Below are 72,089 nucleotides of genomic sequence, written 5' to 3' on the forward strand. Positions count from 1 at the left end.
ATTCTTACTAATATTCAAAATGCAATCAGAAGGTTGTTGCAAAGTCATGTAATTGGCATTTAGTATGTGTAGCAGAAAAAATCTGAAAAGCCCAAAAAGAAAAAAAAAAATAAAAAGGCTCCTTTCAGAGCCACCATCAACGAGGAAATGGACTACCCTGGTTTCAATTTCTGTCCCCACCCAGTAGTAGTCTGCTGAGCACATGTGCCACATGCGGTGCTTTTCAGGCTGGTAGGCATGGAAATGGGACTGTTGAGTCCAGGGAACTGGTCAACAAGTTTTCCTGGGTGTGGTGTGCAAGGAATGACTGTGGCAGAAGGTCTGTTTGCTGAGAGGAGTTAAGTTGGCTTTGGTTATGGCTGTGTCCTTCAGGAGGCAAAATGTCTGGATTTTGGGGGACTTGTGGATACATTGGTTGCATGTGTTTGCAAAGCATTGTGGAGTGGCTGCACATTCTGGTGTCCATCATGTCGATGTGCAGTAGTTTGGAGTGCGTCGAATGAAGTGGCTGGATTTAGTTCCTTTTTGTGACACTTTGGTGACACATCATCATCCAGACATTATTATTATTCATTGTGGAGGGAAGATTTTAGGACATGTTATCAGCATCTCAGTGCAGTTTGTGATGAAGGAGGAACTTCGGAAAGTTATGAACATGTTTCCAAACTCCCAAGTAATTTTTTCTTACATTGCGCAGAGACAGACGTGGCTGCACTCTTGTTTATTTGGTCCACAAATGAAGAAAGCGAGGCAAAATGTTAAAAAGGCTGTTTGCGCATTTTTGAGAGATGTTACCATGTCATCCTTCCACAATGAAAATATTACGTTTTGTAGCACAAACGTTTTTCACAGAGATGCTGTTAATCTGCTTTTTCTGCAAAATATTCAAAATATATTGCAGCCCTTTTTGCAAGTATAGGAAGCATTTTTCCAGTAGGTGTTGGCCTGTTTCACCCTTCCCAAAACAAACAAACACCACAAAAAGGCTCTTTTCAGAGCCACCACTTTCCTTTGGAAAAGAGTGACATGTTTTTGAAAGTGCCACCCCCCACATTTGTTTTAAAGTCTGTGGACTAATGTGCTGTTTGCAGACTTCTCAGAATACCCAGGGCCCTGTATAATTCCATTGCCACTGTGAAAGGTGGCTCTGAAAAGAGTTTTTTTAATATTTTGTTTTTTTTCTGTATTTTATTTGTTTTTTAGACATGACACATAAGGAAAGGATGGGAAGGGAGGGTAGGGATGGGGCACCAACCACAGGGATGAGAAAGGGCAAGTGGAGAGAGGAAAATGTTGGGTGGGCCTCACTTGGGAAACGGGAATTCTTTCTCATGCTCCCGGACTGAAGCCTCAAAAGCACTCCAAAATTGCAGTACATGCATAATACCACCTCGAAAGTTAAAGGTCTGCTGTGTCGCGTATGGCCTGCGAGGCTGGTTCAGGGATGCGCTGGCCTACAGGAGTCTCTCTTGTGGTATCAGGAGCAGATACGGAGGATGTTGTAGAGGAACTCAACCTACTACTTTGTTCAAAGGGGACGACCCTCTGAACTGCCACCTTGTGGTTCGACCTCAGATGTCGCTGCATGGAGGTGGTCCCGTAGCTGTACAGATCCGGTTTGCCACAACTGAGCACTGTTTTGCACTTAGTGCAGCACTCACTGTCTGCACATGCCTTGGGTACCCCTCCAACGCTGGTAAAGAGCCTCCACACCCAAGACTCACGCTGTCTGGCAGTAGTGAGGACTTCTACTACCTCATCCTCATCTTCCTCTTCATCCCTCTTTACATCTCCATGCCTGTTCCCCTCTCCAGGCCCTTGGGTAGATGGTGGTGGTGGTGGAGGGGTTGGTGGTGGTGCTGAGACAGAGGCTGCTGGAGAGTTAGCCATGGATGCCATTCTGTAATCCAGGAACTCAGTAGTTCAGCAATCCAGGAATAGAGCAATGTGGAGAAGTAGTCCAGCAATCCAGCAATGTGGAGCAGTGTCTGTCCTGGAAATCCAAAAACAGAATGAGGAGGAGCTTAGGGGTGTGGCCTTTTATTGGGGTGCTGGGAAGTGCTGTGCGGACAGCAGCACGTTCCACGACGGACACTTCAAACACCAATGAGAGTTCAAAAAGCTCCAAAAAGTGATCAGATCTCCAGGGGCATGGTCTGGGACCTGTGCAAGGGAGACATTTCACAGTAAAACATCTTGGATTGCTCAAAAAAGTACTGTTTTGGTGTCTGGGGGCCAGGACACTGCTCTTGGACAGGGGCATATGCTGAGCGTGGTTGCGGTCACATGGTGACCTCACAGACGTCCGCAAATGGGATGGGTGTCCGTAGGTACCTATTGCGCGGGATCGGTTGTCGTATGCGCATAGGTGATCTACCGACAGGGTTGGGCTCTCCGGACTAATTATAAGTGCGACACATGTGCGGCGGACAGTTCCGGACAGGCATGATGTTCGTAGGGCCCCAAAAATGGGATGCGCATGTATCCAGGTGTCCTCCGGACAGGACTAGGTTCCCCAAATTAATTAAAGGTGTATCACAACTTTGCGGACATGCGGACAGTCTTCTTGTTCTACAGACACCTCCATTTTGATTGCAGACAGCCAAGACAGGATAAATGTCTGTCACTTATTGCACGAGATTGGTTGTATGCATATGCATAGTTGTTCTACGGACAGGGTTGGGTTCCCCGGACTAATTGAAAGTGCAACACATGTGCGGCGGACAGTTCCAGACAGGCACAATGTTCGTAGGACCCCGAAGGTGGGATGCGCATACATTCAGATGTCCTCCAGACAGCGCTAGGGTCCCCGAACTAATTAAAGGTGCGTCACAACTTTGTGGACATGCAGACTGGCTTGGTGTTCTGCGGACACCTCCATTTTGATTGCGGGCAGCGTGGACAGGTTAAGTGTCTGTAGGACACACCCATTTTGGTTAATTACAGACATTCCGGACAGTTGCACTGTCCACAGACTCCGAACTGGGCTTTTAAACACAAAAACGCAGAGACGTACAGCAACAGTATACATATAAGTTTATTTATAGAAACATATATACAAATTACGAAAGAGAGGGGGAAGCAGAAATGGACACAAATACAGAGGAATTGTGGTTTTCTAGAGGTTGGCTGGTAGGGGAGGAAGGGATTGAGGTTTCATCATAAAGTTTTTGGTGATGGGGAATTTGTGGGGATGGTTGGCTGGGACCGGGAGAAGGGGTACAGGTGCAGGTGGGGCAGTGATATTTAATTTTCTTCATGATATGTCTTTGTACAAAGGCCCTCATTACAACACCGGTGCTAAAACATGGCGCTATTAGCACCATGGTTGGTGCCGATGTTGTAACGGGTCCGCCATGGTTCAATGGGGAATTACCACCCCATTCCAAGGTTGGCAGGTCGGTAATTCCCCATTGAACCATGGCCCTTCCCCATTCCCATTTTCGCCCCATAGGCTCAATGGGACTGGGGAAGGCGCTAAGTACGGTACCGCAAATTGCGGTACTGTACTTAGCACCAAGGTCCCTTTGCGGGTCCCAACTTTAACGGCTGCTGTAGAACAGCCGTTAAGGTCGGGTCCCGCAAAGGGACCTCATAATCAGGCGTTAAGGGCTTAACGGCGCCGACACCTTTTACGGCGCCGTTAAACCCTTAACGCCAGGGTCGTAATGACCCCCAAAGTCTTTCAAATCAGCAAAGGTGTTCAATAATTGATCAATCTTTTCTTCCCAGTGCACCAGATGATTTTACACAGTATCACTTTGTTGTTCTATTTGCTTTGCAGTTGTACCTTATGTATTGTTTCTGGGGCATTGCTGTTATTTTCTGTATGTACTGTTAAAGAAATAAAATGTGTCAGGTATATGGGAAACAATGTGTATTAATTGGCTTACTTTGGAAACTGCAATAGTATTACTGTCTTCACTCATGTCATCCTGAGGAAAATGTTCTTCAAGCCACTATAGGGTGCTAGCCATTTCTGTGGGGAAAAAAAATAAATTATTTTTTAGTGTAGCATATTGAACAAACTGCAGTGGTGTAGGAATCAATGTAGTGCACTTACCAGTTTGTTGTTCAGTTTTGCTGTTAGTGCTTTGCAGGTGTGCTGTAGACAGTTGGTTTTCAGTTTCTGTATAAATTAGCAGTGAGGTAATTCTGCTGGAGGCTTAGCTTATTTTTGGTGTGTTCCATTATGTTGCATTTCTTATGGAATTGCACTGTTGCTTTCTTAAGTATACAGTTTGTAGACCTAGTTTGTTTTTCTTTGTAATTCCGTTACGTGCTGCTCTTTCAACTTGTTCAGTGCGTTTGTTTTACGCTACAACAATGCAAGATATCCCCAAATCTTTTGGGCAGTGTGGATGCTACACGAGGTCCACGACACTCGCACAGTCGGCAGAGATTTTGTCCATCAGCATGGAGCCAGTGGGTTCAGTATATTGTATAGTACAGCTATACATGCTAAGGTTATCCTGGTAAAAACGATCAAATTCAGTGAAAAAACCTTGTTAAAGGGACGTTATGGTTCAGTTGCCCTAAGAAAAACCTATCAAATTCAGTGTCAAAAACGTTTTGAAACAGACATTATAGTTACTTTGCACTAATAACAACCTATCCATTTTATGGTTACAAGTAAAACCAAAAAAAAACACATATATTTGAAAGTTATGGTAAGCTAAGAAACCATTACTCATGCCACCACTGTGCACTGCAAGGACTAACACCCATGACAAATGTCATTGGTGATATCACTGATGACATCACATGTATGGCTCTCTCTTTTTTTGTTCACTGACATATCCAGGCCAAGCGTTTTTCTTCACTGACAGTCAGGAACTAAAAATTCAAAAGGTACTATATTTGTAGACCTTACACTTCTGATATGTCCTAATACTACTTTCCTTAGGGTCCAGTCAAATCATATGATAAATATACATAGAGGGAGAAGTAGCCTTGAAACATAGTAATCATTTATGGGCATACAGATAATCAGTTGGGTTGTGAACACTTTCTGGTAGTACTGCTTGTTTTTTGCTTAATTTATTTTCCATGTATATGCTCATATTTGTATGCGTTGTTCTTACAGTACTTTTCTTAGGGTTCAGTCATATCATATGATACATTATACATAGGGGAAGAAGCAGGCTTGAAAAACAACAATCATTTCTGTGCATGAAGAAAATCAGTTAGGTTATGAACACTTTCTGGTAGTACTGCTGCTTTTTTGCTTACTTTACTTTCCTTGTATATGCCCATATTTCTATGCGTTGTGGTTTCTTGATGTTTTGTCTGCAGTAATACAATTATGTAGTAAGTATGGTTTATTAGCTACTTATTACATGCTTACAGTACACAAAACTCTAATACGAAAGCATTTATTATTTTACTTATTTTACTATCCAACATGACAAGATTATGAATATTGTACCTCTATGGTGTATCCTGCACACAATGCCTATGTTTCTACATGATTAGTTTCCTATACGGCAAATCATTCTGTGACACATGGTGTTTATAACAATGTATTACTTAATGAACTACATGATTTTTCTCCCAATGACCCCTTACAGTTTTGTGCAAACATTATAATAAGAATCCCGTGTACACAATTTTCATGCAAAGTAAATGCACATGTGATGACATCAGTGATGTCATCAATGACATTTGTGATGTCATCTTTGATATCATGGATGTTAGTCCTTGCAGCACGCAGTGGTGGCGCAAGTTATGGTTCCTTAGATTACCATAACCAGCGAATTTCTGGGGTTTTTCAGTTTCACTTGTAACCATAATACAGATAGGTTGTAATTAGTGGTTTTTAGTAGCGCACCTTAACCATAACGTCCCTTTAACACCAATTTTTCACTGAATATATATAAAAGTGAACATCTGTGGGTTTGAGGCTTTGCGTTTGTTTCTCTGTACAATTCCACACTGTTTCACCAATCTGCACCAAATGTTGTTCAGTCACCTGTTAGGACCCACCAGACATTACTGGCTCCATGCCATTTGGAAACCAGACCCCATATACAATTCCACACTATTTCACCAATCTGCACCAATTGATGTACAGTTACTTACTAGGACCCGCCGGACATTAATAGCTACATAACATTCGGACACCCCACCCCTTTCCCTGGATTTCAGCAAAAAGTCTCTGGGTTTGTGGCTTCACGTATGTTTCCTATACAAGTCCATACCATTTCACCAATCTGCACCACATTTTGCACAGTAACCTGTAAGGACCCTCCAGACATTACTGGCTACATGAAATTTTCACACCCACCCATTTCCCCGGATTTCAACAAAAGTGAAAATGTGTGGGTGGGTTTGTGGCTTTGCACATGTTCCCTATACAATTCCACACTGTTTCACCAATCAGCACCAAATGTTGCACAGTCACCTGTTAAGACCCTACAGACATTACTGGCTGCATGACATTTGGACAACCCACCCCTTTCCCCAGATTTAATCAAAAGTCAAAATGTGTCTGTGGTATTGTCGCTTGGGAAAGCATTGTTCCTTATACAATTTCACACTGTTTCACCAATCTGCACCACATTTTGCACAGTTACATGTACCTATGAGGGAATTAATGCCCAGGCAATGCTGGGTATATCAGCTAGTTTCTTATATAGCGCTACACACCCATGGGTCTCAGAGTGGTGAAATAATAGATTACATTATTATCCCCCAAGTGGTACTCAATGAATCAACCTCTGAAGGATGAAAGGATGAGTTAACATTGCCAGGATTCAAACCTGCCACAGCAGTCTCTGCACAGATATGAGGAGCACGCGTTCAACTTGCTGTGCTGTTTGCATGGCACTGCACAGTAGGTGAATAACCTCATGAGTTGAAAGGCACAGAAACATAAATGTACACCCATTTTCAAAACTGGGTTCTTAAAACTGGGTGAGATTGAAAGAGAAGGGGTACACACTTGTATACAATTTGGGAGTTCAATTGTTTTAGAGGTTACTATTTTGAGTACAACCATCAATGCTTGATGTTGTAATTAATGCTCATTGACCTCATGCATCCCAAGTAAAACTCCCACATGAAAAGGTGAAAATACCTTGAAAGGAGAAAGAGGTGGTACTGAGCACTCTCCAAGAGATTACATACACATACCAGTGGGACATCCCAATCTGGAGGCATCTCTCTTTGGCAAGTCAAGCATACAAGCATCTGTTAAATATACACAAACAGTAGTATTAAAGATGGGTAGTCATCATTCCACCGAGGGCTCCTGAGTGACATCTGATAGACAGCGTCCTTTTCCACCTACTGTACTGTCAATCTGGACCAACATTTTACAGGTGTATAGTGGGGAGGCCTGCGGAACTACAACATAAACAACATAACAATACTCTCTACAGAGCAAACCAACATTCAAACAAATGTGTATCATACATTTCAATAAAGTAGCATTTTATAAAATTATTGTATTTTTTGGGATGAACGTCCAATGTCCCACACGTGAGAGAAAATATAAACTAAGAAAACCCATTAAAAACGAAGGCCAGGGTCGCAGACAGCATGCATGATATACTGGCACTCCCAAGATCTCCCTTCGATGTGAGATACATAGTAGCCAGCAAGCGACACAAACACACATACATTTAGAATTTAGTTCAAGTAGTATGATGTCAACAATAACTGACATATAGGCAAACATTAGGCTAACCACACATGCTGACACAAGTAAGCAAGATAAAGACATGAAGAATGCTTCAAGCAGTCATATAAACATTTATTATAAACACTAAAAGATAGCAAATATAAGACACAATGGGACTCATTCCAAGTCTGGCGGTAACCATGCTGGAAAATCCGTCAGGTTGCCGCTGGACCCGGAATGAATTACCGGCTCCGGACTTGCCGGAATTACCAGGGCATTACAGCCCCAGTGAACCGGTAATTCCAGAGCCGGCATTCCGTTACTCTGAATTCCCATGGAGTCACATAGGACTCCATGGGAATGGAGACAGTGAAAACAATGGCACGCTAATCAACGTTGCCAGTGTTTCCATTTCCGTCAGCTGGCGGGTGGCCTTACGCCAGGTCAGACCCATCCACACTCATAGAAAGTACCAATTCAGCACAGGCTCTAGCACCAGATTGGAATTTATCCTGTAAAACCCACCGCGAGATATACAAATCCCCAGCACAAAACTAGAGCAGTACCGACAGCGTCATGGAGCACTGCAAAGAATAATAAAGGTTGAGACCCAATCATAACAAAGCTAGAACATCAAGCACATATGAATTTGGAAGCAGCTATTCAGAAAACAGAGGAAGAGCTTCAAAGGGAAACCAAGAGAAGGGACTGAGAGAGACCATGTCCTCTAATAAATACTTATACATGGACAGCAGGGGAAGGATTGTTGAAAATGAATAGAGCAGTGATTAAGGATGTGAAGATAGAAACAGAAGAAAACATGCAGTCAGAAGTGAGACATGAGGTGAGCATGTCACATAGAGGACAGAATTAACAAAACTTCGACTTGATTCAGAAGCAACAGAAAGTGATCAAGATCATGAGGGAGACGAGGAAGAACTGGTAAACAGATGGAGAGCAGAGAGAGATAACTCCATGGGGGATAGCCTTAGACCACACCACATGTCAATAGCAGTGGCAAGAAGGAAGTAACGGGCAAAAATGTACAACAAAGGGAATAAGGGGCCCCAATTTCCATTAATACAAAAGGGGAAGGCAAGATCGCAATATGTGCCTTGGCCGCATATGGACTAAAACAACTTGATAAAGACAATTCCCACTCTAACAGCGGGAGCGGGTTAGTGGATCTATGCACTTGAAAATCAGACAGTGGGAGTCACATTAACAGTGGAGACATGGAGGGCTTACTTGCTACCATATTAAGGGAATAGACAAACACCAATTCTGAAAAGCCAGGGTACCCATGAGTTTGACTAGAGCATGATGCACATGATGGGGATCCATTTAATAATTGTGAGCCCATGTATGGGATGTTCTGAGAAGATAGAATGGGATGGGATGTGATGAATGGGATGCTTGGACAAACCTGACATAGGATCAATCATGGTGTGCACGATGCAAGCCAAGGAAGACCCAGCATTATGCATTCATTCAATTCAGGAAATGTGGCAGGAGGAAACAGGTGAAGCATGGGATAAAACCATACCAATATTCTAGCCTGTATTACACTGAGGTCTCCCAATAGAGGTACACGTGGAGCTAGATAAAATAGTGGGCATTCAAGCTAAAGCGTGGGGAGAAATACAAGCACATATAGTGCATTATTGCAAGCAAAAGCATGTGAAAGAAAGATATATGGAAGAGGAAGCTCAGCGAGCAGAAGCAAAGTTAGCAAAGAAGTAACTCCCAGAGAAGGTGAGCAGCAGGATATGGAGGTTTGAGACCAAGATTCGGATGGGCATGTTGGACATGTGGAAAAGTGGGACATGTAGCACAAGATTGTTGAAACAGACTACCCATGCAATATCATCCAAGTGCCGCACCAAAAGTAGTATTGAGTCTATAATTCATCTTACAGGGCACAAGCATACAAGGGTTATGTCCCAGGGTCTGCACAGCCACAACATCCAGGCCCAATGCAGATAGCATCCCCCACACAAGGACAGCCCATAAAGTACCCAACCCTGAATACCACACTGAATGTCACGCATTAGGCATATTTCCAAGCCACCACACTGCCGTGGGAGCATAATACACTGCAGAAAGGGACACTAACACATTATGCAGAAGCAAGTGCCATGGGAGAAATCATACTCCTGGGGACAAATATGTATTCACAATAGGACAGCACACAGCAAGCCCTGACATGTCCAGTCCTATCAGTTATACCGGACCTAGGAAAGGAAGCTACCGTGTGAGTGAATTTAGGAGACAGGTTGTTCCTCTTCATGTGTCCTGTATAAAGGAAGGAAGGTTTCCTTTGACCAGCACATGTATGGACAAGCAAGGATTCTCTGGGGCTATAACAAAGGTTCCCTTCACAGAAGATGTACCCATTACCATAGGGACACAGGAAAAATGTACTGTACAGTAATGAGACACCAGTAAACCTACTTGGTAGAGGCCTATTGAGTAAACTAAACATGACCTCTTCATTCACAGACAAAATAATAGTATGCTCCACACCAGGCATGCACTATACCAAAGTTGCAGCAGTAGTACAAGCAATGTGCAGCACAAATGCGATTCGAGCACTACCAGTGGTCAAACAGACGTACGTGTGCACAGTAACAGTCCTGATCAGATGCCTCCCAGGAGTAAAAAACATGATATTTTGCTTGCCAGTGGAATTCCTATTTAGACCAGCAGTATCAAAGGAAAAGGCACCAGGAGCAATGTTCACTTTACATATAGATGGAGTGATCACCAGAAAAGACGCCATCATTCTAACAGGTACAGATGAAGAGGAAACAGAATGGCACACAGTATTGTGAATAAACCCACCACTACCATTGAGAGAAATAACTGATGAGCATTTATTCAAAGACACAGAATCAGAAGGGGAAATACTGTTTGAAATGTGTATACCTTGTCAAATGGTAGTACAACACAGAGAGGTGCCACAGACAATATAAGTTGCAACAGCACAACCATCATGATTGTACGAGGACTTGGCAGCAGTGGGACTATGGACAGACCGCCCCCTTGATGTTTGATTATTGAACACCATAGGAGCAGTGAAATCAAACTCAAAGCAGGTGCAATACTCACCAGAGGGAAGCAACATCAACTATCCATAGAAGCAAATGAGGGACTATATGAAAACATTACAGATTAATTGAGCAATGCATCACAGTATCATCCACATTACCATGCAACACCGCCATATACCCAGTGAAGAAAGCAAAACCTCATTATGGAGATTCATACAAGATCTCATGCCTCTGAACTATATAGAAGCAGATTATCCATTAGTTCCCAACCTGGCTTCAATACTTTGCAACATTTCTGTAGATGCCACATACTTTACAATGATTGACCTAAGAACATATTTTTTCTCTGTGCCCTTACACCCAGATTCCCAGAATGTTACTGTATTTTATTCCCCGGAGAGACGTACCAGCACACATGTTTATCACAAGGGTACTGTGAGTCCCTGAGTGTCGATAATAGGGTCCTCCAGATGGATCTAGGAAACCCAAATATGCCAAGTACAGTGCTGCAGTAAGTAGTTGATCTGCTAGTATATAGCACCAGAGAAGAGCAGTGCAGACAAGACAGAATAAAACTCTACAACGCCTCACAGACGAAGGATACAAAGTGGACAAAGAGAAATTACAGTAATGCCAAAAAGAAGTAGTGTACTAAAGGCAAATACTTTCCTCAGCACGCAGAAGAGTGACACCGGACAGAGCCACTGAAGTCAGAAACATACCACAACCCAATACAGTAAAAGAGAAACAGCAATTCCTAGGTCTGTGCAATTACTTCAGGACATAGATCTTTGATGATTCCACATATGTCAGGCCCCTGCTACAAGCACTTAAAGATGCCCAGAAAAAGAAAGGAACCCTTCAATGGACAAATGAGATGACAGAAAGTTGTGATGATCTAGAAACAGCAATAAGCAATGCCCCAGTGGTAGCAACACCAGATTACAATAAGCAATTTCATTTGTTTTCACACACAAATGGACAGGTAATACCAGCAATCCTTTCACAGCGACCTTCCCAGAAACATAAGCCTGTAGCCTACTACAGTGGGCTCTTGGATCCAGTCATCCAAGGTCATTTCCTATGCCAACAGGCTCTAGCAGCCACCACATTTGCAATTCAGAAATCTGCCACCATCACAACGGGATGCCCACTAGCATTATATGTCGAGCATGCAGTTTTCACCATGTTAGAGGGAAACAAGTCCACCCTCACCATATATAGAGCATCTGGTTATGAAATCATATTGTGCAATCCAGCCATCAACATAGTTAGGTGCCACGATGTAATCCAAGCATCATCTGTAGCCAAACCTGTTAAATTAGGTACATGATTGTGCAGTAAATGAAAAAGAGCCATAAGAGAGCAGCAAGCTAAGTGGGGATGGACTTGAAACAAGAGAAGTACTTTATGTAGATGGGTCATCAACGATAAATCAGTAGAATGGTCAAAGGCACACAGGAGCAGCAGTGGTAGGATATGTGAGGGGACAAGAGGAAGAATACCAGACAGTAATGCAAAAAAGACTATCTTCACATTTCTCAGCACAAGCATCAGAACTCATTGCACTCATAGAAGCACTTGAAGTGTCATTGTATGATGACATCACCATATATACAGATTCAGATTATGTAACATCCACAGTACGTTCAGCTCTATCAAGAAAGAAGAGGAGAGTGTACAGGAGATCAGATGGCTCACAGTTCAGTGTGCTGCACTGTTAGCCAGAATAATAGATGCATTGAAATGTCTTCTCCATGTAGCGATTGTGAAGTGTGTAGCACACACCAAAGTGCAAGATGCAATTTTGAATGGAAACGCAGTTGCCAATGCAGCTTCCAAACAGGCAACTTATATGCCTTTTCTAGTGGAAAGCAACATGCCAGTTACCAGAACTTTACAGCTCAGTGTCCATAGTGCACATTGTAGAGTTGCAGGAACAAACGCTGAGGAGAAAGCATTATCGGCGAAAAGAGGATGTACATTATCACCCAAAGATATGGTACGGAGACAAAACAGCACAGGTAAAGTAGTAATGCCTTTGGGACTACTAAATGTTGCCTTAGAGCAAGCAATTCCACGACCCAACACATGCATCCTAAGAACTCATTACTGCTGACATCTGTGAGGGCTGTTTTATACCAAACCTGGCAGGGCAAGTGGATTTGTGGCCAATTGCACCACTTGCACATGTTCCACCCTCGGTACGCATAAGAACACACAGGGCAACATTTACCCACCCATCAGGACCATTTAATGAACTCCATGTCGATTTGATTGACATGGTCAACAGGTGCAGTACTTCTCACTATATGATCATGACTGTATGCCCATTTCCCCAATGGATTGAGGCTGGGCCATGTGTGAACACTGATACAAAATCTGCAGTTACATTTCTGATCACAGAATCACAGAGGTATTTTAAAGGTTGGGAATATTCAGTGTCCTGAGGTCCGACAACGGCCCTCTTTTTGCAAACAAATTCTTTAATGCGAATGCAAAATTACAAGGAATCAAACACAAGCTGTGCACAGCGTACCACCCACAAGCAAAGGGGATTGTGGAGTGACTGATTTTTTTATTGAAGAACAAACTAGCTAAAACATGGGCAATGTTAAAGAACAGATGCTTTAATGTCTGCATTTAGCACTGTTCATTGTACGCAACCAGCCAAGCAAGGACCACCACTTGTCACTGAACGAGGTAGTGAAGGGTAGGTGGATGCACATGCTGGTTGCCCCAATGCTAACACAGATAGACGCACACAAAGGTGTGGATATCCTTGGAAAAGAAAGAGGGGAGACACTGAGCACACCTATTTAAGTTTAGAAATATTTCAATACATATGGTCATCATATTTGGTGATTTTATTGGAAAAAATACTGTTTTCAGGGTAATTTAAGGTGTGGGGAAGAAAAGCTCAGTCTTGGTATCTAGGCTGGGGGGAAGATAAGTAAGATAGGTTTCCTGTTAGGAAACCCGTGTCCCCTGTGGCCTAAGCCTTCAAGATATTTTTATTAGCCTATCCGTATTGTATCCTCAATGAAAAAGATAACAGGATAGATTTTGGAAATACTCACAAATAGTTATGACATAGTTGTGTTTCTGTGATATACTTTGTAGATGCATGATTCATAAAGAGAACAGATTTACACAAGAATAATCTTTAAACATATTTTTATTAACAAATGGGGCCCAACGCATTTTGAGTAATTCCACTCTTCATCAGGGGCACAGCATTTCAATTTCAAAGAATTTCTATAAGAAAAAAATAGTAAAGTACCTATATTTGAAGAGGAAGTCAATTTATTTAAATTGATTGGCAAAATGGAATTAAAAGTCTTCTTTAGCAACATTGATGACACTACACACCAGCAATCTAAATCTAAATATCTGGAGTTGAAAAACAAAAGCATTTTCCATCCCCGGATTTATTATCCATTAATCAATCTCTTCAAACAAAAAACTACCAGAGATCTAGAACATCTCAAATATGACAGTCCAAAATTTTGCAACATCCGGAAACATCAACTTAACCTTATCAAACAATTGGCAGAGGACAATAGCCTCACCCTTAAACAAGCCGATAAGGGAGGAGCATTGGTACTCATGGACACTACCCTATATAACACAGGCTGTCTCAAACTTGTATCAGACATCTGAACATATATTCCTTTGGACGGAGACCCAATACTTGGGATTAGAGATACAATTAAGAGAGTTATTGACAAAGCTGCAGAGACGGAGTGGCTTTCGGACAAAACAGCGGACTATTTGATCACCAAATTCCCGGTAACCCCATTCTTCTATGGACTACCAAAAATTCCTAAAGACATCAATGACCCACCATTTAGGCCAATAGTCGCTGGTACAGACAGCATATTTCAATCTTTGGCAATCTACCTGGGCACAGCACTTCAACCATTGGTTCAGAAAACCTCTACATAACTGAAAGACACCACACATTTTTTTGCAAAGAATAAATGCCTTGACTTTCACTGAAGAAAATGTAGTCCTTTTTACCATGTATGTAAACAGCCACTACACCTCAATCCATCACATAGAAGGGATCGATGCATTGGAATGGTTCTTACTCAGACAGAATGACGTCTCCATCAATAAGGTTTTTGGAATAGAACGTATTAATATCATTCTTTACAACAATTATTTCTGCTACAATGGACTTTACTTTCTTCAAATAGCCGGCGTGTCTATGGGTCCCTCAGTAGCTCCATTTTATGCGAATATATTTATGCATCAATTTGAAATGACTCATGTATTAGACAATCAACAATGGAAAGACAAAATCAAATGCTGGCTGCAGTATATTGACAATATATTTGGGATTTGGATTGGCACTGAAGACAAATTAACACAATTTTGGCAGCGTCTAAATGGATGTAACGAGAGGATCAGTTTTCACCATTGAGATGGGCAAACCTTGAGTAAACTTCTTAGCCATGACCATAGCAATACAATGTGAAGGACTGAATACCAGAATATATAGAAAACCAACGGATATCAACAGTTGTCTACATCACAATAGTTTCCACCGAAAACACCTTAAAGAAAGCTTGCCATAGAGCCAGCTACTCAGACTTAAAAGAATCACATCAGATGCAGATAAATTACGAGAAATATGAGATCATGAAAACGAGGTTCCTGGAAAGAGGTTTTCCTTTGGAAACACTTAACAAAGCCATTGTCAGAACTAATGCACAAGATCGCAAAGACCTACTGGGAAACACCTCTAGAAGGAAGAAAAAAAACTTGATACACACATTGAAGTACTGAAGTCAAAGCTTTCATGTGAAAATTGGGACATTATCAGGTCTGACAGTACATTGAATCAGTACATTGAATCAACTTTTTCCAGATCCGCCAATGATGGCATACAAGAGAGGGAGGAACATGAGGGACAAGCTGATTAAAGCTGAAAGAAATGAACAACCCAGCCAACCCACATTATGCAAACGGAAATACGGCATATTTGCTTGTTTAAACTGCCAGCACTGCTCCAGTATTATCAAAGGAGACCATATTAGACATCCATACAGAGGTAGAAGAATCAAGCTAAAAAGCTATGCTACATGTGACTCAACAAAATGTAATTTATGATCTACTTTGCCCATGTGGTAAATACTATGTGGGCAAGATGGCAAGAAAAGCCAAAGAAAGGTGGACAGAACATAATTCCTCCATTAGGACGAAAAACATCAAGTCACCTGTCTTCAGGCACTTTCGGGACAACAACCATAACATTTCTCAGATGAGAGTGGTGATCTTGGAAGCACTACACCCCCCGACCAGGGGACGTAATTTACCAGAGATATTGCACAATGGGAACTCTTTTGGATTCACCATTTGGATGCCATGAACCCTTTAGGAATTAACAAGGATTATTATCTAGGACCATTCCTATAATATATGAAAAAAATATTACCCCTATGGGCAGACATGATTTCAGTAATTGATTGAGATCATATCCTTCACTACTGCACCCCAATTTAAAATTAACTGAAAGAACATCACCACATTAAGTTCATCTATAGGTTCCTAAAATACAGTTCGGGCAGCAGAACATGAGGACATGTGGATGAAGATTTTACATCCCGAGAGGGGTAGGACTTAAAAGGTTGATACATGCACGCATGAAGCGATTTTTCCAATGAATGCATTTGATTTGCTTAACTGATTATAGGAAAATTAGAACATGTCCGTAAGACACCTGGATGGTAGTTTAATATTTAATATTTGATACTCATGAAGATTGTTCACCCTGAGAGGGTAGGGTTTAATGATGCAAATCATCAACATTAATGTACTTGAAATACTCAGCAGACTACTGTAAAGAAATATTCTTAATAATATTCAATACTGTTCAAACCAACTTGCTAATTCAGCACTCTCATAAGAATGATGAGGGGACGTTTGACTGTACAGCACATTGCCATTACATACATTATTGTTCTAACCCTTTTTTAAGATTAAAACACCATTCTACCACCATGACATTACTGTCAGCATAGGTTGTTCCAGACTGACAAACCTTTGAGTAGATCTTTCTATTTCAGTTCATGTCAGACTAGATGACACTCCTTCAGCTCAACTCTATTTTTTTCACTTCCCACAAATGTAATTGTGCACACCAATGAATACGGACTCTTACCCGTACATTTACCTATCTGCAGTGACGTCACACATATATTTACTGACAGTTTTGTTCTATTACATTTAATGGCAGTTTTTTATGAGAATCTATCATGCCATTCAAAAATCTTCAGGAGATTGAATGTAGGCATTTACCCGCATTTTTTACAATCAGGATATCAATGACATCACGCATGCTCGTGTTGACGTCACTATCAGATTAATTTAAGATTTTAGATCTTACACTTATTTATACATAGCTGTTCCTCATAAATTATATTCCCGGCACCTATTTCTTTCAAGGCCCATTCTTTTACGATTTGATGCTGTATTTACAGTTACAACAAACCCAAGCATTACGTCAAATGCGTATGTGCGTGATGATGTCATTGCTTAAATAAATACCGGCATCCAAAACAAGATGTCAGTACCTACCTCTTGGATTTTGGAGTGCCAGAAGTAGCAGTAGGCTCGGAAAGGGTTGTGGATTCACTTCTTTTTACCTGAGAAGTAAGTTTCTTCTATCTCTATCACAGGGCTGACAGACCCCATTATGCAAATACCCCATACAAAATGGTCTTTTTATAACTTTTAATTTGAGGACACGCCATTCCATGACACTGTCGGCTTCTTCAAATTGGGATCATAGCTACTAATTCTTCGGCATTACTGGCCTACCACCACCTACACTTATGCAGCTACTTCCCCTCGAGCTAAAACAATAATCATGACTTGTTATTAGCATCCTCAGACCTTAAGCTAATTTTATGTCCTGTGAGGACTGGCACTGATTATTTGAAATTTTCCTTTTTAGGACTAGCCCTTAACAGTAAGTCAAGTAAGGGTCATCTAACAATGAACAGTGGAGATGAACATTGGAGGCTTCGGTCTTACATGCCAACAACACACTAGTGACCTCTTTTAAACAAGGTTAGACTCATTTCTTCATATGTATACAATTTACCCTGGGTTATAACCATACTTTGATACCTTTGGGTATACATACCATGACAGATTTTTGGAGACACATCTTTTAGGATTTACTCTGTCTCTTATTTCAAGGTGTCCCAAGAAGTGTATGCAAATATTGAGATCTAGAGTGAGTGTACAGATGCTTCGGAAATATCGCCATCAGTAGATACTAGTCCACTAGACTTGATTACGACAGAAACAGTTCTCATTTCTAATCTTCAACTGAATTTTGGGTAAGAGTAACTTTCTGCAAATATGCTACCCATTCACATTTGTTTACGATACTGTGACAACATAACTGGCGAAACATAAATTGATGTAGACACAGATGTTCTTGACAGATGTCATATATAGGTCCTAAAAGTCTATCTATACATAAGAAGTTGTTTTTTGCATGATTAAAGGTCCACCTATTAGATGACAACAGGTTTCTCAATAACTTGCTTTTCTTATATATTTAAAAAAAAGTCTGCAGAAAGGATAAATGACTAGTGTATATAAATAAGATAAACACATTTTCTCTTAGTTAAACAACATTGGATCTCCAAAAATGATGACTTGAATATGGTTGGATGTATTTTGATTTATTGTGCTATGATATATTAGAAAGTATTTTTCAATTTGAATCTTCACAGACATGATGTAATAATGTTAATATTGAGTACTCTACTATTTTTTCTTATAGAAATTCTTTGCAATTGAAATTTTGTGCCGCTGATGAAGAGTGGAATTACTCGAAACATGTTGGGCCCCATTTGTTCATTAAAATATGTTTAAAGACTATTCTTGAATTGTCAGATCTGTTAATCTGTTCTCTTTATGAATCACGCATCTATAAAATATATCACAGAAACACAACTAACTATGTGATAACTATTTGTGAGTATTTCCAAAATCTATCCTGTTATCCTCGTCATTGAGGATACAATACGGATAGGCTAATAGAAATATCTTGAAGGATTAGGCCACAATATAGTGTGCAGGGGGCGCAGGTTTCCAAACAGGAAACATATTCTACTTATCGTGGATATCCTTGGGCCAGAATTTCATTAATATCATAAGAAACTGTCAACATGCACAAACATTTTGTCTCATTAGGTAATCTCCAACATACATCAAAAGGCCCCAGTGAACTCCAGCAATACAGAAATGACACAGCTCACACAGTTACATCCAGGAAAACGAGTCTTAGCCAGAGAGCACAACTGTACATGAAGTCAGCCAATGTTCACAGGTTCACATGAGTTTGTCTATACCACCCAAACTGCAATAAAACCAAAAAGCATTGGCGCATCTATCAGACGTCCGAAAAGAGACAAGCATAGCAACAGAATTCCAATGAGAAGCAGACACTGGAAGAAGCACCAGCAACCACAGTTGAGTAGGGTAGAGACTATGAAATCTTATATTACAAGAGTATGACCATTTGGCCGAACAAGAGCTGAGTGGTCGAGTCAGAATGTAGAGAGATAAGTAGAAAAAAGCAAAATAATGAAATAGCTATGTATATGGATATGTTGTTTATTTTTCTCTTTTCTTCATTCTTATTTTATAATGAAACTAATGCAATTAATGATTAGACATATTACTAGTAATGACAGTGAAATTATGAATGTAACAGCAACTAGAGGTAACCATTTGACCAAACATAGAAGAAGTATTAAAAAAGAAGGAAGCATAAATGTTAAAATTATAGATCAACATCATTCTGAAAGAGTAAACCTCTGGTATAACACCATGAAAGAAATAGGCAGAGACCAGTAAAATGACTCATGTTATGTGTGCAGGCTTATCCCGCATGCAATTGGCATCCCATATTGTTCTGAGCAAAGGAAGTGCTGACGTTAGAGGCACAGTGCCTGGCACATTTAATACTCTGCATGTTACAAGGGCAGTTCCAGGGATACACAGTACCAATAAGGCTCAAATAAACTGGTAAAAAGGACCAGAATGTCAGAAATGTACATTAAGACCCCAGATGTACAGGTGAACCATATTGGAACACAAAATGGGTGAAGGGGCGAGCAGTGCTTAAAGCAGAGGGACTGGTGGGGTGCATAGAAGACTTCATAAAGAATGCAAATGGAAAATACCAAGATGTATGGGCATCATATGTTAAAAAGTGAACAAGTTTGCAATAACATGAACAACCACTCGATCTTCATTTTGTTTCAGAAGACAAGGAAGCGTGCCCAGGGCCCAGAACAAAGGGTGGAATAAGACTCTCACCATGACAGCACTGCAAGATGGCACAGCCACAATAATGAATCTATTTTGGCAGTGTGGAAGAAAAGCTTATTTCCATCTACAATCAACATGGAACTGAGTGTGTTCCCTCATAAACCTTCATGCTCTAGTGCATTAATCCTGGAAGAACACCTTTTAATCTCAAAACGTAAACCCCAGTCCCCTTCCATTCCTCCAAGAGTGCAAATACAGAACAGCTCCCAGACATTGTCACATAGAAAAATATCCAAATATTTTTGCAAAGAAGCAGACAAACCCCTGGAAGAGGTACCAATGCAGTACTGCCACTTCACAAAGAAGGAACTGTTATTTGCATCCATTTTAGCTCTTGGAATCGAGGAAGCCATAAAAGACAAATGGCTCCAGATCTGTGCTGGGACTTGGTTCATCTTGCTAATGGCAGAGAGCATGGTATAAATGCTGTGCAAGAGGAAATGAGGGCACTTAGGATCCTGACATTGCAAAATCGTATGGTAGTTGACCTCCTCACAGAGATGGAGGGAGGCATGTGCAAGAGAATTATAAGCACATGCTGCACATACATGCCTCCAAATGATCAGTACAAGGGCTCATTGAGTGCCACAATAAAGGCTTTACATCACTTACATTTTATAACAGCAGGGGGAAATATTATGAAACATGGAGTGTCCTAATAATTAAATTGTTTAAAAAAGTGTCAAATGCATTAAGACTTTTTGCATAGAAGTTTTTTTCCCTACCTTTCTCAGTTGCTTTATTCAGTATTTTTTCCTTTGTTTTCATTTTTTAGATTTGAGAGTCATTGTTTTCCCTAAACATCTTTCTATTCATAGTGACAGAAAATATACAGAAGTGTACATACAAATTTAAGCAAAATAACATAGGGTCTATAACTCCTGTGAGCAAAAGACCAACAGTAGAGCTTTGTAGTTCAAAACATAAATATACTAGACTATACATAACATGAACAGCATGTTCTGAAGCAGGTGGGCATATTCCACAATAACCTAGGACATCTTGTGTTGTATACAAAGGACATAGACACAGATTTAATATATAACATATGTACAAGGATAATCATTAGCATGCAGTTGTAGTGTGATCCATGTGTCCATATTCTGAACAAGTTACTACTATTTGTTTATACAATTCTGTACTACTAATACATTTCTTCTGTTGGCATCATGGGTCGTATTATGAAGTTGCTACTACAATTTTTTAATACAAGTCTGTGCTACTAATACATGTTCTCTGAGAGCATCATGGGTCATATTATGAAGTAGTTACTACTATTTGTTCCTACAGGTCTGTGCGCCAAACACGTTTCTTCCGGGAGCATCAGGGTCAACGTCACTACTGATTAGTACATAAATAGAACAGAATATGATGGCAGTAATTTTGTCCTATCCTTGAACCACTGGAGTGAGAAAACTTGCAGTGAAATTACTATTCACGTAGTTTCTACAGTTTTTAAAACCAAATATATACATATAAATTATAAAAGTGGCTTGGGGGCTGCTGAAGTGCCCATGGGTGACTGACCTTGGAATTCAGTGAACCCTTGGCAGCTGGTATGCTGGGAGTACACGGGGCTTGTGATGTGGCTCTGCGGGGAGTCAACAATAAAGTAAAGGCAGGGCTGTAAAACAAGATATAAAGATTTGTATCCTACTGACATTTGCTTCCTAGATGAAGTATGGAGCTGTCATAGGTGCAAGCCTAGAATTTACAGGATGGAGATGTCTGGAAATCCCTCTGTAATGGAACCGATCTCCTGTGTGCAAGGTTACACAATCAACCTATTGAAAGGAGATAAGAGGGGTTGGGTGCAAGAACTACAACACAACCATTGTATACCATGTATTCCATGCTGGCAGGCAAACGAAGGTACCTGCAATCTGTCTTGAAACAGGGAAGACAAAGGTCAGGTCGGGTACGCTAGCACCATGTGCCTCCAGTGAGGTGTGCATCTCCGAGGGACGTGGGTTATAAATCCTCTACTTACTGAAAACAGAAAGGGGGGATACAAACAGTATGTGAGTGGGCAAGATGACATGCACCCAGAGGGTTGTTGCCTCCACTCATTGAGGGGTACAGGGCTTACCTGAGCCGCTGTGGTCGGCCGTAACTCAAAGGAAAAGAAAAGTTGAATGCAGCCTGATGCAGCCGGTTGTTAGGGTGAATAGTGTAAACACCATAGAAACGTTACCATGGTAATAGTTGCAACATGCGCAGTGCGCATGTGCCACAGAGCTTGGTCTGATGGCGTTATGCAGTGCAGAGCACCATGTTGGACTATGTAATGGGCAATTTGTGGGTGCCAAATTCATATTAATGCAACCAACCTCAAAACGCTACTGTGTGTAGAGGGTGGTGGAGTCCCTGCCAGAGAAAATGGTGTGGGGGGCATATGTGGCCATACAGTGTGTGATTTCAACCATAAGCCTGAGATAGCAGGAAATGCAGTAAAGGCCCTGCAAGAGGGTCAGGTTTGAAATGTATTGGGTTGGTGGCATTGGATACTGTTTATGGGTCATCAAAACATTGTGGGCCCCGAGGTCCTGGGTGTGAATTTCCCAGGTTTAGACAGGAACCCTAAAGGGAGGAAATACTCATATGACAAGCTAGGTGAAAGTAGTAGTCATTTCATTGAGGCCCATGGTTTGGCTTTGAAGCTTATGTATCCACCCAGCTCCTTTATACAAAAGGGCATTGGTGTTATTAGTGTTTGTGCTGACCACATTCAACACCCACCACCTGATGTCATCTGGTCCATGTTTGAATTCTATATAATGTGTGACCAAAGGTGCATCATTGTGTGTCCTGCACCTGATTTTTGATCAGTGTTTGCTGATCCTCTTGTTCACTGGTCAGGCTATTTGTCCCACATATCGTGACCCACATGGACACTGGATTGCGTAGATGACTCTGCTTGTTTTACAATTCATGAACTGTTTCAAGATCCAATCCTTTTGTCCTATTTTGAAGCTTTAAATGTAAATGTTCTGTGCAGGTTCCACATGGATGGTGACATACTATTTCCCTCAGGTTGCCAATGCACTCCTTGTTTCCTGCTTCTTCATCCTGGAGTGGGTTAGGCATTCTTTCATGTTCTTAGATCTGTTACGTGCCATACACAAGTGTGATTCTCCTGGCATGCTAGTTTGACCAATTGGCCAGAATTTCCTGATTATATACCTTATTTTGCTGGTATCTGGACCAAATGTGGTGACACAAGTTAAAATGTTATCATCTGCTTCCTTTCTTCTTGGTGTCAAGAGAATTTCCCTGGGTGTAAATCTGGCTCTCTTTTTGGAGTTATTCAAAAGTTTCCTAGCGTAACCTCTGGATCTTAATCTTTTCTCTAGGTCTTCTGCCTGGTGCTGATAGTTCACAAACTGTGTATAGTTCCTCCGGCTATGCATATATTGTCCATATGGGAGGTTTTACTTGAGGTTCTTTGGGTGGTAGCTATCAAAGTGTAGGAGCATGTTCCTATCAGTACTCTTTTCGTACAGGCTACAGTATATTTGTCCCTCACTGTTCACCAGTGTGAAGTTCAAGAAATGGATAGAAATCTGGCTACTACTGGTGAACAGTATGTGAGTCATCCTATTGTTGAGCCAGCTGTGGAATTCATTCATGCTCTCCTGGTCCCCTTGCCATATGAAGATGATGTAATCTATGTACCGCTTCCATTTTTTGATCTTATGACGGAAGGGATTGGCATCAGTGAACACGTGAGTTTCTTCATGAAGTGCCATATACAGCATGGCTAGACTGGAGGCAAATGCTTCCCCCATGACTGTTCCACAGATTTGTAGGAAAAACACTTCATCTAATAGGAAAAAATTCTTAGAGAGCGCTATAGTGAGTAATTCCAAGATAAAGGTCATTGGGACCTGTGTTTGTTCCATGTTCTGTGTAAGATGGTCTCTTTTACACTCCAGTGATGCTTCTTGGGGAATACTTGTATAGAGGGTCTTGATGTCCATAGTGATCATAAGTTATTTGGTGGATTCAAAGGGCATGTCTTCATAGCGTGTAATTGTGTTCATAGTATCTTTAAGGTACGATGCAGTACCTTGGCTCAAGGGTTTGAAAAAATGATTGATGATTTTACATAGTGGTTCTAGGAAGGTCCAACATCCATAGACTATTGGTCTTCTTGGTGGGTTATGAGGGTACTTAAGGACTTTGGGCAATGCATAGAATACAGCACTCCTGTGCTGTGAGTTGATCAAATATTCATGTTCATTCTTGGTTATCCACTGGTGATCATGGGCATATTGACATGTCTCCTCAATTTGTTTCAACATTTCTGCTGAAGTATCCTTTTTGAGCCTTGTGCAATTAATTTCATCATGGATGAATTATCCCACCATTTCCTTGTATTGTTGTAGTGACTGAATGACATGAAGGACACTGGAAGACAATGCCCCGCCCTCTCTTATCTGCGGTTTGATCATGATTTCTGTGTGATTTCTCAGGGATTTGAGGGAGTATGGGGTTTCTTGGATTGTACAGTCTCTATTTACTTTAGGACACATTTTTAAAAAGAGATAATCTCTCAGGTTACCAGGTCGTCATTGGGATTAAACCTAGATTTTATTCTTAGTCCTATATTTTGTTCAGCCTCATTCTGGTGTTATCATTAAAATACAATTTCAGTCTGATCTTTCTAAATAACTGCTTAACTTCTGTTTCTAAAGTGAAACAGTTTGTGGGATTCTATGGTTCAAAAGATAGACCTTTCACTAGAATGGATAGTTCATCTGGTGAAAATGATTTCCCAGACCGATTAAACAGTGGTATGGTCAAATTCTCATTTGCCTCTGTTGGTTCCATTTGTGAGGTCTGTAGGGCCTCCATGGGGGTTACCTGTGCGGGTCCTGTTGGTAGGGTCCCCAGGGATGGCCTCTGGGGACCTTGTGCCCTAAAACTGGACTCCTCTGGTATCTCCTTGGTTGTTATGTATAATTATAGTCTGATTGGTTTTCGGATGCTGAATCCGACCTGGACATAGCCAAGAAGGTTACCCATCTCCTGTTCAGTTTAAATTTGCCTTATGATGTTTGGGTCCTTTCCTTGTCCTTATTGTCCTGGTATTCTGGTGCCAGGTAAGGGTATATTACTTCAATTTTGAAGTCTTTGATATCTTGGTCCAATTTCTTTGTCTTTTTCTCTATGGTAACTGTTCTGCATAGGTCTAGTTGTGAATTGAACTCCACCAGCTTGTGCCTGGCATTTGTTAAAGCCGAGCCTCCAAGGATTTTGTCTACTTCCATCTTCAGCTGATCCTGTACTTTGGCATGAATCCGTTGGGCAGCAGTGATGTTGTGGACCATGCGTCCCGACTGCATATGAATGCTATATAGCTGTATCCTGTTGTGTATTCCTTGTCATCCAGGAACAACAGTGGTTCGCTCCTCACAATGAGTATGAGTGGTATAATATTTGCTTTTAGGTACTCATGCAGAAAATTGCCATGGAGTTCTGTGTGAAAGCATTTCTTCTTGAGTTTGAGGAGATCCTACCCTGAAGCGGTTATGGTGGTATACTGGCTTGTCTCTGCTGCATTGAATATTGACGGGCCTTGAATAATCTCATTTGTGTGTTCCTCAGTAGGTTCTCCATTGTTGTTCAATGGTGTACCTCGTCCCTCTGCCTTTGCTCCTCTTTGTCCTCTATAGTGGTAACCCCTAGTATCGATACAGTCTATCCAATATCAGATGCTCCCAAATCGTTACTATTGTGACATACAAGATGACTACTACTTAATAAGAAAATAGTGCCCATTACAGCAGTGCTGTATTTGAAATATTATAACAGGAGGGGGCACCCCTTTGTATTAGGACCTGGGCTCAGGAAATACTGTGTAACATAGGGTGTCCTAATAATTATATTCTTTAGACACATGATGTGCATTCATTTATTTGCCAATTCTCACAATGAATGTCTATTGACCCTCAATTAATCAGCAACAAAAAGTGGCAAAAGTATTAACAATTTTTGCATAGGAGTTTTTTTTTATTAATTTCTCAGATTTGAGAGTCATCGTTTTCCCTCAACATCTTCCTATATTTAGTGACAGAAAACATACAGAAAACATGGATCAGTGTACATACACATTTAAGAAAAGCAATATAGGGTCTATAAATCCTGTGAACAAAAGAACAACAATAGTGTTTTGCAGTTCAAAACATAAATATACTAGACTATGCATAACATGAAGAGCATGTACTGAAGCAGTTGGGTATATTCCACAAGAACCTAGGACATCTCGTGCTGTATGCTAAGGACATAGACAAAACTATAATACGTGAAACATGTACAGTGATAACCATTAGCATGTATTGTGGTCCATGTGTGCATATTCTGAACTAGTTACTACTACTTGTTCATACAAGTCTGGGCCCTCACACATTTCTTCTGGGTGCATCATCGGTCATATTATGAACTAGTTACTACTATTTGTTTATGTAGGTCTGGCCTACTAACACATTTCTTCTGGGAGCATCATGGCTTGACGTCACTACAAATTAGTACATAAATAGGACAGAATATGATAGCTGTAATTCTGTACTGATTTAATGTGCCTTCTTCTGGACCATTGACTGTTGAACCCCCAGAGAGGGAACACTAAATAGTGAAACCTTTATTCACATAGTTGCTGCAGTGTTTTAAACCAAATATATACATATACATTCTAAAAATGGCTTGAGGGCTGCTGAAGTGCTCATGGGGGACTGACCTTGGATTCCAGTGAACACTTGGCTATTGGTCTGCTGGGGGTACAAACGTCTTGTGATCTTGCTCTGCAGGGAGTCAACAATAAAGTAAAGACAGGTCTGTAAAACAAGACCTAAAAATCTGTGTTTTACTGATATTTGCTTTGTATGAAGTGTGTAGCTGTCATATGTGCAATCCTAGAACTTACAGGGTGGAGTTGTCTGGAAACCCTTCTGCAATGGAACCAGATCTCCCATGTGCAATGTTTCAAAAGCAACCTATTGAAAGGAAATCAGAGGGGCTGAGTGTGAGAACTACAACAAAACCACTGTATACTATTTATGACATGCAGGCAGGAAAACAAAGCTGCCTGCTAGTTGTCTTGAAACAGGGAAGACAAAAGTCAGGTCATGTATGCCTCACCATGTGTCTTGAGTGAGGCGTGCATCTCTGCAGGACCTGGGTTATACATCCTCTGCTTACTCGAAGACAGAAAGGGGGATACAAACAGTGCATGAACAGGCAAGATGACATGCAACCAGAGGGCCAATGCCTCCACTCATTGAGGGGTAGGGTGCTTTCCTGAGCCGATGTGGTCCGCCGTAACTCAAAAGAAAAGAAAAGTCGAATGCGGCCCGATGCAGCCGGTTGTTAGGGTGCATAGTACAAATGCACCGACATATTTCCATGGTAATACCTGCAACGCGTGAGCTGCACATGTGCCACAGGGCTTGGTCTGACGCGTTATGCAGAGCGCCATGTTGGAGGATGTAATGGCCAATTCTGTGGGTGCAAAATACATATTAATGGAGCCAGCCTTGAAACGCTACCGGGTGTAGAGGGTGACAGAGTCCCTGCCACAGAAAAGGAGGGGATGTATATGACCCAAAAGGGTGTGATTTCCAACATAAGCCTGAGATAGCAGGGGAGGCCATAAAGGCCCTGTACGAGGGTCAGGTTGGAAATACATTGTGCAGGGGTGGCACTAGATACTGTTTATGGGTCACAGAAACACTGTGGGCCCCAGTGTCCTGTGTGTAAGTGTCCCAGGTTGCGAGTAAACAGGACCCTAAAGGGGGGAAATACTCTTAGGACAAACTAGGTGAAAGTAGGAGTCATTTAATTGAGGCCCATGGTTTTGCTCTGAAGATTATGTAGCCACAAAGCTTCTTCGTAAGAAAATGGCATTGGTGGTGTTAGTGTTTGTCACATCATCTAAAGACAAGTATAGAAGAGGAAAGAGTATTAGAAAAAGAACAAGATTGATTAACTGACATATTCTCCTGGATGCTAAATTGGTGTAATAAATGCATGTAGCATAATCCCACTCATTCTGATCCTCTTAATTTTAATTTGGAGCTTGTTCCAATTAAATTGATCTGTTATGTGGTCCATGGAGACGGTGTAAAGCTACTTGCAGTTAAGGCAGGCACGGTGGAGATGAAACCAAAACCTGTACTGATACAACTAGACCACCCTATAGGCCCACCAGGAACTCTTTGGGCACAACCCCCAGATTCCGAAAATTACCTTGAATATTACAATGATCCCACAGCAGATGGAGGTTGCAGTTTCTTAGGATGCAGTCCTTAGGATTATGCAGGGGGAGGACATTTGAGAAACTTTAGCAAAATATGGGTCCCAAAATATAAATATGGTTGGGTAAGGGAACAGGAACTAAGGGACAAGGAGTACATGGGAAGATTTGTTCTGGATGGAAAGAAAGTGGGGAATGTTGGGATGAACGTCCAATGTCCCACATGTGAGAGAAAATATAAACTAAGAAAATCCATAAAACGTGAGTCTGAAACCACGCCGAAGACCAGGGGCCCAGACAGCAGGCATGATATGCCGGCACTCCCGAGATCTCTCTTCAATGTGAGATAGATAGTAGCCAGCAAAACACATACACTTACATTTAGAATTTAGTTCAAGTAGGATAAGCAGAAGAGTGCACAGGACACGTTGATCAGGGAGAAGACACATACTGCCCCCTGTAGGAAAATATCCAGGAAGAGATTGATATGCAGGACCAAGAGAAGCCAGGAGGTCCTTGTACATAATAGAGAATATATTAAAGATTATACTTTGATTTATGACAAATCTTGAATCATAGATATGCACAAGTAATAGGGGATATTTTCCCGGGAGGATAGCTCAGCGGCAGTGTGCGCGTCTTGGAGGCAAGACGATACGAAGCAACAACAGGTTCGTTCCCCGGGTCCGCGCTTAGAAATCTCTGGGTGTTTAAGCGCGTTATAAATACGTAACTAAGACAACAAAAAACACAATTACGCAACTAAGAAAAACAAACAATTCCTGTAACAGTGCCTCGATGCCTGCGGGCTGTCTGAGCGCTTTATAAATATTAAATAAATAAATAAATTAAATAAAAGATATACTTCCATGCATTCAGAAGGACACAATTTAGATGTACACAAGTTTCCTCGAGCAAGACACCAAGAGGCATGCCCCATTAAGTCATACAGACACATCATGATAAAGGAAGGAGATAGATACCATGTTTCCAATAAGAAGTCGCAATATTAACTATCAGTTGAAGAGTCACAAGGTGGAGAACGGTATATTGGTGCCAACCTTTGAGTCTCATGGGAAAGGACGTGAACTATTCTTTTTTGGTGCCGCACTCTTCACACCTCACAATTCTCTTGGCTAAATATGATGGGAGAGACCATCCCCAGGATATTTTATGGGCCATAGCCAATCAGCAATCAAGTTATTTGTGAAGCATTTTAACCTGTCAACCACTTAATCAAAACTATGTGAAACTAGATGACCCCATCATGAGATCATTGTCAAGAAGTAGTCATCAGATTGATCACGAGGGATAGGGTAGGCCAATTGTATACAATTACCTCCAGATTAACCAGGACAGGCCAATCAGCTAATGTGAATTTACATGGATCTTGAAACATTGTTTAAAACGTCATCCACTTCTCACTATATGATCCACCATGTTGCATGATTCATATATTATTCCCAGCAGTGTTTGCATGTAATAACATTAAAAAAGAAATCTTTCTTGCTTCTGTGCACTTTTTATTGGCTCATTGTATTACGTTTATAATATTGATTGTGGGGCCTTTCCCTACATACTAATTAAGAAGTGGAACTGTTATTAAAACGTGGATGAATATACAGCAATGATCATCAAGTCTTCTGTATATCTCCACTTTTATCCCTGCGTGAATTGTTTTAAACTGTCCCATTGACAATGAAGTAATTATGAAGCCTGTAAAAAGCCTACAAATTCATCAACACTGTGTTGTCATAAAAGCCTTGTGCATGGGCTGTGCCAGTTTCATCTAGTGCCACATAGTGAAGAGACAGTAAAGGTGCTTTTAATTTCTCATTCGGCCTATTGGTGCTGCGAAAGGGGTAAAAATGCATGAATTCCCAGCTGCGACTCGCAGATACAAAGGGCTTGTATTGCGTGCCAGACGATTAACACTTGTCAACGACAAGTAATGATTTGTTATTTATATAGCACTCTTCCCAAAGCACTGTGAAGATAGTTACATACAATTGTCACCAAGCCAATGTTGGTACTCAGTTATCGACCTCAGAAGGGTGAAAACTGAGTTGGTCTTGCAGGGATTCAAATCTCTGACCTTCAAATCACCTACAGATTGCAACAGCAAGCTTTTAACCCACTGAGCTATCTTAACAGCATGAGCAATCTTACCGGCTTGTAGTGTAACCTCTCAGCATGTGGTCTACAGGTTGACTAATACAGAGAAAGTGACTGCTTCATCAAGGTAAGCTGTTTCATAAATTTGGCTTCCCCCCATAAGCTAGCCATAACAAATAATTCCATTTAACTCCCTTCTTTATCCGATCCAGCCTACCTATATTTATGAAGAAATTATGATGCATCCTTCTTTTTGGCACCAAAATCAAGATTTGCTATTTCTTAGCATTTTATGTTAAAGTCCTTGTGGGTTTTGAAACCAGTTAGGAGCCAATTAGGCACTGCAGCGCTCTTGAGGCAATGGCTTTTAAGACTGTATCAACAACATAATGAATGGATGATAGATGCAGGCCTCTGCCACATCACTCGCAGAGTTGTGGAGGTGAAATAAGCATGTTAAGCTTTAACATAGAGATTAAATAACAGGTGGGCGAGTAGGCACACATGATGGAGTACTCTGATCATTTTCACACGTCATGTACACTATTCATTCCTGAAGAACCTTACCAGTATAGTTCACAATCCTATCCATCCCTTTAAAAAATACAGAGAAAGATTAATAATGACGTGTCTGTGTATGGTATTTCATTGCACAAAAGCAGCAGTATCTGCATTCATTCTGTTCGTCTACAACTCCAAGTTCCCAGATGGCAAGCTAAAGGGAGCGATTGGTCGACGCTGTTGGATCTGCTTCCTGAGCCGGAAATATGATTTAACCAGCATTTTGCGGTCATTGTTGCGCACACGTTGACGTGAGTGCTTGCGAGAGTGCTGTGTCACTCTGGGACACTTTCCATACACTAAGGTGTATCATTGAACTTGTAAGCTCCAGAGGACTGCGATTGGAAACTTAGGATCTTCATTCATTCTATTGGTCTACAACTCCAAGTTCCAGGATGCCAAGCTAAAGGGAACAATACTTATTCATTTAATTGGTCGACCGCCGTAGGACCCGAATCCTCAGCCGGAAATCTGATTTATCCAGCTATTCCTGCGCATTGCGGTGCGCCCATTCACCTGTTTCTGAGAGTGTTGTTTCGCTCTGGGACACTTTCATTAGACTAAGGCGAATCATTGAACTGGCAAGCTCTTGTGGACTAAGGCTGGAAAGTTAGGATCTTCATTCATTCTATTGGTCTACTGCTCCAAGTTCCCGGATGGCAAGCTAATGGGAACAATAGTTATTCATTTAATTGTTCGACCTCCGTTGGACCCACCTCCTGAGCTGGACATCTGATTTAACCAGCGTTGCCCGCACATTGTCATGAGTGCTTGCAAGATTGCTGTCTTGCTATCCTACGGTGCGTGGGTAAGGGAAACAACCATAAGGCAAGTAAGTTAACATGCAGTAAGATACCAGTAGCACAGGTATTCATTTGCTCATATTTTATCTGTGTATGTGTCTTTGGTGGTACTGCTTCACTAGTGGAGCACATATACAAGTGGTGAGGTAATCATGCCAAGTAAAAACAAAAACACAGCGTAGCGAGAAACAAACTGTGGCACTGCCAAAATGCAACTACCAGGAGCATTACAATTAGAAAATCCTAGTGTGACCATTTCTAAACCTACAAGTGAGACTGGTACTATGGGAAAAATAACAGCGTTTTCTCAAACTGAGGCAATAATAGCTATCACTGAAGAAATGCAGCCTTCTAATATGCCCATAACATTGACAAATGGTTCTTCCCCTCAAAACTGCTGCACTAATGAGGAAAGCTCCAATTTTGAGGGCAATGATATTAACTCTCTACTCGATCTATGCTACTCTCTTCAGGATAGCATTGTAGCAGCAGTTGAAATATCTGTAATCCCAAACGTGGCACCAATTATGACAGCAGTAACAACTGAAGAGGGGCTTATACCCCCTGCTAAAGACCCCAATCGACTATCAGGATCTCCTAATCTTCGTACTCAGGTGGATTCTTTCTCTGTAGTGTAGGAGAAATGAATCACACACCCATATGCAGAATTCGAGACCTTCATGGTAACTATACAGTTTGCAATGAAACTGTGTAGCAAGATCAATGATAACGTGCATTTAATGGCTGTTTCTGATAAAACCATCCATCAGTCTAAAGTCAGGGTTTCTGACAAAGTTATCATTCGAGCTGACCCTATAATAGGGTCTAGTTATGAGGGAGAGATAGGGCTGGCATATCAAAAGAGTACAGAGAGAGGACAGGAGGTGGTAGTGGATGATGAGTCCTCTGAATCCTGTGGAATTTGAAGAAGACAAAGGAGAATGGCATTACAAAAATTAGTGAACACCAATACAGCTCAATCATGATTGGATCCTACTGGAGAGCAGGACACAACGCAAGTTGTGACTAAAACCACTAATAAACCTAATAAAAATATAAGAATCAGAGGCGTAAATCTAAAATTGCTGGCACACTGACCAGTTGGTTAGTAAACTGTGATAAAACCCCTGGAAAGTATCACTAATGGTGAAGCATTGGATGTCTCAGTGCAGATTATGGTGCCCTTAACAACTGGATCTGGTGGCATTGGATTTAGCTCTACTGCTGAAAGGTTAAAACCTTAGCTCCTCTGCATGGTAAGGCAAAAGTGGATATCATGGAGGTCATAAGGAACTAAATAATGATATAGCACCCACGTGCGAAAACTAGGAGTAAGTGAGTAAGTAGGTCTGACATTCTACAAATAATGAAGCTAATCCCTCCTCGGCAAGTGTTGTCGACATAGGATTTTGCTGTATCTTTAGAGTGCATTATCCCAAACCTCTAGGTATTAAGCGTGTTATAAATAATCTAATAATCTATCATATATCATATCATAAATACAACACTGAAACATTCTATATATTGTACGTAATTATCATGCGCAATCTTTAGAGATGAATTGGAGCTGGATGTGAACCCGAAGACTCCTGAGGCTGGCCTGAATGCTGGACAAACCAAGGCAATTGTTCAACTTCTAAGCAGTAACATATCCAGAAGGGGGGTGGATGGTACAAAATTGGAAGAAATTCACAAGGTTCCGAAGTGAATGGCTGAATCACTCCCAACTATTATGAACAATGCCCAATGAGGTTTTGACATTAGGACTTGGAACACCCGATGCTTCAAGCATCTACTAAGCACTAAAAAGTCTCTCCAAGCACTGCTACCTAATCAGATATTTATGCTGCAGGAGAGTTGGCTGTTGTCTATATTATGTGTTGATGGTTACCATATCTTCCAAAGTCTGACGAGAAAGGAAGCAATGGGTAGACAATAGGGAGGACTGCTGACATTCACTATCTGCCCGCAGGATCGACACACTACAATCTCATGATTACATATTAGCAGTGGCGGTGAAGGGGACAGTAGCAGATGCTTGGAGGCGTATGCTAGTAATAAACATACAGAATCCTCCAGGAGCTACATTAATGATTGACATCTTTGAGACACTGAATGAACTATTGGTGGGCTGAATTGGTGAGGAAAACTATGATACTGTAGTATTGGGAGGCGATCGTAATGTACATTGTGTCTCCACTAACATTATTGGTCATTTTGCAAATGTGGAAAGTATGAGTACTATGAGGGAAAATATATCAAACGCACAGGCTAGAAACTGGAATAATTGCTTAGAGGATTGGGATCTGTGTATGCTGAATGGGCACATTATGGCTGACTGCCCTGGGAATCACACTTGTTTTTCTGGCAGAAGCAAGGTTACTTTGGATCATTTTTATGTCAATGTACCCTGTCTGTGATTAGTAGAGGGCATGGCCATAAAAACAAAACAAATACAATGACAATTTTACTGTTACTATATCTTTAAAGCTGGATCAGGTTACAAGCATGACACAAAATATTTGAGCACTCAATTTGAATCATTCTGATAACCGCAACTACTGGTCAGCTAAAACTATGAAGACTTGCTCTCCAATCTTGACTCTAACCTTCCTTCTTTCCTCATTCTCCTTGATCTATCCTCTGCTTTTGACACAGTCAACCACTACATCCTGCTCAATTGTCTCAGTGACAACCTGGGCATCTCTGGTCAGGCCCTTGCCTGGTTTAACCTCCTTTCTCACTGATCGACCGTACCAGGACCAACTTGGGTCTTTCCTCTCTTCCATCTCTCTCTCTACTGGTGGTGTTGCCCAGGAGTCTAATTTCTCTCCCAGGCTCTTTAACCACTACCTGGCACCCCTGGCCCACTGCATCTCTACGTTTACTCTAACTTTCAGTGTTATGGGGATGACACCCTGCTCTCCTCAAGGCTCCCTTCAGCCTCTTCTTCTCTTTCTCTCGTGCCAGAATGTCTGTCTGCAATTCAGGAATGATGTGCCTCCAACAATCTCAACATTAATGCCAGTAAGACGGAAATCCTCCTGATTGGGATACCTGCTCCCGCCTTCCCTCTCTCACTCTGGCCACCCACCCTGGGTCCTCTACCTGCTCCTTCCTGTGAGGCTAAGAACCTTGGGGTCATCTTCAATTCCACCCTCTCCTTCTCTCCTCACATCTCTGACGTCTCTAAGAAGAAGTCACACTATTAGCTGAACCTCCTCAGAGATATTTTTCCTTTTCTCACTTTCCCCCAGAAGCTCACTGTCTCCAGAGCCACGGTCCTCTCTAGGCCGGATTACTGCAACAGCCTCTTTACAAATGTGCCTTCGTCCTTTACAACTTATCCAGAAAAGGACTGCAAGACTAGTCTTTGGCCTCAAGCCCAGGGATTGTATCTCTCAAGCCCTGAACTCTCTCCACTGGCTCCCTGTGGATGCAAGGATCAAGTTCAAGACCCCCTGCATAGTCCACCAGACTCTCTGGGGTCAGAGACCACACTACATCCAACATTCTTTTCCTAATCATTTTCCTTCTTGAGCCTGCTGCTCATCCACCTCCATCTCTCTGAGGGTCAGACGCTTCTCCAGGCACAGAGTGGGGGTAGATCTCTTTCTTCAGCTGGGGCCTCCCTCTGGAACAGCCTCCCTGCCTCTCTCAAATTTGAGCAGGACCATCTGAGATTCGAGAAGCAACTCAAGACCTTCCTTTGTGCTTCCACTTTTTCTCTCCCGCTCCCTTGCTAATGTCCCTGTCTGCTGCACATTCTGGTTACCTGGCCAACCACTGAATTTACGGGACCAGGTTCCTGCACAACCAGTTGCCCTTGCACTGCCTCCGGGCCTCCCAACCATTTACGGGACTGTATCTGCAACCCTACAGTCCCCTGACTCTCTGCACTTATGAGCCACCAACAGAAGCACTTAGGAGCTACTTGCACTCTCCTTTCCCCCTGGGCCCCTGGCCATTCTCCCCCGCTCTCCCCCCGCACTTGCGCAATCTGAATGACACAACACCTAGTAATATCGTTATTTTGTCCTCCGTTACCCCCCCTATCTTGTCTTGTCATGCCTAGAAACACTTGTTTACAGGCACGTTATACATGAACTATCATATCATATCATAGCCAGAGACAGTAGACACATTGCTGTCGAAGGGACTAATTCAATATTGAAAATGGATCCTATGAGCAAGGATGAGATTGAGATATGGTTGCAATGACTTACCACTGAGTTCGCTGTTCACACATATTTTGATATTATGTGTAAGGGTCGGGTATATACAGCGTTTGATAGGGTTATAGGAGACAGGAAAAGACAGATGCAGGCGGAAGTAAGACATACCATAAAAAGATTTAAACAAAATCATGATCTAAACTTGAAAAATACACTTTAGAAAAAAGAATATGAAAGCATTATTTAAAATATGTCGTCTTCTATTTCATTTCTGTCACTTTACTTGAATCAATGTCTCATCCTTTGTTTACGCACACAAGCCGGAAAAAAAATGATTAACAAAGAAATACGAACTACACGTACAGAAGGATGTTGCATGTGTAAAATCAGTGTTACTCCAAGTGGCAGGCTTCCCGACTGCAATGTGCTAGTTTGGATGCTGCAGTTTAAAAAGGACAATTCACTTTGCACACATTGCAGTCTCTGAGTTGCAAGGTAGCTTATGTGGAAAGGTAATTGTGTAACTTCTGTGCAGCTGTATACATTGTTTCTGACCTCCCATGCATGGACACAAGTCAAGGGTACCGCATTTCAATACCAAATAGAGAGACTCCCTCCCTCAAATGCCAAAGATGGGAGAGCATTTCCCAGAGAAGCTGGAAGGAAGGTTACGCCAGGGGTAATCACGCATAGTCTGACATGTGACTGAATATGCCCAAACCCTACGAGCTCTAAAAAGGCATGTGCCTGTTGGGCAGTCACTCAATTCCACCAAATCTTGTACCACCTCTACTTACCGCAACACACTAGAGGATAGAAAGTTGGGTGTCTCTTTCTCTGTCTCTTACTCATCCACGCTCCACCCTACAACTCCAGCAGATGCAGTGCTCTCTCTCTCACTCTGTCCTATCACATGTTTCCTGCCAGGACGGACTACCCTATAATATTATTCAAGATATTTCCCAGTAACCAAGTTCTCCCAAGACACTAATTTGGGTTGGGAAATGTCACCCACATCTTGTACTGCCTGACATGTAACTGGCTCGTCGTGAACCCTTAATGACATAGAAGAGGCATCCCATTGGTTGGTAATACCTCTGATGTCCAAACATCCTCCTCGCCTACCAATGTCAAAGTCCAAATACAGATTGCTCTATACTCACTCTGGCATTCTAACCCACAGGGGATCTGGGGAGTTTTCCCATCATGAAGTTCCCTAAAAGCATCTACGTGGATGTGGGGTATATCATTCTGCCTGACATATAACTGACTACCACACTCCTACTGACCTCCAATACCTGCTTTGAGTTCGTGTTTCTCCAGAGGCATTTCCCACAGGAACACACCATGCAATACCACAACCACAAGAGCTATTTTTCAGCCTGAATTCGGCTGAATGCTTACTTGAAGCCGATGTTCAATGCACCCCTACTTCACAACCAAAACTAACAAGCATGTAAAAGGAAACAGTGGTTTAAGCCCCCCCCAAGAAACAGAGAACAGGTGCTAGACATGCTTTGGAAGTGCACAATATACTCACAGGGCAGGTACATGATGTGCAGTGGTAGTGAATTTTTACTTCTGACACACGGAACAGCATAGACAGGTGTGGTACAGCCTATGTTCAAACAGACAAAGGCGCAGAGCAGGACCTTCACAGATTACAAAGGTACAATGTTTACCTGCAGACAGTTATTGTCAAATATCGATAGTTCAACGTTCCTATACGTTAAGAATAGTTACGAAAATAGCAACCTCAGTGTATACTTGATAAGAACACAGAGCTAGGTACTGCACAGGTAGCTTCAGTACTGCACACTTTTCACACACATAGAAAATGCATGCCACAGACAGTAGTGTTTAAAAGTACTCTAAAACTATTACAGCCGAGAACATGGTGAGAAGACATGCAAAAAGAACCAGTACAGTGTGGGCAATATCAATGTAAGTGTCCTCAAACCCAGAATAAGTGCAAAATCATCAATAATAGCTAAGATGCCAATCAGAAACTTCAACCACACACACCAATGGTTCAGCACTGGAGGCAGCACTTCAGGTTTCCCTCACAGTGTTGCACAGGCAGGGTAGTCAACCATCCCAAATCACAGAGGACATGTAGCCTCAGGGCATATCTCTCTCTCTCTCTCTCTCTCTCTCTCTCTCTCTCTCTCTGTCTCTCTCTCTGTCACTCTCTCTGTCTCTCTCCCATACACACACAACTGTGCGACAATATAGCAAACATGCAAGAGTGCAAGAGTTGTTGCATCAAACGTAATGAAACATATTCCAGTACTTGAATGTAAGATCCTACTCATGTTACCAAAATACTATAATTTACATCACTAGAGTACTGTCTGCTATATTAGTCAGGTCGTTTTATGCAAGATGTTATGCAAAGATCAGCTGTCCCTCAGAGGTCAGTGTTTGATGTTATCACGCTCCATGCGTTGCACATTATATCGGCACGTACTAGTGCCACTGTTCATACAGGAAAATAAAATAAAAACAACATGACTATTTTGCAAGTAATCAACTGTATGCAGTTCATCACCCAATGCATCGCCGTATTAATTATGCAACGTGAAAGGTAATAAATACATGACCTACAAATCAAGTAACCAAATTAAAGAAACCCTTCACATATGTCAACAATATATATTTACACAGTCCTTGAAAAATGTGAACCTGCAAAACATGATTAAGTTTCAAGTAAAAATAAAACTTCATACATCTTTTATTACATTTCCTCAAATAAGGCATACTTACATCGTTAATGTGTGTCGTTTTCACTACACTGTACATTTCCTTAACAGTTTCGAAGCATTTAATATTCAACACAAATGAAACGATAGTGATCTAAATCATAAAACCATGTTTCAAATGAACTAATTGTGAAATGAGTTTTATTGCATCAGATTCATAATTCAGAACTGCATTCCGTTCCCGGATGCAGATTCACTATTGCGCCCAACACATATTCTAGTCGATAAACTCTGGAAGCCCAATGGCTGAGAAAAAGATTCCCAAAATGTTTTGTTGTAACATAATTGTGTGTTTGTGTCGCTCCATATTTGATTTGATGGAAGGATTTCCAAACCATGTGCCTTTAATTGAGAGCAGAATAGCCTTGTTCCATGAAATGTCTAGCAATGGTCGCCACCCATGTTCAACCCCCCCCACCTCTTTCCACTCAACCAAACATTCACACCCACACATATACATACATTGTGGTGGCAAATTGGAAGTCCATTGATCTGCAGAAGAGGATAGATAGTGAGTGTCTGAAACGTCTGAACTTTTAGGGATGCGCAGTGCATCAAGTTTGCTGTTCTGGAAGCGCATATTTTTTACTGGATAATTTGCTTCGATACCAAAGCAACATTCCAACTGAGTGCTGTTGTTAAATCAACCTCTATTGGGCTGGTTTACTTTTGGTTGACAACTTTTGGCCGTGGTAACCATGTATATGTTGTCACGATCAACATGAAGGGGTAACATAAAGAGATGGACGAGCTGTCGTAGGAGGTACTTGAGGGAGTGAAACAGGAGGAAGTAGGTAAGGGGCTGAAGGAGGTGGAGGTGGGACAGGAGGAAGAGGAGGAGGAAAAGGGTCCAGAGAAAGGAGCATGGCAGCCAGAGGAGGAGGAGGCTACCCACGCTGATGCTGGTGGCTCTCATTTTGTGGAGCTGGCATCGTGGGCTAAAGGAGCATACAACCCTAACACTGCCTAATCCGTTCTCCTCAATGGTGCTGCAATACTTCCAGATGCCAATGGGCAAGGTACCAGTAGAGGCATGTGCAGTTATGTGAAAGCTCTGCAAAAAAAGATATGCAGTTGGGCAAAAAGAGTGAACATTACCAATTGGGCACAACTGCAAAGCATCAACACATTATTCAGTGACATAGAGCCACATATTATATGCATGCGCCATCCGCTGATACCACTGACACAGTAAGCACCTTCAGTTGGGTTTTGGAAACATCTGACAACATATTTGGCTATCGAGATCTGTCCCAAGCATGCTGTAGAGCATGTCACTGTGAGGAATGGGCCAAACTGCAGGCAGTAACCCTGGTTGCATCTATCCTGTGTGTGTTGCCTCAGGTGAGTTATGTTCCCCATACTAGAAAGCCTGGATATCCCTACATATGTCACTAGCTGGTATGATCGCATAGCCTGATATGCAGGGACCCATGACCTGCAATGCGGGTGGCAGTCAGCTGGGAGGGGCAGGAAGCCACTGATGTCCAAGATGTTCTGGAAACTCACCTGTACCCATTAATCTAACATTCGTCTGTTAATTGAGAAAGGTGGAAATATGGACAAATGCTCAATCTTTTTACATGCACTGCCTTCTATAGCTTGGCTTCTTCTATTTCGCACAACATTCCCTTCTATACACTCTGATGTAGCACCATCCCCTGTCTATCTGGACCTTGGCCACCGTGTATATCCTCCTTTTTCTGCTACTTTCCCTTCGGTGCAACCGCCCCAACAATGGAACTCCTACGTGACTAGTGCATTAAGTCAGATAAGAAATCAAGGGGGCACCATAACACGGGGCATAGGGTCTCATTACACGGATGGCGGTTGACCAAGGTGCTATTAGCACCTTGGTCCATGCCGGTAAAATACCGGCACCGCCTTGGTGGAAAGGGGAATTACCGCCCTATTCCAAGGTTGGTGGGGCGGTAATTCCCCCTTCCCCCATTGCCCTTTCCCATTCCCATTTTTGCCCCATAGGGCATAATGGGAAGGGGGAAGGTGCTAATTACGGCACCGCAAATTGCGGTACCGTAATTAGCTCCCTGGTCCCTTTGCGGGTTGGTTTTTAACACCTGCAAAAAGCAGGCGTTAAATTCCCCAACCCACAAAGGGACCTCGTAGTAAGGCGGTAAGGGTTTACCAGTACTGGTAAAATACCGGTACCGGTAAACCCTTACCGCCTACCGTGTAATGAGGCCCACAGTCTATATTCTAGGCCTGGCCAGACAAATGCTAGGCGTGGCCTAAAGGGGGTATCATGGAACCTGGCAAGCATGCCTTTTGGTCATTCAGCATCGTTTTGGAGGATCTTGTTTGCTTCCATTCTGCTTCTTTTAAGTCAATGGCCCTCATTCCGAGTAGGGCGGTAAGGGATACCGGGCACTGGTAAGGAGACCGGTGCTGGTAATCCCTTACCGCCCTACTACGATGTCCCTTGGTGGGTCCCTTCTTCAATGCCTGGTCTGACCAGGTGTTAAGGACGGGTCCCGTTAAGGGACATGGGCGCAAATAACAGGCTTGGCATATGCCGCCTTGTTATTTGCGCCATCCCCATTCCCATAGAGCCCTATGGGGGCTCACATGGGGATGGTGAATGGGGACTTACCGGTCCCGCCAAGGTCTGACTAACGGTACCGTTATTGGTGGCAGTCATGGCGCAAATAGCGCCATGACTACCACCAACCTCGGAATGAGGGCCAATCTCTTTGACAGGTTTTGTAATTAAAATGGTACCTGATAATATATCAGTCTCTCACTCTGTATATACACAATTCAGTCAGTGAGTAAACTACCCTCATTCTGTAAATAAATAACCTACAAGAAAGGGGATGGGGCAATAAGCACCAATATTTATGTCTGCCTGCTTTGCATACAATCAAAAAGCATTATGGCACTATAAATATTAAAAGACTTGTATATTTGACAAATATGGCTGTGATAGTGAATCAAGCATGCAATTTTGAGAACATAATGCAAACAGGTTTGGTGCTGATCTAATGTGTCACAACCCCCCCCCTAACAGTGCAATATCTGCGAACCACTAACTAGATATACTTATTTGGACAGCCTCAGTCTTCAGCTGCCATGCTCGAGCTGTCCTGCTTGAACAGGGGACACCTTCTCATTTTCCTAATTGCATTCCTTTTACTGCTTTTAAATCTAGTTTTGCATGCCAGCAATTCTCAGCTCGAGCATGTCTCCTGAAGCATGCTTTTAGAGTTTGGACACACACACACGAAATGAAATGCGTTGGATTCGTATTAGGGATTGAGTGAGCCCTAGCAGGGCCCAGCTTCGCAGCGGAGACTGCCACAGCACTGACCTGGCTAGGCCTGGACCATTTAAACCCCTGGCCTTCACATCAAGAAAACAACCAACATATTTGATTTGCAGTCACGCCTCTCCAATTGTATCTTCTACAAGTGAAAGGAGATCCCAGACATTGCCAGCTCATTCTGGCCTCCTGTAATCCCACCCCCAACCACCACTGTCTGTACGCTTGCTGAAATCACCCAGTAAACACTCCCCTGTGTTCCCCTGTTGGACGGTCCTCTGCCACAAGTTCGTGCCCTCCCACTCCTACCCACCATCTCCAAGGAGACCATAAAAAATATGCCTTGATCTCTCGTGTAGCTTTTGGAGAACCCCATATTTCCTCAGGTTGGCGGCTTTCAGGTAGCGAGGAGAACGACAAATGCTCAGGCTCTCAGCCCTAGCGAAAAGTACCTCTCCCCTGAACTACAGTGGTTTTAAATTACAGAAGCAGGTCCTAGGAGCAGGAGGTAAGAATTGAAGATCAGTAGAACAGAAACGAATGGCATCTCATCATTATACAACACCTCATCCATGGCAGAAGTCAATCACCAGATCTATGCCTAGACATTACCTCCTCACTACATTAGAATACAGTGCAGTGACTGATGTTGCAGCTATCCTATCATCACATCTATATCATGGGGCTATCCGAATTAGTGTGTATGCTCCAATGTTACTTTAAAAAACAAATGTTACTGCCATTTTAATGTTAGGGTGAGTGTTGTGTGGACATTTTAATGTACATAAAGACTAGTGTGCATTATGTAGTCAGATATTCAAGCATGCAACCAATTTAACAGAGACATATATGTGAAACATAAGAGTTACAGTCTTATTTTCCCAAGAAGCTCTCTGATTTCAAGAAAAGCAGGCTGGAACATTTGCCAGTGCAAATCTGTGACCAAAGACACAATTGGCTCTAGCAAATGTGCTCCTCGTTCCTTGATTTCCGCTGCCTGCAGGCATTCTACTCGGCTCTCCAGGTTAGCTTTTCAGCCAAATTAGGCCCCCTTTCACCAAAAAAACATAATTGCACTTATCATTCTAGTCTGAACTTCTTGGTTTCCTTTCAAAAAAGATAAGTGATGGTATAGGCCTTCAGGACCACATGTACTAGTGAGTGATATAGGAAAGCCCTTGTGGGAATGGAACTAACAGTTATGACAGAGACGTCAACATACAGCAATATGGGGAAAGCGAGACTCTTCAAGAGGCCCTGGTATCTCCTTTTAGTATTTTTCATTGAGCTCAAAGACTAGTCCTGGCTGAGGGGCTGAACAAGCAGGAAACTGAAGCCAAATTGCACTACAACATGGAAATAAGCAATGCAAGGTCTACAAAAAGGCTTATGGAAATAATATATAGGGAGGAAGGATGACGTTTCCAGCCTGGAGTCAGTTAGGACCGGGGAATATTAGCTCCCGACATATTGAGCAATAATCTAAGTTGGTTTTCCCATTGTCTAAAGAGCCCTTTGTGCTTGTTCCATATTTTGCAGGCCACAGAAGACAGGCGTCTGCCACCAGTCTGGGTGTTTTTGGTGGATCCTTTGGAGGCCCTAGAACACAGACGTATGCCACTGGTCTGGGTGTTTTTGGAGGATCCCTTCTGTATGAACTCCTCGGTGGCTGAATGGATTTCAATATACAGGGCATACAAACGTGAGTTTAGTCAGGGATTTGGGGAAAGGTGTCCAGGTGGGAATGTGGGTTAATCATAATACCTTGAAGATGACCCTGTACTTCTCTGAGAGCCAATGGGGATTTATTTTAAAGGCATGGGTGTAAGTGTTCTCATCTCCTCCTGACAGTGGCCATGTCCGCTGCTTTGTTCTGGATGAGATGTAGTTGCCTATTGCATTTTTTTAGGACCTCAACCTAAATGCTGTTGCAATGATCCAGATGGAGAAAATAAGGACACAGAACAAATCAACCTTGCATTTATTGTCCACGAGGGGCAGGATTTTCTTCAGCGTGTGTACATGGGAATTGGCTTTCTTGACTAGGATGTTTACCTGTAGAATGAGGGAAGGGTCTGAGTCAAAGATGATTCTGAAATACCATTATTAGAGGATAGGGGTAGGTGAACAACTGAAGGAGCATGGACAGAAGAATGGTTGGATATTGCTCTTTGGAGAGTGAAACATAATGATTTATGTTTATCTCTAGTCAGAGGCAGCTAATGTCATTAATTCCTGGATGGTCCCAAATGAGGATGTTGGTGGAGGCTTGAGGTTAGATGATACATATCATTGGCTGAACATTATCTGCTTACACGTCGTACTTCAAAGCAGCTAATGAGTATATTCTACACCTGTGCTGGTTACTAGATAGATATAAGCACAATTGCTATAGGTATTTGTGTAAACACAGTATGACTAGGACAACTAACAGTGCAAGGCAATAATACCACTGCTACCCTGGTCTTTTGCACCGGTTTTTATATCACTGACACTATCGATCTTTAAATAAATGATGTAGCTTTGTGTTGCATTATATTTTGAAGTCCCGATGATGAACAGACTGTGTGACAAATTAAATTACGGGTACCAGTGGTCCAGGGGTGAAACTCGGTTTCTAAACCATCAATCAGCGCTACACTTCTAATACAACATAATGGATCCAAACAGATTGGAATAAACAAGCATGCAATGAAAATTATAAACCTCATTGTCGAATTCTGGTAACGTGGATGGAAGGTGGATTGTTGGTTAGTTGCAACAGAGCGATAATACAATTATTACCCAATGATAAAAAAGAGTGTCCAGTAAAGGTTGTAAACAAATATTTAATTTATTATAACACAACAGACAATCTAAAAACACTACAAAATACAACCCACCCTGTAAATGAATGCAGAGGGCAGACCGTTTTAAGAAGCCAAAGGTATGCTCTCTGGATACTGACAGGAGGGTGGCTGGTAAGGTTAACAACCACAATAATTGGTAAGGGTTTCTTGACTTCAGCAAAATGGGACAAGGGTCTTAAAATGTCTCTAGGGACCTTCTGGGAAGGACCAGGGGGACATAATTACAATGTACCCTTTGCTGTTGGCGTTCTTGGTGCTCTAGAGGGTCCAGTCACCTTCAGTGTATATTGCAGGCTCCTGTGACAGAGTTCGAGATGGGAGTCAGCTGCGGGTATGAGGTAGGAAGATGGTTCGGTGAGCAGAGCTGGATGAACGGTTGCAGGCTGGCCTACACAGCGGCTCAGGGTCAGGAATCATTGTCTCAGTGCTGTTAGTCAGTTCTGAAGCACTGGTTGAGAGATGTCTTTAAGTAACTGCGGCTTGATAACAGTCAGCATTGCAGTTGTTTGCAGATCGAGGAACTCAACTGGTTCCAAAATGTCCTTTAAGGTGGACTGCGGTAGATGCTCATTGAGGCACTCCCAGTTTCTTCAATGGGCTTGTCTCATCTTTTGAGAGGACAGCCCACAGGTGTGGAGTGTATTGCAAGCAGCTGCTTTGTCCTTGTTTGTAGGATTCAGAGACCCTCTGGCACTCCCTATCCAGGAAGCTTGCTGCAGAGCCTAGCAGGGCACGCTGTGTTTTGACTGGGTACGAGCTCTGGAGCAACTGGAGGGTCCTCTGAATTCTTTACTCCCTCTGTTCCCTGGGTGAAGTTTAAGGGAGGGATCTTGGTTCCCTCTTTGGAAATCCTGGCCTTTCTTCACTGGCTGAAGATATAAGGCAAACTGTACCTTCAGCTGGGGTCCAAGGAAGAGTTCTTCTTTCTTAATTCTTGTGAAGTCTTCAGGGGATCTGCTTAAAGAGGGGCTCCAGCCATCTTTTTAAGCTGAGTGGGCCACAATGTTTGGTGTAACCTAAGCCTACCTTAGTGAACCAATCCTTGGATCCCCATCAACAATTTTCTATATGTGTGAGGTCATAACCAAAGTGCTTTCCAATAGGAAAAGGTAAAGGTGTGAAAAAGGGAACAAGGGATGTCCCATAACTAATTTGGCAAAACCTTCTTTCAACAGAACTAGATCTGGGCTCACTCCTTGTGTTACTAAGTGCCACCCATCTTCCTGTCTGTTGTGTAGAAAGAATCTCTCCGGTAAAGGGTCCTCAGTGTGGTTTCTGTTAAAGTAGCAGGTCTCCATTGAAGATGTTGACAGACCAGACTTACTGGCTTCTGAAGACTATATTCTTGCATCTTATCAATGGGGACCCTCTAGCGAGGGATTGTGTACTGCAAATAGACTCAGGCATGTCAGTTGACTGTCATTAATACTGAGAGTTGGGAGCTGGCTTCATATTGACACAGTTAAATATGAAAGGTTTGTTGGGTTTCCTATCTTCTTTGTTATCCTGTGCAGCCAGGCCCCTGTTTGAAGTACCTTCTATTGGTATGTTAATCACTACCACCAGCTACAGGGCCTAACAAAAGAGCAGGGAGGTTCCATGGAGCCTTTGTCAGTTAATCAGGCTGAGCATGGAAGGGGGACATTTTCTCCTCCCCTTCCTTTAAAATGACATTGTGCCCTCCTATGCTGTCACATTCTAACTAAGTATGACAAGGTTGGACTGCAAATTTAGCCTGTGTCCATGCCTGAGTACATATGGTCTATGCTTTTGTTGTGCTGTGAGCATAGACAAATGTGTGTATATTGACCCCACACATTTTTCTGAGGTTGGTATGCCATCATCTCATTTATTTAAAGATGTAAAAATAACCCAGGCGAGCTCACAACCCCATCATGTGGTTCGTCGAATTCCTCCCATATTGCTTGAGGGATCAACAGACACTTATGTCAAAGGAAGATGGCTATGAAGTGAAGTTGCTCATTGCACTGGTGTTTGGGAGCTGGTGCATAGAGTATGAACTGGGCACAGAAATCCTTGACATGGATCATGGATGATTCAAAACCATGACCTGGGTTTGCTCCTTGATTGTCACCCAATGAATAAAGAAAAAACAAGAACAATCCTAATTAACTTCATGTCCTTTTGGTTGAGGACAGTAAAATATATTTTGGTAAATGTATGGCTTCTTAACTAAGTGGCCACCATTGACCTAATATGTCATAGTAGACAGTTTCACCCCACAATTCTGAGCAAGAAACAGATGGTTTGATCAAAACACAAACATATTTAATCACACGACTCAATGGTGGTCCCCAAGCTTTATGTAGGGGAAGTCACCACATCGTTACAAAATCACAGTCTAGAAAAAGAGAAATAACATTCCTGCTCACTATTATCCACACACAAAACATCCATATACACAATCAAAACTATTTGTGTTTAATTCCAAATACCAATAGGGATTCCAGACTTAACTCTGCGACTTGTTAGTCACTGTATCAAAGGTCTCTTGACCTCAGAATTCCTCCAAATTACACAAAAAATAAATTTTCAAATTAATCAAAGGAACTTTGCTTTCCCCAATAAAACCAGTAATGTATGAAATCAGAGATCTGTTGCAGAGAAAAATGACATTTATTACATGGCCGCTGTAGCGGCCATGTAGTTATGGTTAAATTGGTGTTTCCATAGGAAGAGCACTTTTTGGGCAGCTTATAACTTCGCTCCCCCTGGACGAATCCTCACCAAACTTTGCAAAAAAAGTATATGGCCCACTCTGAATTGTTTTGCAAAGTTTGGTGAGGATTCGTCCAGGGGGGGAGAAGTTATAGGGGGGGTCCCAAAACTTTTTTTTCCCATAGACTGAATGGGAAAAAACTTTGCACACGGCTACAGCCCGAACCGCTGGACGGATTTACACCAAATTTGCGGCAGGAGCGGCGGCCTGTTCCCGAAAGCGTGCTTTTGCAAATTTGGTGTAAATCCGTCCAGTAGTTTTTTAAAAAATGACCAAAATGTAAGGCAACAAAATTAGTGATATCTGTGTTCGCTTCGCGGACGGACTTCCCTGTTCGCTCCGCGGACAGCACCCCGATTGGCCCAGCGGCTTGAGTCATGTCCGCGGACATGCAACGTGTTCGCTGATTGGGCGGCGTGGTGCGTGATGCGCGTCAGATTTTCTGTCGCTCCCGCCATCTTGCATTTGCGGACGTCCGCGGACAGCGCGGTGAAAGTTTGTTCAAAATGTGTATTTAGTAGAGTGTGTTGGTGTGTAGAAGTCTTTGGGGAGGATGGGGGAGTATGAGATAGGTTCAAAGTTGTATTTTATTTATGTGCAAGACGCTTTTGTTGTGTTCGATTTGTCTGCGGACAACACGGCTGTTCTGGAATGTTCGTAAATAAACAGAATGGATTCGGTGTCAACTTGAAAGTGTTCTAAGAACACTCGTGGGGTCTTGGAATGCAGGGGTGTCCTGGATACGTTGTTTGTATTGTTCGTTGGCAAGGTGAAAATGTTTTAATAACAATCGCGGGGTCCAGAAATGTTCGTACATAAAGAAAATGGGGGTGTCCTGAGGACGCTGTTTGTATTGTCCTCTGGCAAGTTGAATGTGTCCTAGGACCTTCCCCCTGTCCGCGGACATAACAATGGTTGCAATGTTTGCATCTATGGGTGTGATATGCTGCGGTGGTTGTGGCCAGGGTATAGAATGTTGGGTGCATGGCCATTTGGCCATGCACCCAAAAGTGTATGCCCTGGCGTCAAACCACCGCAGCATATCACACCCATAGTGGCTTTTAACTTTGGGTCAAAAACTAATTAATAAGGAACAATTTTATAAGCTTGTATGGGTGTAATATGCTGCGATGGTTGCATTTATCTAGTTATACGTACTATTTGGTTTAGTAACGGGAGTCCATGTTTTTCTTGTTCATTTCTGTAATAAAAGAAAATAGCATGTTAGTATTATTATTTTATAATGACTTATTACATTGTACAATCAACATTTTCTTCTTTTTATTGACCCTCATATTTAGTAAATTACAAACCAGAGTACTGTGCAATGTGCGAAGTTTCTGTGTTTGTTGCTAAAATCATTGGGTCTGTGGGAGAAAAGAATCCATGTTGGATTAAAAAAAAAACGTTTTTCTGTTATGCTAAAGTTTATTTATTTGTTTGTTTTCCGCGTTTACTTGTTCTTTCTGCCTAATGCTTTATGCATTGGATTGTTCCAGTTTTTGTGAGCAGTAAGATATTAGGTATTTGTTTGGATATTGTACAATTTTGGCCCAGTTAGATACCAGTAGGCGTATTCTAACTGTTTATGTTTTGATATAATTTCGTGGTATTGATTTATCTGTTTGCATATTTGTAAATTTTGGGACAGTTAGATACCAATTGGCGTATTCTAATTGTCTATTTTTTGCTCTATTTGAGTGGTACTAATTTATCTGATTAGTTGTTGTAGAATCTTTGGGCAGTTAGATAGGTTTTGAAATATTGTGACAGTTTATATTTTTTTACTACAAGTGTACTTGAGGTTTAAGTACAGTTCAGTTATCAAATTTTGTCTTTAAGAACATTAAATACGCGTTTGTAAGATTAGCTGGTAATCTCTGCTTTAGAGTAACGGTACTATCATTACATTCAAACCATCCACATTTTTTCTTTAATATATGCAGTCTAGTGCCCTGAGTTGGTTGTGGCTCCTGCGTGGTAGATTATACCTATTGTTGTGAAGGTTTTCCTACCAAGTGAAATTTGACCATGTGTGAATCCAGTCAGCTTGCAGTTGTTTTTCGTACCATCTGCATTGTAACGTAGAAGCATTAGTATTACGTATTTACTATGTGTTTGTATTAGTAACGTGGAGCGATTATCCGAATTGCAGGTAGAACATAATCTACCGTGGTTTGCATTTTGTACAAGTTGCTGAAATGGAACGGATTCACAATTAGGTATTGATATATAGACAAAGCGCTCATTGGGGATTTGTTCTTGTGTCACATTGTTGCAGAGAGTGCATGTATGTTTCCACATGTATGAAATCTGGAAGATTTCATTTATAGGTATGTTTTTGTTTTCCAGTACTAATAGTAAGTACATTAGAAATTCTTGTGGATCTTCCTGTGAGTTTATGGTGAATTTCACCATTCCAGCACAGCAGTCCAATTGTCGTCTTATTCCAAAAACACTATACCTGTTGTCAGGATTGTTTGTTGCATTTCTGTGAAGTACTAACATTTGCAAACACAATGGGTCTGTACTGTGTGAGTAAATGTTGTCAACAATTGGTGGTAATTGAAATGGAATATTCATTGCTACATTTGCGTAGCAACTTACACCAACTATAGTTGAGAATTTAAATGGTCCAGGTAGTTCTGTATCTAACTGCTTTTTTTGGAGTTTGTCTTCCTTCTTTAAAGAAGTACCTGGTTTACTTTCCCTAATTGATTCTTTTTTGCTTGTGGTACTTGATGAAGTTTTAGTTTCTTTTAGTCTCTTTGGAGGATTTGCAGTGACATCCTGTTGCATTTCTGTTTGATTTAGTTTTCTTTTAGAAAATCTTCCTTTTTGTGGAACAGGATATGTTTGTAGATGGGGAGTGTATAGTGAACAAAGTCTATTGTATTCTACAATGCAAGGAATATCAGCGTTTACTTTACTTGCATCAAAGATTATTAGAAATAGACCGTCAATTGTACGTAGGCGTGACAGTGCTACGTAGCTCATGCCTTCTTTAAAGACTGTGTTACCAATGTCTATCATTGCTTTGTCTAGAGTAAGACCTTGTGATTTATGAATGGTGACTGCGTATGCAGGAGTTAGAGAAAATTGTTCTCTGCGTACATACATGTCTTTGAAGAGAAGGAATTGGTTGCATTTCTTTGCTTAACATTATTTCATTGAATTTGAAACAGCTTGCAAGAGTTGGCATTAAGGCCATACAATTGACATTTTTGTGGGCTAATTGTTCCATAACATCTGTAGCACATGCATTATCACCATAAAGTGCATGAATGTGCCAGGTTTTCAATATTGCTTCTGCTTCTCTAGAAAGTATACCAACTCTGATACTTTTTAAGATGTTGGCATAAGTGAGATCTGCAGATTGGCGCATGTTTTCTGTTAATTCTCTGTATTGGAAATGTTGCCAAAGGTTGACATTTCTAATGCTGCCAACATTTTTACGGCAGAGTTTGTGTCCTAATGTTTTAAAAATAGGCTCACCTTTTACAGGTGTCAATTGAAGAAGATCTCCGAAAACAATGATGTGTTTTCCTGCAAATAGCTCTTCATAGTTTGTTTTGAGTACTTCTTGTAATCTGAGGTGAATCAAAGCCAACATTAGGTTGGACACCACGCTCACTTCATCTATTAGTAGCATTTTCATTTGTTTCAATACTCTGCGTACTTCCATTGCAGCTTCTGCAGAAAGTTTGTAATAATCAAACTCGTTTTGGTGTTCTACTGGCAGGAGTGTCATGTCACGCGGGAGACTGGGGTCTGCCGCTCCCATTTCCTCCTGGCGAGTCTACCCGCGCGTTCGCGTCTGGGGACTCGCCGGGAGGGGAGCGACGGGTTACGGGGCCGGCGGCCTTCGGCGCATGCGCGGAGGCCCTCACTCTCGGTTCCGCGCATGCGCCATAGGGGCTTGCCTCCCAAGCCTCGCTCTGGGTTCGCCGGCGCCCGGAAACGGAACGGTTTGCGTTCCAGGCCTCTCGGGCGCCGGCGGCCCATAAAAGAGGCCGCGAGTCAAAGCGGGCCGCGTCTCAACGCGGTTCGCTTTGCTCACCTCGTTGTTCCTGCCCAGCCTTTACCTGTGGCCTGTCCTGGGCCTGCCTGCCTTCAGCCTTACCTGTGGCCTGTCCTGGGCCTGCCTGCCTTCAGCCTTACCTGTGGCCTGTCCTAGGCCTGCCTGCCTTCAGCCTTACCTGTGGCCTGTCCTGGGCCTGCCCTCAGCCTTACCTGTGGCCTGTCCTAGGCTTGCCTGCCTTCAGCCTTACCTGTGGCCTGTCCTGGGCCTGCCTGCCTCCAGCCTTACCTGTGGCCTGTCCTGGGCCTGCCTACCTCCAGCCTTACCTGTGGCCTGTCCTGGGCCTGCCTACCTCCAGCCTTACCTGTGGCCTGTCCTGGGCCTGCCTACCTCCAGCCTTACCTGTGGCCTGTCCTGGGCCTGCCTACCTCCAGCCTTACCTGTGGCCTGTCCTGGGTCTGCCTGCCTCCAGTCCTTACCTGTGGCCTGTCCTGGGCCTGCCTGCCTCCAATCATCACCTGGGTCCGGCCCTGGGCCAGCCAGCCTCCAGCTACTACCTGGGTTCTGCCCTAGGTCAATCTTCCCTCAGCCCATTCCGGAGTTCTGTCCTCACTCTTTCCTGTCTTGCCTGTCTTCGAATCTCATCCTGTGTACCATTGGAACCATCTGCACCAGCCAAGCTCCTTTTGCCTACTGCGAATACCTTTCTGCTACACTGGTCTATCTATCAACTGTCGCTGCACTGAGGTTCTCGGAAGATTCATGGTCTTGACTACAAGCTCTACCTGGACTATGGTTCCATCCATCTGAGCCCACTTCCTCTTGTCACGCTTACCTGGGAGAGTGCCTTCGTGACATTGGGGGTTGGTCCATCCTTCACCCAGTTCCTCTTTTGGGTGGTGGAGAGGCTGATCCCTCGTGCCGCTATCTCATCGGTTCCTGGACTCCAGACTGGCGACCTCTGCGAGACCAACCACCAAGACTACAGGTACGCGGTCCTCTCGGGCCAATCAGCTTGACAGATTGAGACGCATTCCTCCTGATTCAGAGATGGATGAATCGCAGGACATGAGGAACGAGTTGCTAGCGCTCAGGGCCGAGATGACCGCCCTGCGTCAGGAGAATCAAACATTACGACAAATGATAACGCAAGGAGCACCTAGTACCTCAAGTAGAAGGATCATTGGCTCATACAACACCCATCAAATTCGACGGAGACCCTAGACGGGAGTTTTGTAACCACTGCAGGATACACTTTCTCTTCCGGTCTACCTACTTCAACAACGATAGGGCCAAGATTGGTTACATCTTGGGAAACCTAACTGGGAACGCATTAGCTTGGGCAACTCCGTTTGTGGTTACGAACAGTCCTATTTTGAATGACTTTGCTGCCTTTGAAAAGGCCTTTCTTGAGGTATTCCAGACGTCGAACCTGGCCTCCGTTGCACAGAATCAATTGATGGACTACAAACAGGGAAGCAATGACGTCATCACCTACATCAGCCGTTTCCGACTTTTGGCTACCGACTCCCAGTGGCCCGAAATTACACAGAAGACACTGTTTCGTCGAGGCCTGAGAGAGGAGTACAAGGATGAGTTACTTCACATCCCTGAACCAGAGAGCCTTCAACTCTTGATTGATCAAGTACTCCGTATTGACGAAAGGCTAGCCGAATGAAAGGCTGAGAGACGTCGGCTTGACAGAAGCGGTCCCCGGACAACCAACACACCCGCTGGTTCGTTCGGGTCGACCGAGTCCGGACCTGAGCCCATGCAAGTAGGAGCCATGAGGGGACCTTTGACGGAAGAAGAGAAGAAACGAAGGAGGTCTTTGCGTTTGTGTCTTTACTGTGGAGCAGCTGGACATTATTTGGGTACGTGTCCTTTGCGTCCGCAGAAGAAGAAGTCGGGAAACTAGGAGACCTGTCGTATACAGGAAGGGCAACGACAGGTCCCATTCCTTCCTCAGACCCTTCTGTTATTTGTTCTATTCGTCTGCCCATGCAACCAGCGGTGCTACAGACCCTGAAGGTCCGAATTAAACTACCAGACAAGAACCTGGAAGTATCCGGTCTACTGGACTGTGGGGCTTCCGGCAATTACATCGACGAAACGTTCGTCACCAGACATAAGATACCACTCGTTTCCAGACACACGCCCCTGTCGGTGGAACTTATTGATGGTACTCCCTTGTCTTCTGGACCCGTTAGTCAGTTCACAGTTGGACTGGCCCTTCTGATTGCTGATCATTACGAGGAACTAGCCTTTGATGTTATTAAGTCACCAAACTACAAGATGGTCTTGGGATTACCTTGGTTGCAACACCACAATCCGTTGATAGACTGGAGAAACCAGACCTTGACCTTTTCATCTGAAAGGTGTGCCCAAGGATGCAAGCTACCGGTTCCCACCAGGACCGTCTCGACTTCTCTAGTAAAGGACAGCAATGGGGTTCATCTATGTTCCACGTCTCTGGTCCCACAGGAATATTCCGAATTCAAACAGGTGTTTTCTGAACCCGGCAACATACCCCTTCCTCCACACCGTTCTTTTGATTGCTCCATTGACCTGCTACTGGACCACGTTATTCCCCATGGGAAATTATATGCTTTGACACGTGACGAGAAGCTAGTTCTTCAGGAGTATTTGTCGGAGAGTCTAGAAAAGGGGTACATTGTGCCGTCAAAATCACCTGCAGGATTCCCCCTGTTTTTTGTAAAGAAGAAAGAAGGTACATTGAGACCCTGTGTCGACTACCGGCAGTTGAATGACATAACAGCCAAGGACCGGTATCCTTTACCCTTAATTCGCAGTATCCTTGAAACCCTGCATACTGCGCGAATCTTCTCCAAATTGGACCTCCGCGGAGCTTATCATTTGGTGCGCATCAGGAGTGGGGACGAGTGGAAGACAGCTTTCAAGACATCTTTTGGGCATTTTGAATACAGGGTTATGCCTTTCGGCCTATGTAATGCCCCCGCTGTTTTTCAACGATTCATGGACTACATCTTTGGTGATCTGTTAGGATTATCCGTTTGGGTTTATCTGGACGACATATTGACATTCTCTAAATCCTTAGACGAGCATGTGGAACACGTTCGTGAGGTCCTTCATCGGCTGTCCGTCAATAACCTGTTCGCCAAAGCGGAGAAATGTAGCTTTCACCAACCCAGCATTGAGTTCTTGGGATTTGTTATCAATCAAGAAGGCATTGGGATGGATCCCATGAAGGTGCGAGCCATACAAGAATGGAGACATCCACACGATATCAAGGCTCTCCAACGCTTTCTGGGATTCGCAAACTTTTACAGGCGCTTTATCCCACAGTTCTCACAGATCTCGGCGCCCCTCACCAGGCTAACCAGCAGCAAGATCACGTTCGAATGGGATCTCGTGGCTTCTCGGGCTTTCGACATATTGAAGTCGGCCTTTATGGCTGCCCCGATCCTGCGCCATCCCCAGGAAGAGTTGCCTTACATAGTGGAGGCCGATGCTTCCAGCTTTGCTGTAGGAGCAGTCCTTCTTCAGAAAGATCCAACCACGTTAGTAGAACATCCAGTGGCCTATTATTCTCGCAAGTTGAGTCCCAGCGAACCAAACTACGCGGTGATTGAAAGGGAACTGTTGGCCATCAAGACCGCATTCGAGGAATGGAGACATTTTCTCCTCGGAGCACGCTTTTCTGTGGAGGTGCGGACAGACCATCGCAATCTGCAATATCTTCGCTCTCTGCAATGTCGGACTCCTCGTCAAGCCCGGTGGGCCTTCTTCTTCTCCCCGTTTGAGTTCCATGTTACTTATATCCCGGGAACCTCCAATACAAAGGCGGATGCGCTTTCCAGGTCCCTGGAAAATGTAGATGGAACGCCTTGTCCTGAACTGCCACTGATTTCTCCTCGCCATTTTCTGCTGGCCTTGTCCTCTCACCTTAAGTCCATCGCGGAAGCCACTCGGTCGGATCCAGAAAGAACGTCCCTTCTTAGTCGACAATTGGTTTCAGAACGAGATGGACTGTTGTTTTTTCAGAGAAGACTCTACATACCTAGAGGAGCCATTAGAAGGGGCATTCTACATGGATCCCATGATTCACCCATAGGAGGACATCGCGGGGTCAGAGCCACTCGAGAGTTGATATCCCGACAGTTCTGGTGGCCTGGTTGGGCGACCGAGGTCCAGAAGTACATCGACAGCTGTCCCATTTGTGCCCAGTGCAAGGTTCCCAGAAGACGGCCATTGGGTTTGTTAATGCCCACCGAAGTGGCTCCCTATCCATGGCATACCATCGCCACCGATTTCATTGTGGATTTGCCTCCATCTGAAGGATACACCTGTATAATGGTGGTTGTGGACAGCTTCACCAAACTGGCCCATTTCATCCCATTCCAGAAAATCCCTACAGCTACTCAAATGGCTTCAGCGTTTCTGCACGACATCTACCGGTTGCACGGCCTACCGGAGAAAATCATATCGGATAGAGGTACCCAGTTCCTTTCATCATTTTGGAGACAGGTGTGTGGTCATCTGGGAATACATCGAGCTCTAAGCTCAGGCTACCACCCACAGACAAATGGGCTAACCGAAAGGACCAATCAGACTTTGGAGGGGTACCTCCGCTGTTTTGCCAATGCCACACAGTCTAATTGGAAAGGTGGGTTAGATCTGGCCGAAGTATCCTACAACAACACTGTTCATGCTTCCATTGGAGTCAGCTCATTTTTCTGTTCCACTGGTCTACATCCTCGGTTAATGCCTTTTCAACCAGTTCCATCTAGTACTGTTCCCTCTGCTGATGGTCTGGTCTTACACATCCGGGAACAGCAAGAACTTGCACGCAAGACCTTAAGTGAAGCCAGGGATCGGATGAAGAGACAGGCAGACAGGAAGAGGAGTGCAGAACCTAATTTCCAGGAGGGCGACAAGGTGTGGTTGTCCTCAAAGAACCTGCCTCTCCGCAATCTGCCCGTCAAACTGGCCCCTCGATATTTGGGTCCCTTTGTTATCACCAAACGGTTGTCCTCTGTAGCCTTCCGTCTTCGCCTACCCTCTTCCTGGCGTGCACATCCCGTTTTTCACGTGTCCCTGTTAAAGCCCTATGTGGTCGATGATTACGGCCGCACCTCTCCTCGTCCGGCCTCTGTTTTGGTACAGGGCGTCCCTGAGTTTGAGGTACACGAGATCTGTGATGCCCGGTACCGTAGAGGGGTGCTCCAGTATTTGGTTGACTGGAAGGGGTACCCAGCCTGTGATCGTACCTGGGAACCGCGCCAGCACGTGCATGCTCCCCGGCTAATACGTGAGTTCTACGTACGGTTTCCCTGGAAACCTGGGGCCCCGGGTCTTCCTGGGAGGGGGCATAGTGTCATGTCACGCGGGAGACTGGGGTCTGCCGCTCCCATTTCCTCCTGGCGAGTCTACCCGCGCGTTCGCGTCTGGGGACTCGCCGGGAGGGGAGCGACGGGTTACGGGGCCGGCGGCCTTCGGCGCATGCGCGGAGGCCCTCACTCTCGGTTCCGCGCATGCGCCGTAGGGGCTTGCCTCCCAAGCCTCGCTCTGGGTTCGCCGGCGCCCGGAAACGGAACGGTTTGCGTTCCAGGCCTCTCGGGCGCCGGCGGCCCATAAAAGAGGCCGCGAGTCAAAGCGGGCCGCGTCTCAACGCGGTTCGCTTTGCTCACCTCGTTGTTCCTGCCCAGCCTTTACCTGTGGCCTGTCCTGGGCCTGCCTGCCTTCAGCCTTACCTGTGGCCTGTCCTGGGCCTGCCTGCCTTCAGCCTTACCTGTGGCCTGTCCTGGGCCTGCCTGCCATCAGCCTTACCTGTGGCCTGTCCTAGGCCTGCCTGCCTTCAGCCTTACCTGTGGCCTGTCCTGGGCCTGCCCTCAGCCTTACCTGTGGCCTGCCCTAGGCTTGCCTGCCTTCAGCCTTACCTGTGGCCTGTCCTGGGCCTGCCTGCCTCCAGCCTTACCTGTGGCCTGTCCTGGGCCTGCCTACCTCCAGCCTTACCTGTGGCCTGTCCTGGGCCTGCCTACCTCCAGCCTTACCTGTGGCCTGTCCTGGGCCTGCCTACCTCCAGCCTTACCTGTGGCCTGTCCTGGGCCTGCCTACCTCCAGCCTTACCTGTGGCCTGTCCTGGGTCTGCCTGCCTCCAGTCCTTACCTGTGGCCTGTCCTGGGCCTGCCTGCCTCCAATCATCACCTGGGTCCGGCCCTGGGCCAGCAGCCTCCAGCTACTACCTGGGTTCTGCCCTAGGTCAATCTTCCCTCAGCCCATTCCGGAGTTCTGTCCTCACTCTTTCCTGTCTTGCCTGTCTTCGAATCTCATCCTGTGTACCATTGGAACCATCTGCACCAGCCAAGCTCCTTTTGCCTACTGCGAATACCTTTCTGCTACACTGGTCTATCTATCAACTGTCGCTGCACTGAGGTTCTCGGAAGATTCATGGTCTTGACTACAAGCTCTACCTGGACTATGGTTCCATCCATCTGAGCCCACTTCCTCTTGTCACGCTTACCTGGGAGAGTGCCTTCGTGACATTGGGGGTTGGTCCATCCTTCACCCAGTTCCTCTTTTGGGTGGTGGAGAGGCTGATCCCTCGTGCCGCTATCTCATCGGTTCCTGGACTCCAGACTGGCGACCTCTGCGAGACCAACCACCAAGACTACAGGTACGCGGTCCTCTCGGGCCAATCAGCTTGACAGATTGAGACGCATTCCTCCTGATTCAGAGATGGATGAATCGCAGGACATGAGGAACGAGTTGCTAGCGCTCAGGGCCGAGATGACCGCCCTGCGTCAGGAGAATCAAACATTACGACAAATGATAACGCAAGGAGCACCTAGTACCTCAAGTAGAAGGATCATTGGCTCATACAACACCCATCAAATTCGACGGAGACCCTAGACGGGAGTTTTGTAACCACTGCAGGATACACTTTCTCTTCCGGTCTACCTACTTCAACAACGATAGGGCCAAGATTGGTTACATCTTGGGAAACCTAACTGGGAACGCATTAGCTTGGGCAACTCCGTTTGTGGTTACGAACAGTCCTATTTTGAATGACTTTGCTGCCTTTGAAAAGGCCTTTCTTGAGGTATTCCAGACGTCGAACCTGGCCTCCGTTGCACAGAATCAATTGATGGACTACAAACAGGGAAGCAATGACGTCATCACCTACATCAGCCGTTTCCGACTTTTGGCTACCGACTCCCAGTGGCCCGAAATTACACAGAAGACACTGTTTCGTCGAGGCCTGAGAGAGGAGTACAAGGATGAGTTACTTCACATCCCTGAACCAGAGAGCCTTCAACTCTTGATTGATCAAGTACTCCGTATTGACGAAAGGCTAGCCGAATGAAAGGCTGAGAGACGTCGGCTTGACAGAAGCGGTCCCCGGACAACCAACACACCCGCTGGTTCGTTCGGGTCGACCGAGTCCGGACCTGAGCCCATGCAAGTAGGAGCCATGAGGGGACCTTTGACGGAAGAAGAGAAGAAACGAAGGAGGTCTTTGCGTTTGTGTCTATACTGTGGAGCAGCTGGACATTATTTGGGTACGTGTCCTTTGCGTCCGCAGAAGAAGAAGTCGGGAAACTAGGAGACCTGTCGTATACAGGAAGGGCAACGACAGGTCCCATTCCTTCCTCAGACCCTTCTGTTATTTGTTCTATTCGTCTGCCCATGCAACCAGCGGTGCTACAGACCCTGAAGGTCCGAATTAAACTACCAGACAAGAACCTGGAAGTATCCGGTCTACTGGACTGTGGGGCTTCCGGCAATTACATCGACGAAACGTTCGTCACCAGACATAAGATACCACTCGTTTCCAGACACACGCCCCTGTCGGTGGAACTTATTGATGGTACTCCCTTGTCTTCTGGACCCGTTAGTCAGTTCACAGTTGGACTGGCCCTTCTGATTGCTGATCATTACGAGGAACTAGCCTTTGATGTTATTAAGTCACCAAACTACAAGATGGTCTTGGGATTACCTTGGTTGCAACACCACAATCCGTTGATAGACTGGAGAAACCAGACCTTGACCTTTTCATCTGAAAGGTGTGCCCAAGGATGCAAGCTACCGGTTCCCACCAGGACCGTCTCGACTTCTCTAGTAAAGGACAGCAATGGGGTTCATCTATGTTCCACGTCTCTGGTCCCACAGGAATATTCCGAATTCAAACAGGTGTTTTCTGAACCCGGCAACATACCCCTTCCTCCACACCGTTCTTTTGATTGCTCCATTGACCTGCTACTGGACCACGTTATTCCCCATGGGAAATTATATGCTTTGACACGTGACGAGAAGCTAGTTCTTCAGGAGTATTTGTCGGAGAGTCTAGAAAAGGGGTACATTGTGCCGTCAAAATCACCTGCAGGATTCCCCCTGTTTTTTGTAAAGAAGAAAGAAGGTACATTGAGACCCTGTGTCGACTACCGGCAGTTGAATGACATAACAGCCAAGGACCGGTATCCTTTACCCTTAATTCGCAGTATCCTTGAAACCCTGCATACTGCGCGAATCTTCTCCAAATTGGACCTCCGCGGAGCTTATCATTTGGTGCGCATCAGGAGTGGGGACGAGTGGAAGACAGCTTTCAAGACATCTTTTGGGCATTTTGAATACAGGGTTATGCCTTTCGGCCTATGTAATGCCCCCGCTGTTTTTCAACGATTCATGGACTACATCTTTGGTGATCTGTTAGGATTATCCGTTTGGGTTTATCTGGACGACATATTGACATTCTCTAAATCCTTAGACGAGCATGTGGAACACGTTCGTGAGGTCCTTCATCGGCTGTCCGTCAATAACCTGTTCGCCAAAGCGGAGAAATGTAGCTTTCACCAACCCAGCATTGAGTTCTTGGGATTTGTTATCAATCAAGAAGGCATTGGGATGGATCCCATGAAGGTGCGAGCCATACAAGAATGGAGACATCCACACGATATCAAGGCTCTCCAACGCTTTCTGGGATTCGCAAACTTTTACAGGCGCTTTATCCCACAGTTCTCACAGATCTCGGCGCCCCTCACCAGGCTAACCAGCAGCAAGATCACGTTCGAATGGGATCTCGTGGCTTCTCGGGCTTTCGACGTATTGAAGTCGGCCTTTATGGCTGCCCCGATCCTGCGCCATCCCCAGGAAGAGTTGCCTTACATAGGGGAGGCCGATGCTTCCAGCTTTGCTGTAGGAGCAGTCCTTCTTCAGAAAGATCCAACCACGTTAGTAGAACATCCAGTGGCCTATTATTCTCGCAAGTTGAGTCCCAGCGAACGAAACTACGCGGTGATTGAAAGGGAACTGTTGGCCATCAAGACCGCATTCGAGGAATGGAGACATTTTCTCCTCGGAGCACGCTTTTCTGTGGAGGTGCGGACAGACCATCGCAATCTGCAATATCTTCGCTCTCTGCAATGTCGGACTCCTCGTCAAGCCCGGTGGGCCTTCTTCTTCTCCCCGTTTGAGTTCCATGTTACTTATATCCCGGGAACCTCCAATACAAAGGCGGATGCGCTTTCCAGGTCCCTGGAAAATGTAGATGGAACGCCTTGTCCTGAACTGCCACTGATTTCTCCTCGCCATTTTCTGCTGGCCTTGTCCTCTCACCTTAAGTCCATCGCGGAAGCCACTCGGTCGGATCCAGAAAGAACGTCCCTTCTTAGTCGACAATTGGTTTCAGAACGAGATGGACTGTTGTTTTTTCAGAGAAGACTCTACATACCTAGAGGAGCCATTAGAAGGGGCATTCTACATGGATCCCATGATTCACCCATAGGAGGACATCGCGGGGTCAGAGCCACTCGAGAGTTGATATCCCGACAGTTCTGGTGGCCTGGTTGGGCGACCGAGGTCCAGAAGTACATCGACAGCTGTCCCATTTGTGCCCAGTGCAAGGTTCCCAGAAGACGGCCATTGGGTTTGTTAATGCCCACCGAAGTGGCTCCCTATCCATGGCATACCATCGCCACCGATTTCATTGTGGATTTGCCTCCATCTGAAGGATACACCTGTATAATGGTGGTTGTGGACAGCTTCACCAAACTGGCCCATTTCATCCCATTCCAGAAAATCCCTACAGCTACTCAAATGGCTTCAGCGTTTCTGCACGACATCTACCGGTTGCACGGCCTACCGGAGAAAATCATATCGGATAGAGGTACCCAGTTCCTTTCATCATTTTGGAGACAGGTGTGTGGTCATCTGGGAATACATCGAGCTCTAAGCTCAGGCTACCACCCACAGACAAATGGGCTAACCGAAAGGACCAATCAGACTTTGGAGGGGTACCTCCGCTGTTTTGCCAATGCCACACAGTCTAATTGGAAAGGTGGGTTAGATCTGGCCGAAGTATCCTACAACAACACTGTTCATGCTTCCATTGGAGTCAGCTCATTTTTCTGTTCCACTGGTCTACATCCTCGGTTAATGCCTTTTCAACCAGTTCCATCTAGTACTGTTCCCTCTGCTGATGGTCTGGTCTTACACATCCGGGAACAGCAAGAACTTGCACGCAAGACCTTAAGTGAAGCCAGGGATCGGATGAAGAGACAGGCAGACAGGAAGAGGAGTGCAGAACCTAATTTCCAGGAGGGCGACAAGGTGTGGTTGTCCTCAAAGAACCTGCCTCTCCGCAATCTGCCCGTCAAACTGGCCCCTCGATATTTGGGTCCCTTTGTTATCACCAAACGGTTGTCCTCTGTAGCCTTCCGTCTTCGCCTACCCTCTTCCTGGCGTGCACATCCCGTTTTTCACGTGTCCCTGTTAAAGCCCTATGTGGTCGATGATTACGGCCGCACCTCTCCTCGTCCGGCCTCTGTTTTGGTACAGGGCGTCCCTGAGTTTGAGGTACACGAGATCTGTGATGCCCGGTACCGTAGAGGGGTGCTCCAGTATTTGGTTGACTGGAAGGGGTACCCAGCCTGTGATCGTACCTGGGAACCGCGCCAGCACGTGCATGCTCCCCGGCTAATACGTGAGTTCTACGTACGGTTTCCCTGGAAACCTGGGGCCCCGGGTCTTCCTGGGAGGGGGCATAGTGTCATGTCACGCGGGAGACTGGGGTCTGCCGCTCCCATTTCCTCCTGGCGAGTCTACCCGCGCGTTCGCGTCTGGGGACTCGCCGGGAGGGGAGCGACGGGTTACGGGGCCGGCGGCCTTCGGCGCATGCGCGGAGGCCCTCACTCTCGGTTCCGCGCATGCGCCGTAGGGGCTTGCCTCCCAAGCCTCGCTCTGGGTTCGCCGGCGCCCGGAAACGGAACGGTTTGCGTTCCAGGCCTCTCGGGCGCCGGCGGCCCATAAAAGAGGCCGCGAGTCAAAGCGGGCCGCGTCTCAACGCGGTTCGCTTTGCTCACCTCGTTGTTCCTGCCCAGCCTTTACCTGTGGCCTGTCCTGGGCCTGCCTGCCTTCAGCCTTACCTGTGGCCTGTCCTGGGCCTGCCTGCCTTCAGCCTTACCTGTGGCCTGTCCTGGGCCTGCCTGCCATCAGCCTTACCTGTGGCCTGTCCTAGGCCTGCCTGCCTTCAGCCTTACCTGTGGCCTGTCCTGGGCCTGCCCTCAGCCTTACCTGTGGCCTGCCCTAGGCTTGCCTGCCTTCAGCCTTACCTGTGGCCTGTCCTGGGCCTGCCTGCCTCCAGCCTTACCTGTGGCCTGTCCTGGGCCTGCCTACCTCCAGCCTTACCTGTGGCCTGTCCTGGGCCTGCCTACCTCCAGCCTTACCTGTGGCCTGTCCTGGGCCTGCCTACCTCCAGCCTTACCTGTGGCCTGTCCTGGGCCTGCCTACCTCCAGCCTTACCTGTGGCCTGTCCTGGGTCTGCCTGCCTCCAGTCCTTACCTGTGGCCTGTCCTGGGCCTGCCTGCCTCCAATCATCACCTGGGTCCGGCCCTGGGCCAGCAGCCTCCAGCTACTACCTGGGTTCTGCCCTAGGTCAATCTTCCCTCAGCCCATTCCGGAGTTCTGTCCTCACTCTTTCCTGTCTTGCCTGTCTTCGAATCTCATCCTGTGTACCATTGGAACCATCTGCACCAGCCAAGCTCCTTTTGCCTACTGCGAATACCTTTCTGCTACACTGGTCTATCTATCAACTGTCGCTGCACTGAGGTTCTCGGAAGATTCATGGTCTTGACTACAAGCTCTACCTGGACTATGGTTCCATCCATCTGAGCCCACTTCCTCTTGTCACGCTTACCTGGGAGAGTGCCTTCGTGACATTGGGGGTTGGTCCATCCTTCACCCAGTTCCTCTTTTGGGTGGTGGAGAGGCTGATCCCTCGTGCCGCTATCTCATCGGTTCCTGGACTCCAGACTGGCGACCTCTGCGAGACCAACCACCAAGACTACAGGTACGCGGTCCTCTCGGGCCAATCAGCTTGACAGATTGAGACGCATTCCTCCTGATTCAGAGATGGATGAATCGCAGGACATGAGGAACGAGTTGCTAGCGCTCAGGGCCGAGATGACCGCCCTGCGTCAGGAGAATCAAACATTACGACAAATGATAACGCAAGGAGCACCTAGTACCTCAAGTAGAAGGATCATTGGCTCATACAACACCCATCAAATTCGACGGAGACCCTAGACGGGAGTTTTGTAACCACTGCAGGATACACTTTCTCTTCCGGTCTACCTACTTCAACAACGATAGGGCCAAGATTGGTTACATCTTGGGAAACCTAACTGGGAACGCATTAGCTTGGGCAACTCCGTTTGTGGTTACGAACAGTCCTATTTTGAATGACTTTGCTGCCTTTGAAAAGGCCTTTCTTGAGGTATTCCAGACGTCGAACCTGGCCTCCGTTGCACAGAATCAATTGATGGACTACAAACAGGGAAGCAATGACGTCATCACCTACATCAGCCGTTTCCGACTTTTGGCTACCGACTCCCAGTGGCCCGAAATTACACAGAAGACACTGTTTCGTCGAGGCCTGAGAGAGGAGTACAAGGATGAGTTACTTCACATCCCTGAACCAGAGAGCCTTCAACTCTTGATTGATCAAGTACTCCGTATTGACGAAAGGCTAGCCGAATGAAAGGCTGAGAGACGTCGGCTTGACAGAAGCGGTCCCCGGACAACCAACACACCCGCTGGTTCGTTCGGGTCGACCGAGTCCGGACCTGAGCCCATGCAAGTAGGAGCCATGAGGGGACCTTTGACGGAAGAAGAGAAGAAACGAAGGAGGTCTTTGCGTTTGTGTCTATACTGTGGAGCAGCTGGACATTATTTGGGTACGTGTCCTTTGCGTCCGCAGAAGAAGAAGTCGGGAAACTAGGAGACCTGTCGTATACAGGAAGGGCAACGACAGGTCCCATTCCTTCCTCAGACCCTTCTGTTATTTGTTCTATTCGTCTGCCCATGCAACCAGCGGTGCTACAGACCCTGAAGGTCCGAATTAAACTACCAGACAAGAACCTGGAAGTATCCGGTCTACTGGACTGTGGGGCTTCCGGCAATTACATCGACGAAACGTTCGTCACCAGACATAAGATACCACTCGTTTCCAGACACACGCCCCTGTCGGTGGAACTTATTGATGGTACTCCCTTGTCTTCTGGACCCGTTAGTCAGTTCACAGTTGGACTGGCCCTTCTGATTGCTGATCATTACGAGGAACTAGCCTTTGATGTTATTAAGTCACCAAACTACAAGATGGTCTTGGGATTACCTTGGTTGCAACACCACAATCCGTTGATAGACTGGAGAAACCAGACCTTGACCTTTTCATCTGAAAGGTGTGCCCAAGGATGCAAGCTACCGGTTCCCACCAGGACCGTCTCGACTTCTCTAGTAAAGGACAGCAATGGGGTTCATCTATGTTCCACGTCTCTGGTCCCATAGGAATATTCCGAATTCAAACAGGTGTTTTCTGAACCCGGCAACATACCCCTTCCTCCACACCGTTCTTTTGATTGCTCCATTGACCTGCTACTGGACCACGTTATTCCCCATGGGAAATTATATGCTTTGACACGTGACGAGAAGCTAGTTCTTCAGGAGTATTTGTCGGAGAGTCTAGAAAAGGGGTACATTGTGCCGTCAAAATCACCTGCAGGATTCCCCCTGTTTTTTGTAAAGAAGAAAGAAGGTACATTGAGACCCTGTGTCGACTACCGGCAGTTGAATGACATAACAGCCAAGGACCGGTATCCTTTACCCTTAATTCGCAGTATCCTTGAAACCCTGCATACTGCGCGAATCTTCTCCAAATTGGACCTCCGCGGAGCTTATCATTTGGTGCGCATCAGGAGTGGGGACGAGTGGAAGACAGCTTTCAAGACATCTTTTGGGCATTTTGAATACAGGGTTATGCCTTTCGGCCTATGTAATGCCCCCGCTGTTTTTCAACGATTCATGGACTACATCTTTGGTGATCTGTTAGGATTATCCGTTTGGGTTTATCTGGACGACATATTGACATTCTCTAAATCCTTAGACGAGCATGTGGAACACGTTCGTGAGGTCCTTCATCGGCTGTCCGTCAATAACCTGTTCGCCAAAGCGGAGAAATGTAGCTTTCACCAACCCAGCATTGAGTTCTTGGGATTTGTTATCAATCAAGAAGGCATTGGGATGGATCCCATGAAGGTGCGAGCCATACAAGAATGGAGACATCCACACGATATCAAGGCTCTCCAACGCTTTCTGGGATTCGCAAACTTTTACAGGCGCTTTATCCCACAGTTCTCACAGATCTCGGCGCCCCTCACCAGGCTAACCAGCAGCAAGATCACGTTCGAATGGGATCTCGTGGCTTCTCGGGCTTTCGACGTATTGAAGTCGGCCTTTATGGCTGCCCCGATCCTGCGCCATCCCCAGGAAGAGTTGCCTTACATAGGGGAGGCCGATGCTTCCAGCTTTGCTGTAGGAGCAGTCCTTCTTCAGAAAGATCCAACCACGTTAGTAGAACATCCAGTGGCCTATTATTCTCGCAAGTTGAGTCCCAGCGAACGAAACTACGCGGTGATTGAAAGGGAACTGTTGGCCATCAAGACCGCATTCGAGGAATGGAGACATTTTCTCCTCGGAGCACGCTTTTCTGTGGAGGTGCGGACAGACCATCGCAATCTGCAATATCTTCGCTCTCTGCAATGTCGGACTCCTCGTCAAGCCCGGTGGGCCTTCTTCTTCTCCCCGTTTGAGTTCCATGTTACTTATATCCCGGGAACCTCCAATACAAAGGCGGATGCGCTTTCCAGGTCCCTGGAAAATGTAGATGGAACGCCTTGTCCTGAACTGCCACTGATTTCTCCTCGCCATTTTCTGCTGGCCTTGTCCTCTCACCTTAAGTCCATCGCGGAAGCCACTCGGTCGGATCCAGAAAGAACGTCCCTTCTTAGTCGACAATTGGTTTCAGAACGAGATGGACTGTTGTTTTTTCAGAGAAGACTCTACATACCTAGAGGAGCCATTAGAAGGGGCATTCTACATGGATCCCATGATTCACCCATAGGAGGACATCGCGGGGTCAGAGCCACTCGAGAGTTGATATCCCGACAGTTCTGGTGGCCTGGTTGGGCGACCGAGGTCCAGAAGTACATCGACAGCTGTCCCATTTGTGCCCAGTGCAAGGTTCCCAGAAGACGGCCATTGGGTTTGTTAATGCCCACCGAAGTGGCTCCCTATCCATGGCATACCATCGCCACCGATTTCATTGTGGATTTGCCTCCATCTGAAGGATACACCTGTATAATGGTGGTTGTGGACAGCTTCACCAAACTGGCCCATTTCATCCCATTCCAGAAAATCCCTACAGCTACTCAAATGGCTTCAGCGTTTCTGCACGACATCTACCGGTTGCACGGCCTACCGGAGAAAATCATATCGGATAGAGGTACCCAGTTCCTTTCATCATTTTGGAGACAGGTGTGTGGTCATCTGGGAATACATCGAGCTCTAAGCTCAGGCTACCACCCACAGACAAATGGGCTAACCGAAAGGACCAATCAGACTTTGGAGGGGTACCTCCGCTGTTTTGCCAATGCCACACAGTCTAATTGGAAAGGTGGGTTAGATCTGGCCGAAGTATCCTACAACAACACTGTTCATGCTTCCATTGGAGTCAGCCCATTTTTCTGTTCCACTGGTCTACATCCTCGGTTAATGCCTTTTCAACCAGTTCCATCTAGTACTGTTCCCTCTGCTGATGGTCTGGTCTTACACATCCGGGAACAGCAAGAACTTGCACGCAAGACCTTAAGTGAAGCCAGGGATCGGATGAAGAGACAGGCAGACAGGAAGAGGAGTGCAGAACCTAATTTCCAGGAGGGCGACAAGGTGTGGTTGTCCTCAAAGAACCTGCCTCTCCGCAATCTGCCCGTCAAACTGGCCCCTCGATATTTGGGTCCCTTTGTTATCACCAAACGGTTGTCCTCTGTAGCCTTCCGTCTTCGCCTACCCTCTTCCTGGCGTGCACATCCCGTTTTTCACGTGTCCCTGTTAAAGCCCTATGTGGTCGATGATTACGGCCGCACCTCTCCTCGTCCGGCCTCTGTTTTGGTACAGGGCGTCCCTGAGTTTGAGGTACACGAGATCTGTGATGCCCGGTACCGTAGAGGGGTGCTCCAGTATTTGGTTGACTGGAAGGGGTACCCAGCCTGTGATCGTACCTGGGAACCGCGCCAGCACGTGCATGCTCCCCGGCTAATACGTGAGTTCTACGTACGGTTTCCCTGGAAACCTGGGGCCCCGGGTCTTCCTGGGAGGGGGCATAGTGTCATGTCACGCGGGAGACTGGGGTCTGCCGCTCCCATTTCCTCCTGGCGAGTCTACCCGCGCGTTCGCGTCTGGGGACTCGCCGGGAGGGGAGCGACGGGTTACGGGGCCGGCGGCCTTCGGCGCATGCGCGGAGGCCCTCACTCTCGGTTCCGCGCATGCGCCGTAGGGGCTTGCCTCCCAAGCCTCGCTCTGGGTTCGCCGGCGCCCGGAAACGGAACGGTTTGCGTTCCAGGCCTCTCGGGCGCCGGCGGCCCATAAAAGAGGCCGCGAGTCAAAGCGGGCCGCGTCTCAACGCGATTCGCTTTGCTCACCTCGTTGTTCCTGCCCAGCCTTTACCTGTGGCCTGTCCTGGGCCTGCCTGCCTTCAGCCTTACCTGTGGCCTGTCCTGGGCCTGCCTGCCTTCAGCCTTACCTGTGGCCTGTCCTGGGCCTGCCTGCCTTCAGCCTTACCTGTGGCCTGTCCTAGGCCTGCCTGCCTTCAGCCTTACCTGTGGCCTGTCCTGGGCCTGCCCTCAGCCTTACCTGTGGCCTGTCCTAGGCTTGCCTGCCTTCAGCCTTACCTGTGGCCTGTCCTGGGCCTGCCTGCCTCCAGCCTTACCTGTGGCCTGTCCTGGGCCTGCCTACCTCCAGCCTTACCTGTGGCCTGTCCTGGGCCTGCCTACCTCCAGCCTTACCTGTGGCCTGTCCTGGGCCTGCCTACCTCCAGCCTTACCTGTGGCCTGTCCTGGGCCTGCCTACCTCCAGCCTTACCTGTGGCCTGTCCTGGGTCTGCCTGTCTCCAGTCCTTACCTGTGGCCTGTCCTGGGCCTGCCTGCCTCCAATCAGCACCTGGGTCCGGCCCTGGGCCAGCCAGCCTCCAGCTACTACCTGGGTTCTGCCCTAGGTCAATCTTCCCTCAGCCCATTCCGGAGTTCTGTCCTCACTCTTTCCTGTCTTGCCTGTCTTCGAATCTCATCCTGTGTACCATTGGAACCATCTGCACCAGCCAAGCTCCTTTTGCCTACTGCGAATACCTTTCTGCTACACTGGTCTATCTATCAACTGTCGCTGCACTGAGGTTCTCGGAAGATTCATGGTCTTGACTACAAGCTCTACCTGGACTATGGTTCCATCCATCTGAGCCCACTTCCTCTTGTCACGCTTACCTGGGAGAGTGCCTTCGTGACATTGGGGGTTGGTCCATCCTTCACCCAGTTCCTCTTTTGGGTGGTGGAGAGGCTGATCCCTCGTGCCGCTATCTCATCGGTTCCTGGACTCCAGACTGGCGACCTCTGCGAGACCAACCACCAAGACTACAGGTACGCGGTCCTCTCGGGCCAATCAGCTTGACAGATTGAGACGCATTCCTCCTGATTCAGAGATGGATGAATCGCAGGACATGAGGAACGAGTTGCTAGCGCTCAGGGCCGAGATGACCGCCCTGCGTCAGGAGAATCAAACATTACGACAAATGATAACGCAAGGAGCACCTAGTACCTCAAGTAGAAGGATCATTGGCTCATACAACACCCATCAAATTCGACGGAGACCCTAGACGGGAGTTTTGTAACCACTGCAGGATACACTTTCTCTTCCGGTCTACCTACTTCAACAACGATAGGGCCAAGATTGGTTACATCTTGGGAAACCTAACTGGGAACGCATTAGCTTGGGCAACTCCGTTTGTGGTTACGAACAGTCCTATTTTGAATGACTTTGCTGCCTTTGAAAAGGCCTTTCTTGAGGTATTCCAGACGTCGAACCTGGCCTCCGTTGCACAGAATCAATTGATGGACTACAAACAGGGAAGCAATGACGTCATCACCTACATCAGCCGTTTCCGACTTTTGGCTACCGACTCCCAGTGGCCCGAAATTACACAGAAGACACTGTTTCGTCGAGGCCTGAGAGAGGAGTACAAGGATGAGTTACTTCACATCCCTGAACCAGAGAGCCTTCAACTCTTGATTGATCAAGTACTCCGTATTGACGAAAGGCTAGCCGAATGAAAGGCTGAGAGACGTCGGCTTGACAGAAGCGGTCCCCGGACAACCAACACACCCGCTGGTTCGTTCGGGTCGACCGAGTCCGGACCTGAGCCCATGCAAGTAGGAGCCATGAGGGGACCTTTGACGGAAGAAGAGAAGAAACGAAGGAGGTCTTTGCGTTTGTGTCTTTACTGTGGAGCAGCTGGACATTATTTGGGTACGTGTCCTTTGCGTCCGCAGAAGAAGAAGTCGGGAAACTAGGAGACCTGTCGTATACAGGAAGGGCAACGACAGGTCCCATTCCTTCCTCAGACCCTTCTGTTATTTGTTCTATTCGTCTGCCCATGCAACCAGCGGTGCTACAGACCCTGAAGGTCCGAATTAAACTACCAGACAAGAACCTGGAAGTATCCGGTCTACTGGACTGTGGGGCTTCCGGCAATTACATCGACGAAACGTTTGTCACCAGACATAAGATACCACTCGTTTCCAGACACACGCCCCTGTCGGTGGAACTTATTGATGGTACTCCCTTGTCTTCTGGACCCGTTAGTCAGTTCACAGTTGGACTGGCCCTTCTGATTGCTGATCATTACGAGGAACTAGCCTTTGATGTTATTAAGTCACCAAACTACAAGATGGTCTTGGGATTACCTTGGTTGCAACACCACAATCCGTTGATAGACTGGAGAAACCAGACCTTGACCTTTTAATCTGAAAGGTGTGCCCAAGGATGCAAGCTACCGGTTCCCACCAGGACCGTCTCGACTTCTCTAGTAAAGGACAGCAATGGGGTTCATCTATGTTCCACGTCTCTGGTCCCACAGGAATATTCCGAATTCAAACAGGTGTTTTCTGAACCCGGCAACATACCCCTTCCTCCACACCGTTCTTTTGATTGCTCCATTGACCTGCTACTGGACCACGTTATTCCCCATGGGAAATTATATGCTTTGACACGTGACGAGAAGCTAGTTCTTCAGGAGTATTTGTCGGAGAGTCTAGAAAAGGGGTACATTGTGCCGTCAAAATCACCTGCAGGATTCCCCCTGTTTTTTGTAAAGAAGAAAGAAGGTACATTGAGACCCTGTGTCGACTACCGGCAGTTGAATGACATAACAGCCAAGGACCGGTATCCTTTACCCTTAATTCGCAGTATCCTTGAAACCCTGCATACTGCGCGAATCTTCTCCAAATTGGACCTCCGCGGAGCTTATCATTTGGTGCGCATCAGGAGTGGGGACGAGTGGAAGACAGCTTTCAAGACATCTTTTGGGCATTTTGAATACAGGGTTATGCCTTTCGGCCTATGTAATGCCCCCGCTGTTTTTCAACGATTCATGGACTACATCTTTGGTGATCTGTTAGGATTATCCGTTTGGGTTTATCTGGACGACATATTGACATTCTCTAAATCCTTAGACGAGCATGTGGAACACGTTCGTGAGGTCCTTCATCGGCTGTCCGTCAATAACCTGTTCGCCAAAGCGGAGAAATGTAGCTTTCACCAACCTAGCATTGAGTTCTTGGGATTTGTTATCAATCAAGAAGGCATTGGGATGGATCCCATGAAGGTGCGAGCCATACAAGAATGGAGACATCCACACGATATCAAGGCTCTCCAACGCTTTCTGGGATTCGCAAACTTTTACAGGCGCTTTATCCCACAGTTCTCACAGATCTCGGCGCCCCTCACCAGGCTAACCAGCAGCAAGATCACGTTCGAATGGGATCTCGTGGCTTCTCGGGCTTTCGACGTATTGAAGTCGGCCTTTATGGCTGCCCCGATCCTGCGCCATCCCCAGGAAGAGTTGCCTTACA

This window comes from Ambystoma mexicanum, chromosome 6q (genome assembly GCF_040938575.1).
Source record: "Ambystoma mexicanum isolate Mex_15411 chromosome 6q, UKY_AmexF1_1, whole genome shotgun sequence".
NCBI lineage: Eukaryota > Metazoa > Chordata > Amphibia > Caudata > Ambystomatidae > Ambystoma > Ambystoma mexicanum.